Raw genomic sequence first — 72,089 nt, 5'->3', positions numbered from 1 at the left:
TCGTCTCACCCCCATAAGATCTATGTTAGCAACGCTTAATTGGTTCTCAGTCAAAAGGTTGTATTATTTCACAATGATTTTTGTATATAAAATATTGAATAACCTGGCTCCTGTTTACTTTCATACATTTATAATATTGAATAGAGACATTCACACTTATAACACTCGGGGTAAAAATTACATTCACATTAGCAGCACTGCTTATTGCAGTACTATGAACTCTTTATTTTTCAAAGGTTTCCAAGAATTTAATAAACTACCAGACTTCATTAAAACATCATCATCGTTGAATTTGTTTAAAAAACAATTGAAAGAACTTATTAAGATGAAATAGATAACGTACTGAAAGCAATTTTTGTAATTCTACTAATTCTATTTTTAAAATTGTGATTTTCGTATATTATTGCTGCATTGTATTTCTTTTTTTTTGTGTTTGTCTAATGTTGTATATATACACCGTTGATTTAATTGGGATATATATGTATATTAGGGTTACCTATTTTTTAAATAAAGATCTATCTATCTATCTATCTATCGTTTCAACTCGAAATAAAATTGAGTATTTTCTCTGTATGAACTTTGGTTGTTTCCATGTGTTTAAACTTCATGAGTGTTATATGCTTCAGATTTCATAATGTATCAAGAAAAACATTAATTTCTTTGCTGATTTCATATTCATAACCTCTACTTTCATAAGTAATACTTTCACTTGTTTTGCAATTGTAATTAAATTATATCTCATTGTACTATGGAGTTCCTGAAGAAGAGCCAATAAAATCTAGAAAGCATGAACAGAATGGAGTCTCGAAAGCTTTCATATTTTTTGTCTCTGACTTCAATACCTGCTTCAATCTTACCCTGTTTCTTAACTTAGCCAGTCGAGCTAACCTCTCCTCTCTCAATATTATTGTATATTATAAAAATATAGTTGTATAAAAAAGGGGTACTTACTAATGTGAGACTTGAATGAACGTAATTACAAACTAACAGAAAAAACATGAATTTTAGGTGACAGTGAGAAAAACAGTAGAATTTATTTCAATCAAAGCGAAAAATTTTGTTAGGGTATTCTAGTAACACATTGTATTGTTTTCGTTGGATATTTTAACTATATAATAGGTTCTTCAAGCATTTCCATTCTGAATGAATGCTCTATATAATAACTATTTGAACCATACGACCATGTTCCGAAAACCTAAAATTTGTAATAAGTGAAGATGAATGTTATGATCTATCTGTCTAATGTTACAAGGTTAAAAAAAAGTGTATTTTATTCATCAATTTCTATTTCGTTCCCTTCAAAGTTGTTACCCCGATATAATAGTAGTAGTAGTATTTATTAACCGTAATGAATACACTCAGTACAAATGGCAGGTCACAGAATAGGTATACTAACAAAAATGAGTAAAATATATATGTATATAGAATATAGAGATGTCAGGAATAACAATAACAACAAATAGCTTCACAAAAGGAATGTAAATATTAAAATAAACATATATCTGTACATAAATATTTGCTAACACAAACCACTTGTAAATTCTTCCATAAATTCTTCCATAGTATAGAAGCAGTTTTCTAAAAGATATTTCTTTGTTTTGCTTTTGAAATTGTCATAGCTGCTAATGTCTTTAAGAAGCTTTGGCAGCTTGTTGTAAAATTGATATACAGTTATAGAGAGTTCATTTTTTGAAGGTTGCTGTCCTATGTTTTGGTATATCAATAATGAATGTTCTTGAAGAGTAATTATTATTTCTTCCCAATATGTTGAATTCAGCAAAGTTATTTTTCACAAATGTTACGCATTTTAGGATAAATATGGAATGGAATGGTAGAATACGGTGCTCTTTAAAAGTGGATCTACAGGATTTTCTATGTTCCAAATCGAATATCAGTATAATTAGTCTTTTTTGAGATATAAAAACTCTTTTGTACTCAGTTGATAGCCCCCATGTTGCAATATTATTTAATAAGTGGCTATATGCATAGTATAGGTTCAGCAACCCATTTCCTGTCTAAAATTGGTTTCATTTGAACAATTGCCTAATTTGCTTTATTTACTGTTTACCAACAAGGTCTCTATGAGAAGAGAAGCTGAGATCAGAGTCTAGCCAAGTACCGAGTAGTTTGGCACTATCACTAAGATTCATATTGCTATAAAGATTTTCAGGAATTTTTTTCTTTATATGAAAATTTATATAAACCGTTTTATTCTTGTTCAGAATAAGGCGATATTTCTGACACCATACTTCCATTTCAAGAAGAGTAGTTTTAATATTCCTCTGGAGTTCCTCAAGAGTATCTCCACAGACAGTAACTGTGGTATCGTCTGCAAACATTGTAAATTTTCCAACAGTTATGTGGTTGGTAAGGTCGTTAACAAACAGAAGAAAGATTGACAGTCCCAGTACTGATCCTTGAGGTACGCCTAAAGAAACAGCACACCTCTCTGATAATCGATGTTCCATTTTAATAATTATACTTCTGTTCGTCAAATAAGATTCAAACCATTTCAAAATAGTGCCCCTGATACCCAGAAAACTGAGTTTTTCCAAGATGAAACCAATGTTTAGGCAGTCAAAAGCCTTTGAGAAATCAAACGTAAGTGATACTACATATTGTCCCTTGTCTACTGTATAAACAAAATTCATTAAATGGTATGTGCCAGCGTTTTTTCCAATCCTCGAAGCAGTTCTGATGTGCACTTTTCGGCATGTACTTGAGCTCTCTCAGCGATTCTGCTTTTATCTCTTCAATCGTCGCAAAACGCCGTCCTCTCAATCGCAGGAGCCAAATCTGGTGAATATGGTGGCTAAGGCATGATTATGGTGTTGTTCTTTGACAAAAAATTACGAACGAGTAATGACGAGTGAGCAAATGCATTATCGTGATGCAAAGGCCACGAATTGTTTTTCCACAATTACCGACATTTTCATCGTACTGCTCATCGCAAGTGGCGCATAACTTCAAGATAAAATTCCTTATTGACTGTACGACCATGTGACAAGAACCCTTGATGTTGTATGCCACAGAAATGGAAGAAAACAGTGAGCAAAACCTGGACATTTAATTAAACTTGGCGTTCTTTTTTTGATCTTGGCTCTCCTGGGCTCTTCCATTGGAACGATTGGACTTTGATTTCATGTCATTACCATATTCTTCACCAGGTATGAGACTTTTAAGCAAATCTGGGATGCTGTTAACGTCATTCAACAAGGTCTGAGCGATGCTCATGCAACGGTTTTTTTGCTCAAAAATTGTATGGCATGAGCCAACCGTTATGCTGATATCCTCAGCAAATTCTCTAATAGTGATTCGACAACTTTCCATAACATTTCTTTTCACTTTCTCAACATTTTCTTCGGTTTTTGATGTATTCTTCTGTGAAAAGCTTGTACCACTTGTACAAGATTTTTCTGACTCATCGTATGCCACTCAAGTGGCATTTGGTGATTGAGTCAATTGTTTTTGAGGAATTTGCCTCTTGTACAAGGAATTGGGCAAATTTCGCATATGCAGTTGGTTACCTCGTTCACAGGCAGATGGGGCGACGACAAACCTGTTGTTTGTTGTATGCTTCAGCTTAGTTCGAGGAATGATACTCTGACGGAATTTGATTTTCAATTATCGGAAATCATCGACTTTATGTTGATGATATACACTACCTTGCTCTGTGTTCCAATAATTGAAAATCTATTGCAGCAGTTGTATGGCCAACAGCATATGCAGGAATAACTTCTGTGAAGAATCCTGCACTGACACCTGTCGGATATAATCCAACGCCCTTCGTGGTACTTGCCAGTGGAGTAGTTATTTTCTGATAGGTGTTAGTCCATTAACCTACTGTGTAGGGAGTTGAGTCTGGCCTGAATGAATTGTTCTCAGATGATTTGATTGATAGCCAGTCTTCAAGAGATATTCTTTCAAGCTATAGTATGCTTTCGTGAGTAAAAGTTCTTTCACACGTTTTTGGAATGTTTTTGACTCTACTATACTTTTCATTTCAAATGGTAGATGATTGAATATTGATACAAGCTGATGAATATCAGCAGGAATTGATGAGGTAGCTACACAAACGCAGTTTTGTAATCGTTCGTCACTCAGTCTTGATCGGTGGTCATTTTGATTGATTTTATGGTTGAAAATAATTGTTCGCAAACATATGTACTTCCGAACAGAGACATCATTTGCTTTGTATTTTTCGTTAAAAGCGGACATTTCGACATTTCTCGAAAATAATATAAAATAATGAGAATTTTCGATGTCTACTGAGAAAAATAATTTTTTTAAATCGGTATTATTCACTCTTTGGAAACTATCCACATCGATATTAAATGGCAAGGAAAACATTTCCATGGAAACCGCTGTCTTCTCAGCTTTGAACATTTGGAATTGTAACTGAAATTCGTTGATTAAAATGTGTATATATTGTTCGTATTTTTAAGAAGTAGGAACTTTTTTGGGAAAGAAAGTTTGGCTTTCTACTACTCCATCTTGATACAAAAAAAGGATGAGGGAATCTTTCAAAGAAAGGAAGGAAGTAATCAATTTGATTACTTCCTTGAATGAATTGTGTGTATTTTCTATAATGTTATCTAATTTGGTACTGAAGAGCCTTAGGGCAAGTGTCTTAAGGCGAAACATCGATGTATACCAGTGAGGATGACAGTGTTCCATGCAATTGCAATTTGTTACCATTCATTTAACGTAGAACTCATTTTTTATTCTTCAACGAATGTTGTAGAATAAAAAATGAGTAGAGAAAAGTTTCTTCTGTATCATTCAGTGTTCATTTAGAAGTATTTGTTTCAAATGAATTTTTTTTCTTTCGTGTAATTCAATGTTTATATGAAAGTAGCTGTTTCAGGAGGACCTTCTTTCAGTTTGTGTCTGAAAGTTACTTCTTTGCATGATATACACATCCATGTATAGAGTTAGTTATTTTCAAATTGATTACTTCCTTCCTTTCTTTGAAAGATTCCCTCATCCTTTTTTTTGTTACAAGATGGAGTAGTAGAAAGTCAAAAACTTTCTTTCCCAAAAATTAATCACTCCTAAAAATATAACTCCTTCAATTCTAGTAACGTTTTCTTTTTCTAAACGTGGAAATGTATTCTGCAAAAGATAGTGTTTCCACAATTTTAATTTGCGCTCAAAACCTTGAATTTCGTCATACACATTGTGAATAAACTGTTCTCTGCCTTGAAGTTCCACATTAAGATCATTGAAATGCTGAGTCACGTCGATAAGAAACCCAAAATCGCACATCCATTCTTTATTACCAAATTTCACTTTTTAAGTTGTATAATGCATTACACTTCTACTAAGCCAAAGTACTTCGGTTTGAAAAACGACGTCGCCATATTCAGTTTCTGAATCTTTCAGGAATTTTTTAAATTAACAGTGATATCTAACGCGCGCCACTCTTCAAAATTAATTAGTTTAATTATTGGTACTGTGACATTTGGCAAACCCAGTCTTTTTGTATACAAAGTTGCCTGGTGAAGCAGTCTTTACTGCCGTATTTGATAAAATAGCTTGATTTTTGACAATAGCCTGTTTTCAAGTTTCAAATGTCCATGTGGTTTCCCTTATTGACTTGTTTTATGAATTTTATGCTCTCTGGTGGGGGACAGTTATGTTTGTTTTGTATGGCGTGTGTTGCTAGGTTTGATTTATATACTATTGGGTTTATGTATGCCTTTTTGTGTTCATCGTACCTTTGGATCAGTTTTTTCTTGGTTTGGTCGATATAGAATTTGTTGCAGTCCGAGCATTGTATCCATCCCGGGATATACAGTATACATAAAACTCACAAAACAAGTCAATAAGGGAAACCGCATGGACATTTGGGAAAACTTAAACATCCATAAATTCAGTCAAAAATCACTTATCGAGGAACAAGTACAAATCAAGACAACAAGACCTAACATTCAATATATTAAACAAATCAACATACACGCCTAGAAACAATAAACCTAGAGAAGATTTAACAAAAAGAATAGTACTTGATGTAATCCAAATACAGGCAAATTTACCTAAAGTAACAGAAGTGCCTGTACTGAGGCATTCGGACTGTATAAAAAGACAAACAATAGGATCACACGCTCATATAGAATAGTGCCTAAAGGATGACAGCATGACCAGCTGTCGAAAACGCTCGCATATAATCAAATAGAAGTCATAGAGCTTCAAATCCTTTTTTGTAACTTACATTAATAGTAATATATATATATATATATATATATATATATATATATATATATATATATATATATATATATATATATATATATATATATATATATACACACACACTCAGTATCATTCAAATCTAAATACCAGTTACAAGACATCAGCTCAAGCTTGATTCTATGCATATCTTCTTCGTTAAGATTCCTGTATTTTTTCACTAGTGTAGTTTTGCTATCACTTTTAAATATGTTAAGGGTAATCAGAGAGTGATCACTTATTTTAGGTGTGAAATGAACTTGAGCAATACATTTTTTTTGATTAACTAGAACATAGTCTATCAGAGTTTCACTATCATTTGTTATTCTAGTAGGTTCAGAAATTAACTGATCAATTCTATATTGTAACAACAGATTCTTAAATTTCACTCTATAAAAATCCTCATTCAACAGATTAAAATTGCAATATCCAACCACTATACAGAGCCATTTAGAGTTAAAAAGAGAATCACATACATTATTTTAAAAATTTTCTAAAAAATTTACCTCAGAGCTTGAGGAAGAACGGTAGAAACATTCTACCAACCACTGACTAGACCCAATATCAACTTTAATAGTTTTACACCAATATGTATTATCTAGTATAATGGTTTTATATACCGAAAAATTAACATTAGAATTAACATATATGATGACACCTCCTGTATACTGACTATTAGAATCACATCTGATTAAACTGTAACCTAATATTTCAATTTCCCAATTATCGATTTCTGGAGTTATTCTTGCTTCACTGATTAAAATCAATTCAGGATTGAGCTGCAATACTGTATCCCTGATCTGATCAATTTTATTGAGTAAACTTTGAGCATTTAAGTAAATAATGTCTACATTGAATTGCATATAGGGGCGATGAGTTAGTTTTTTTTAAGCAGATGCCAAACTTTATCAACAATAGTAGGTTTATTATTTATATATTTGATCGTTTTTGAGAAATCTCAATTTCTGTTATGCTCATTTAATTGATTTTTTATGTATTTATAATGTGCTTGCTGCAATCTTGTTTGGTCAGATGTAATTTTAATATTAGGCATATTTGAAGGCTTATCTACAGCTACAGCCACATACCACACAAAGCGGTCAAATGAACTGACTCTACCAATTCCAAAAACATGTTTGGTTCAAAACTCGTTGATATATAATGGAATCAGGATATACAATAAACCTCCCAATGAAATCAAAGAGATTCCTTTCATCATATTCAGAAAGAAATGTACAAAACTATTAAGTGATAAAGCCTATTATGACCTACAAGAATATTTTGACGATGAGCTGTAATTTCGAATGTGATGAAACTGCGATTGTACTGTGTGTGAAACACATATTTTTATTCGTTGTCCTAGTTCTTGTGATGTAACCTTTGCATAAGTATGTATATATAGTTTATTTTTTATTTTAATCATTTCTATTTTATTTTAATCATTTATATTTTATACACTTATACTTCACATCTTATACTTCATGTTTATATTGATATTTATTTATGACATTGTGTTTGTAACAAGAATTTTTTATTCTTAAGTACATACATCACATCCTTCGGTGAATTCAATTTTACTTTCATTGGTCTACTTTTGGCTACATTGAATTTGCCTAATCTAAATTATTTCAGACCCTGTTTGTTTATATTATAGTCTTTTAAAATTTAATTCACAGTGACCCATATCCTCAGCATTACACTCTGCTTGTATTTGTTTGGTAGATTTATTCACATTAAAAATTATAATATTACTTGCCCTTTGTTGTCTATCCATCACCTCGGCTATCGTGTTCTCCATTTCACACAGCTGGGAAAGTCCTGCCTTCGCTGCAATATTTTGTTTGAGCTTTTCTTGTTCAGATTCCAGATTTGCAACCTTTTCTATCAAGGGGGGAAGTTTCTTGAAGACCACTAAACAACTTTCAAAACTACATTTCAATTGATCCATTTCCATTTTGATATTCATTATATCCTTTTTTATTCCTTCAACTGTTTCTTCCATAACCTTGATATTTTTGAGAATAGCTGGAGCTCTTTTGAATGCTTCTTTGCGGTCAGGGCAAAAGTACATAATATCACGTTTAACAAGTATTATAGCTCTGTATTCAGTAGGTGTTGAATTTGCAGTTTTTCGTAGTCTTGGGATTATAGTGAAAAATATCTTTGCAGCTATCACACATTACAGGGTCTTCATCATAAAAATAATAATTTTTAATAATAGTATATTCATTCCACAGAAAAATATAGAACATAGTGAAAACAATATTTTCAGTTTGATTGTATTGATAACTAAAATTGGTGTCTAAGGTCTTATATATTTTTTTCAGAGTCCTGCTTTATGATAAAGACAACTGAAACACTACCGAAGCCATCTCAAGGGCAAGTCAACCTGGGAAGCTGAAAAGAAGAAAAATGAAGTTTGTGAAATATTGTGGAATAGTAGTAGTGTTTTCTCAATTTATCATCAAATAATTTTGGTTGAATGGCTTACAGGACTTACATTAGCGTTAAATGTTTTCATTCACAAAATTATTTCAATACATATTATGGTCACATTTTGACGAAGGTAATGTAGCTGGGAAGTGTTTTGATTTTCATTTTACTAGCTCATCATTGGAAAAAAATACTTTCTTACAGGTGTATTGCAGGAAACAGGAATATTTGTTTTATTGTAACAGGAATATTGTTTTATTGTTGTATTTTATTCTCTTTCAGGAAAATCTTACACTTGAACAAATTTGATCATAATGGTGTTTTCTTTCTTGAATGTCAAGGCATACTTGAGGAAGCGATAAGTGATACGGCACTTGTTCTGTTTTCAGAGTTGATTTTCATTATCTTTTGGTGATGCAAATTTTCGAAAATGAGTTGCGTGTAGTTGAATACTCTGACATTGTACAAGTTTTTCAATAAATAACTACTCCAAGGGGGTCAATATATGGAAGTCAGGGCTTCCATTTTTTTAACTGGAACTTCAATAATTCCTTACTTCAGTAACTACTTTAAAATTTTCTATGTAGTTAGGACTGGATGTCAATCTCAAGATTAGTCACCTTGTCGAAGATGTTGCTCTCAGTCGGGGAAATTATCAAGGTATTGGAAGTTTTGAAATCAATTTATTATTGCTCCTCTTTGGTGCGATCTTCGAAATAGTTCGGATATAAGAAAAAATCTGATGGGTGAAATTCTTTCATTATTTTTTAAATGAAGTGGACGTCTTGGTTGAATTATTTTCTTGCTGTGTGTTCTGTTATTTTGATTCACAAAAAGTTTTGCTTGCACGACTTATTTATATTCCCAGAATTTTGGTTAAAGGTGCTTTCTTTCTTTGCAGAGGTGATTTTCATCATCTCTTGAGCCTCACATTGCAGTTGATTTTGATTATGTTCAGTAAGTTCTAATTAATTCCTGAAGCATTTATTTTAATAGGTGAGCAATTTATGTTTCTGACATAGTTTGGAGATGAAAATGTTGGTTTTTTGTAATCAAATACTTTTGGTTGAATTATTTTTTATTACTTGTTATTATGTAATTTAGATGCATTTTCAACCATGTTACAGAAAAGTCATAATCATAAAAACGACAAAAACCAATCAGGGCTAAGATTAGGTTTTTGATGTTTTTAGAATAATATCTCAATATCCGCCACAATATCAATATTTGGATCGAAACTCTGCCTAAATGATACGCCTCAACCGAATCTAGAATGAGACTGAAAGGTACACTGTGCAAAAATTATTTTACTTGAATATTCTTTCCTGATTACGAAAATGACCCTAACATCGATGTTCATAAAGATGTAGTGGATATGATATGTGGCGTTTCGCAGCTAGAATTTAAAGAACATCATGAAATATACATTTGAAAAGGGCGGATCAGATTTGATATAACAAGCGATCTAGGGTTAAACTTGAACAATTTTGGTCATTGGTGCTTTCTTTCTTGAATGTTTATACAGAGTTCATTTTCATGATTTCTTGATCCTCACATTGCAGTTAATTTGGACTATATTCAGTAATCTCAGATTAATCACTATTTTAAAGCATTTCTTTTGATAAATGAGAAAGTTATCCTCGTGGAATAGTTTGAAGATATGAAAGTGTTTATTTTTTTTATAATGGAATAATTTTGGTTGATCTATTATCAGTTGATATTATGTAATATACATTTTCAACCTTGTTCAATAGAAACCAAAACCATAAAAACGACAAAAACCAATCAAGGCTAAGATTAACTGATGTTTTTATTCACAAATTTTTTTCCTATATTTTCTGTTCACATTCTTACGAAGGTAATATAGCTGGGAAGTGTTTTGATTTTAATTTTACCAGCCAGGAAAATACTCACAGGTGTATTTGAGGATACAGGAATATTTGTTGTATTACATGAGTATTGTTTTATTGTTGTTTTTTTCTCTTTCAGGAAAACCTTATACTTGAACAATTTTGGTAAATGCTGCTTTCTTTCTTAAATGTTTATGCAGAGTTGATTTTCATTACCTCTTGATCATAGCAAATTTTCAAAAATGAATACAAGTAGTTGAATTATCCGATATTTTTATAATTGCTGCTGTATCTACTCTAATATTTATCATGTAATCAGGACGTTCAAAACATTTTTCGGTCGTAAGTCGCTCGAAAGTAATGTGGCGCGCTTGAATGGTTTGACTCTACCTACAGGTCTTAACGTCTCACCCTTACCCTTCAGACTTTGTAGCTTGTAAAGTAAATACCTCCCTTAACCACTAACCAGGCATAATTATAAAATATGTATACTTACAAAAGTACTAGATGTTGTAGGTACGTTCACATGAATGAATTTCAAAGCAGCAAAATACGGCCAATTGGACACATACACTTCATCCGTTGTTTGGCCTGATGTTTTCTTCTTTATCTTTTTCAATTCAGAGTTGTATTGACTACGTAAATTATGAACTTTTCTTTGTACTTCAGTTATATCAATTTTCAGTTTCTCGCTAATATCACGGAACGCTTCGTGTTTTTTTTACACGGTTTCTGTAATCCTTCAATGTTACATTCCACAGCAATTCATTTTCTTCATATAGGGTAATCAGTTTTTTTGTCTCCAAGTCTGACCATTTCTTAGTTTCATCAATTTTAGGAGGCAGTTCCATCTCGTCTTCTTCCATTGACAGCAACACACTACTACGACTATTTATAAGCCAAAACACAACATCAATGCACAACAAACCATGTTGAGACTCGGCAGATACAACCACTCACCACGTTAACTTGCAGACAACTGTCGGGAAATATCTCCCACGGTTTGATCGGGCAACACTGCGAGCGCGAGAAATTGCTAAGGCTGAGCTTCGTGTTTAGACTTGCAAGTTAAAGTGTCGGACACTATGCCGGCCAGCTCGCAACACTACTTGCGACAGCTGTCGCGACATTGGTTGCAGATCTGTTTACACTTGCAAGTTTGACTGTCAGACAGAAAACTCGCGCAATTTCTCGCAGATATAAACGAACCTTTACGAAGGTAATATAGCTGGGAAGTGTTTTGAATTTAATTTTACCAGCCAGGAAAATACTCGCAGGTGTATTTGAGTATACAGGAATATTTGTTGTATTACATGAGTATTGTTTTATTGTTGTTTTTTTTCTCTTTCAGGAAAACCTTATACTTGAACAATTTCGGTTAATGCTGCTTTCTTTCTTAAATGTTTATGCAGAGTTGATTTTCGTTACCTCTTGATCATAGCAAATTTTCAAAAATGAATACATGTAGTTGAAATATCCGACATTTTTATAATTACTGCTGTATCTACTCTAATATTTATCATGTAATTAGGACTAGATATCAGAAATTATTTTGATATTTCATGTTCACATTTTTTTTAATTGTTTTTCATAAAAACATTACACTTAACAATTTTGGTCAGTGGTGCTTTCTTTCTTGAATATTTATGCAGAGTTGATTTTCATTATTACTTGAGTATAGCAAATATTCGAAAATGAGTTGCTTAGAGTTGAATTCTCCGACATTATATAAGTTTTTCTGTGAGAAAATATATGGAATTCAGCTTCAATGATTTTGTTGAACTGGGATTTCAATACTTCGTTACTTAGTTTCTACTCCATTATTTACAGTCTACCTGAATTCACTGACGTTTTTCGCTTTTTTATTTGCATTATCACAATGCTGATGTGCAAACTAATTTGTGGAAATATTATGATTATTATTACCATGTATCAATGGAAGCCTTGGTGCAAGAAGGTGTTAACACAATATTAAGGAATTATAGAAAAATCGATTTGAATAATAAAAACTGGAACTTTTTATCAACACATATGTCAATAATATTTTTTGCATTACATGGCAATGAAGTGCTTTCGAAAATCTTGTGGTGGGTATAGTTGCTTGAATTAATGTCCACGGTCCCAGAAAAATTGGAAATACTGAAAAAAAATGAGTTGACGCCTTTTTCCGAATTCCTTATAACCAGTAAAGTGATTTCAAATTAAACAAGAAAGTCGTAAGTGAATAATTCTATTGTTGAAAGCATTTTTCAAAATAACTCAGATGTAGCACGTTAAGAATAATAGTTCTTTCAGTTTTCTCCTCTTGTTAGATTATGATAGAATCCTCTGAGGTTTTCGGGAATAAATGGTAGCTGTTCCTGAATGTTATCGAATTTTTTGGTGCAATAGCCTCACTTTTTCCATCATACATCATCATACCAAAATGGTATCATCGTTCCTATTTCTGATCGTTTTTCCATTTTTCCTGAGATCAACTTTACTCCAATCTTTTGCTTCATCGAAAGAGTATCGACATTTAGATATTCCGAACTCCTCGGTCTGGATCCACCTCAACTCTCTATATACAACTTTTTCATTCATTCATTCATAATACAGATATAAGAATAATATAGAAAAAATATTATGATACACGAATAATAGAATGCAAATGTAGAGAGAAAGATGAAAAATATTACAAGAGATGTAAGATGGTAATTTTCATCTATCTCCTTGCTGAAGTTTTCCAATTCCCGAATTTTAGGAGAAAGGTTTTTCATGTGAGCAGATCTCTCGTTGAACTGTAGCCATTTGTTCAGACTCCACTTTAAAGAGAGAGACTTGCTCTTCCAGTTCAACAAGTATGCCCCTCTTCGCTATATATTCCGTTCCAATTTCATTGTAAACGTGATATATCTCTAAAAATTTGTTTCTCCTGGATCTCATAAATGAAAACCAATCATCTGATTTTTCGGGGTCAAGCGTTGGGGGCGGTGTAGATCCTGGACTAACATCCTCGTATTCAGGATTGATCACTTGAACCTGGAATAAATAGATGTGATGAGTAATACTGCCGTGTGAAAGTAAAAAGCAGTAAGTGCAATGATAATGATTTCGAGATATTGTCATTTTAGTCTTTTTTGTTCTACGCAATTTATTTTTATTTTGATTTCAAATAAAAAGACATTGAATATCGTTATTGAATATGTATTATTTTTTCACAAAAGAGAAAATTCTCTTACTTTGGCTTTTGTGGAGAAATCAGCAGTTACTGCTGTTTGCCTAAAAGTAGTGCAATAAAAAAATGATATTCGAAACAGTAAAAGTAAGTAATATTTCAGATTCATGTAAATAATATCGGCTCCATGAATAAAACAAATACAAAATGAATCAAGCAGTTTATTATAAAGCAAAGCAAAAAAACATTGACATGACACTAAAAGAAAACAATCAGTAGGTACCTATATTATTAACAAATTAATCGTCGTTATCTATCAAATCTTCTACATCAGCTTCTCTCAATGAAAGCCAGAACTGTCGTCTGTTTTCAGGCATGAGGGGACATAGTTGCGAAATTATGCCTTGTTTCTTTCGTGTAGAGACACCTCTAGAATTATCCCGTAGTTTATTGGGAATTTCTAGTTTGAAATTTACTTTAAGAAAATTATATTCTTTAAACTTTTCGTCATCAATATTGTTTTTATAAAATAATAATCGGCTCCCTCGTCTGAACTGAACCACAGATATATCGCAGAGTAAAGGTCTATCTTTTTGTTTGGATTTGGCTTTTGAATCTCCAGGCTTCCAGTTCAAAACATCATCATTTGTCAAACATATTGCGTTCATTTTTCTCCCATTGGAATTTTCTACGGCCTTGACAAAATCGTTGAAGTCATAAATGTTACCTTTGTTTGTAGTTTTCATGCTCTGTTCCACCCCGTGATGAACAGAATCCGCACTCATGAATGTGTGGCCAGCCTCAAAATACTTGATGGTAATTTCAGACGCGGCTATTACATTTGAATTTATAATTGTGACAAACATGGTGTATAAGCACCAATTTTTATTTTGGGCAGAGCAGTTGTCTGTCCAATACATCACTTTAAGGTAATCTCTTTCTTCAACTAAAGCTTTATAATATGCAGATGCAATTTCTTCTTTCTTCCTACCAGCCACAGCTTCATGCCATAAAACTGCTATATTTTTTTTAACGTCTCTACTCTTCACATCTGTCATTGATGCAAATGTTAGATCAGGGGTGTCCAACTTGCAATGCCTCAAGGGCCAAAACTAAAACCTTTGATGTTGTCGCGGGCCATATAATAATTTTGTAACAAGTAATAACAAAATAAAGTGAGGTATAAAAATAATTAAAACAAAAAAGAGTATTATTTCTTTTATTGCTCAACAAATACATTTTTTGATAAACGGAAAATTTATTGATAACACTTTTTAATAATGAAGACAAACATTGCAAAAGCAACGAAAAAGATGTATCAATTAGTGTGAGGACTGTGGTCGATCGGCTTCATCCACCAATGAGGAAATGTCCACCTCCAGTTCAGTTGTAGACAGTCTCATAAGATGAAGTAAGGAAAAATCGGTTAGGTTGCTTCTGTTTTTGTTTTTAATGTATTTCATGGAGGAAAAGGCACTTTCACATGTATATGTGCTTCCGAACATTGACGTCATTTTCAGTCCAAAATCTCGCAGGTTTGGGAATTTCTCCTTTGGCAGTAATTTGAAAAATTCAGGTCCCTTTTCTTGTTTGGTGATTAGGTACATGTCTGCTTGAAGATCACATAACTCAAGCTGTAAGTTGGGTGGTTGATCATCAATGGTTGCTCCAAGAGGGTTATTATAAAGTAGTACACTGCTTTTAAGACTTTCAATTTCTTCAAATCTTGTATTGAATTCATCAATAACTTGTTCAATTTGTGAAATGCAGGATGAAAACTCAATATTTTCCTCACCGTTGAATTCTTCTGCTATTTGCAGACAGCTAGGGAAGTGTGTCAGGTTGTTCTTTTCCAAAGCACGTTTAAACACGTTCAGCTTATTCCGGAATCCGTTTATCATTCCGATCAAATCTGAAACCGTCTGGTTTCTTCCTTGGAGACTCAAGTTTAACTTGTTAAGATGATTAGTCAGATCTGTTATAAATGCTAACTGTCTTAAGAATTCTGGATCCTTAAACTTCTCTTCCAGTTCAGTTGTGTCAGATGAAACGTATTTGTTGAGGAATGCAGGGATTTCCTTTCTTATGGCAAAAAATCGTTCCATGCACTTTCCTGCACTCAGCCACCTTACATGGTTGTACATTAGCAAGTCTCCATACTCAGCCTCTGTTTCCACTAAAAACTGCTTAAGTTGCCTGTGTAAAAGAGATCGATTTCCACCTCTAATCATATTTATAATCTTAATCACGGTTTGGAAAACTTGATCTTCCTTGACTGATTTTCCACATAAAGCTCCCTGATGTATAATACAATGAATTGTTGGGCAAGTGACACCATTCTCTCGAAGCAGACCCACTAATCCAATTTTTTTACCTGTCATTGATGGGGCCCCATCTGTTGCTATGGCTGAACATTTATCAAAGCCTCCAATTCTGTCAACTGTTTTCTTCACAGCCTCATAGATGTCTTTTCCTTTTGTTGTTCCATAAAGAGGACAAATATCAAATAACTCCTCTTTACTGGTAAAATCATCAAAAGTAGTGCGCACAAATATTAACAGCTGACTAATATCGGTTTGATCAGTGCTTTCATCCAAACAAAGTGAGAAATATGAACTTTTCTTAACCAGGCTAAGCATAGATTTTTCTACTTGCTCACCCATAGCAACAATCCTTCTTTGTATGGTTTGATGTGAAAGTGGCACTGATTCAAATTTCTCCGCCATTTTAGAATCACCGAAAGCTTTGGCCATTTCAACAGCACATTTTTTTATCAAATTGCCATCAGTGAAAGGTTTTTTTGCCTTTGCCAGCTCAAGCGACACGGCATAAGATGCATGCAAAGAATGCGTTTGAGAGTGTAATATTTTACTGAACATACCAGTTTGCTGTTTAAGCTTTTTCTTCAAATCTGCAACTAGGGCACGCCGACTTTCATTTGTGTACGTAGCATACTTATTTTCATGCACTGTTGTGTAATGTCTTCTCACATTATATTCTTTAGGCACTGAAACTACATTCATGCACACTAAGCACTGCAACTTTCCATTATTGTTAGCAATCAAGTAATCACTCTCCCAACTTTCTTTGTAAATTCTGTTCTCACTATCAATTTTCCGTTTTATTGGTTTTACACTCATTATTGTATAAGAGGAATCTAAACAAAGAATTAATCAAGCACTGTTCACTAGCAACGTAATAGATTAGCCGACTAGAATACGTGTCAGTCGCACGATGGTGCCTGGCGACGGATGGTAAGCAGTGGGAGGTGGGAGGTGTAGCCTGCGTGAACTGTGATGCGCAGTAATCAGTGCAGTTCTCATAGTGGTGGAGGACGATTGTGTTCGTTACACGTCCGCAAAGCGGCACGCGGTACAGTACTTGTGATGTAAAAACACTGCTAAACCATGAAATATAAATTAAAAAATCTTTTTTCACAGTGGCAGCATTTAAAGAAAATATATGCTTTTCGAAAATCTTACGTGGGCCACAACAAATAGCCTCGCGGGCCGGATGCGGCCCGCGGGCCGCCAGTTGGACAACCCTGTGTTAGATGAAAAACTACAATTCTTCTTGTAAAAAATGTTTTTTGGCTTGCGGGAATCCTTGGCAGCATTATTACTTTTTGCAAGTCTACACTCCTCACTGCTTCGGTTTCTATCTTTTTCCTTGCCACATCTTTCCTGTACTCTACTCTTCTTAATTTGGCAAATTCAATATGCTGTAACCATTTCATACATGTTGTACAAGAGGCTCGAAATTTAGTAGTTGAAGATTCCAGAGCTGACAGATTCAGATCAGTAGTAGCAGTTTTACCAGTACTATTTCTGTGTGTTGTTTCATATTCATTAGAACCTTCTGCATTTTTAAGATTTTCGTCTACTTCTACTACTGTGGCTGTTGCCTCATTATGCGATTTAATATGCTGAATCTGCATCATGCAGTGGTCGCACTCCTCATTTTCTAATTTTGTAAAGCTTATGTTCATGTCAGACACTACTTTCCGATATGTGTAATAGCTAATTTTATTTTGCGGAAATTTCTGAAGATAATCAGCATGCATACTTCTAATTGTGATATCGTGAGGTAGATACAAACGGTTAGGAGCATGTTCTCTTCGGTAGTGACTTATACATGGATGAAAGGATGAAATATGTTGTTGCAGAATTTCACGATTACACTTATTTTTCGGTGCTGCTAATCCTTGTCTGTCTCTATTTGGGGTTATGCTATCCGGTGCCAAATTTTTAAAAACCGTTGTAATGAATTTATCATTTTTTTCGTCATAGCCAAGAGTTCTCAAAAAAAATTTTTTGCATATAGTCTGAGAATGTGCGTTTTCATCAGGTAACGTATACATCAAAGATCTACTTCTCTTCCGTACTTCCACCTTCGTTGTTGAACGTGCTTTACCTTTTTGTTCAATTCGACCATGTACCCAAGATCTTCTTGTATTGTAATCCATTTTATAGAATTCATTCCAAATGGCTACTCTTCTCTGTTCATTTATTTTTTCCACACATCTCTTCTTGCATGCACATGGGCTCCTTAATTGATGACTGTTCTTATCCCTTTCCCTCCTCTCTGAATTTTTCCTTAGTCTTCTCTTTTTTCGGGTACAGATTATTTCATTATTCATGTTTTCATGTTCATTAGCTTCGCAACTTGTATTATCTTCTGAGCTCTCAGATTGTTGATAATTCGGATCAACAATTGAATCGTCAGAGTATCCAGTAATTTCACCAATTTCTTCATCGTTTTGTGCATTTTTAGCCGATGTTTGTAAAAGTTCTGAAATAACGAAGTCATTATTTATAGTTTGAATCACATTCATTAAAAAATCATGTGCTTACCTCTGTGATAAGATGCTGTCTCATAAGAAAATGCTTCAGTAGTAGTTGTTTGAATAATAATAGGTTCATCTATTTCTTCTTTGTTTTGAACTTCATTAGCTAAAGTTCTTGAGTCCGGTGTTGTAAGGTCTAAAATATAAAATTATATTGGATTTCTGTATGAACATGTCTAAATAATCCAATAAAATATTCTATTTACTTCATTTCAATAATATACATACCTTGAGCTAATACTTCCGTTCGATTATCTGTTGCCAAAGAAACTAAATATTTGCCCCGTGACATTTTATTTGAAACTTCTTGATAAACACAAAGTATATTTCAAAATGTTAGTTGGCGTACCGAGCAAGTTCTCGCATGTCTACGCACGCCAAGAAACTGAGAGCAACTAACTACCACAGTAAAGTTGAAGCCTGCGCAAATTCATGCGAGGACAAAACGTGTCATGTGACGTTTAGAACAAAAGCAGTATCTGGTAAAATACTTCCTCGTGTCTTGAAATAATACAAACAACATATACAAAAGTAGAGGTAAAAGGCAGTAACAAATGAAGAAAGTAGATACTGCTTTTTACATTCACATTTGAAATTATCTTAGGAGTAACTGTGTAGGTAAACAGCAGTAATGTATTATTGAGTTAGATACTGCCTATTACCATAACACTGTGGTGCCAAATCGTCAGTTACTGCCGTTTGCCTTACGATTTATGGCCTAAGTTGATTCGTAAATGTATACCAAACCATGTGTGGAGTTAGCGCAGTTACTGCTTAGGTATGCAACATCAATATCTGATTTTTGGCAAAAGTGTTACTTACTGCCCTTTACCTTCACACGGCAGAATAGATGTCGCGTTTGAGTAATGATAATTACCTGTTGGACTGATGTAGAAGGTCCTGCTACGACTTCCATCTCTCACACTTTTATCGACTTGTCTTTATCCCTTTTTTCATGTTTCATCGTGTGCCTCCTTCTAGATGACGACTTCAAGCTGGACTTTTTAGACTTCTTCGCCTTCTTCATTACCTTTTCTTCACCCTCCCTTTTTTTATTTTACGTCTCTCAATGTCCTCATCCGAACTGATCTGATTGAACTATGTGAAGATACCATATTCTTCGAATACGTTTCCTCCGTCTCTAATATATTAGTCACAACATATTGTGATGAGTTCGGAAGTGGCTCATCGAGATTCGGGCTGTAAGTCGCCATCACATTATCAAAGTTGGAAGGGTTGTCATTCATCTCCACGTAGTTTGGATTGAATTCATTTAACCCTTTGAGCCCCAAATTGAGATTTCAGAACTATTTTAATAAACATTTATTGAAAACTACCATAATAGTGTATTACGGAACCCTCCTTTTTCTATATCACCTGGTTGGCCTGATTTCAATTGGTGACTCTGAGGAGACGGTTCCCATACTTTCTGACCAATCTAAATACCCTCTCTACAGTTCGGGAGCGGTTATACTGGAGATGATTATTGGGTAATTCGAAACGTCATAAGTGTGTAGTAAAAGCTTGATTCACTTGTTCAGAATCGAGCGGTAGTTCCTGAACAAGCGAGTTTTATGGATAACTAGGTGTTAAATTACGAACCTACAGAAACACATGTCGAGTACATTTTAACATTTTATTTAAAACTATAACTAAAGAACAACATAGACTTTAACACGTTCACTGCTGATTAGAGACGTATATAGGACCCCAGGAGGTTTTTTGCTAAATGAAAATGCTCTAGGCAAATACTAACATGAACTTTACATTTTTTAATAAAAAAAGCCTAAGAATGACGTCAACAGGGCCATGACGTCTTTAGACGTCGTCAGCCTCCCATGACAAAAAAGTATGCCAAGGGCTGATGACGTCTAAAGACGTCATGTGTGTATTCACTATACAAACATACCAAATAATATACATTTTGGAAAATAGTTATTGAAAAAATATTTTTCATAAAATACACATATTATATGTAAACAGAACGAGACTCAGATCCTTATTCTAATATTTCCTGAAAATGAATTTTCGATACTAACATCTTACATAGTATACCTTATATACTCAAAAAACAAAAATGCAACTCAAAATATGGTAAAATAAATATATAACAAAAATAATTTAATTATTCATATGAAATATAGAAAAACACGGTTCTAAACAAAGCGCTGGCGTTCCAGGACAAGCTGGGCAGTGGTAAACTGTCTCTTTTCTTATCTTATTTTTGTTACAAATCGTGCATCTTCTATGTGCATGTTTCTTTCCTTCTCCGGTTTGAGGATTTTTTTGTGTAATATGCGTTGCTAGCATTTGCCTTCCCTGATTATTTCGATCTTCTGTTTCAGGTAATAATTTTTCCAACAATTGTAGTCTATAATCATGTAATGAACTTCTTGGACTCACATATTTTTTATATAATAAAAAAGAATTGATCGGGCTCATGTATATTATATGTACACCCAGTTTCTTATACCATCGCATAGTCTTCCTCTCACATGGGTAGTATGCCATCATTTGATCTTTTCTATCAATTCCTCCCATGAAATTATTGTACTGTAAAACAGCTTCTGGCTTTTTCACTTCTTGTTGCCTCTTGTTGAAAAAATTCACCAAATTATTGTCGAGATATAAAAGACGTCTCTTTTGTCTTTACACTTGGCAATCATCACTCCATTTGAGTAGCGGCCAATTGTCTCGCCCTTTTTTAATCTCGCCTCCTTCACATCTTTAGGGTTACTTTTCCTATACACTCTTATTGTCCCCGTACAATAAGTTTTTCAGGTCAGCAATTGAGAAGCCAGCTCATAGGAGTTATAATAATTATCCATATACAATGAATGTCCTACATTCAATTTTTGATCCATTAGACTCGGTACTACGTTGGCGGCATGACCTTTGCCACCAAAATCATCTAAAGTACCTATATAGACGGCAAACTTTTGAACAATGCCTTCAGGCTCGGTAAGAAGGTATAATTTGACGCCATATTTATGCCTTTTATTTTTTATGTATTGTCGGAAACTTAGCCTTCCCCGCCACAGTACCATTAATTCATCTAAAGACAGCTCTTTACCTGGCTAATAAAAGATTACTCATCCTTGAATTGAAATAATCAATGAGAGGTCTAATCTTATATAACCTATCAGTAGGTTTTTCCTGACCAGGTAAAGCATTTCTTGAAAAATGCAGACATCTGAAAATTAGCATGAATCGATCTCTACTCAGGTAATTTTTGAAAGCAGGTAAATTGAACAACCGATGAGTCTTCCAATAGTCTTGAAGTCTATTCAACAATCAAACTAAAATGAGGAGGAGCGCCATCATGCATAAACCACATATCTCTTCGGGTTTGCAATGGAACATGTTCCAAAAGTCCATTCAAATCGTTCTGAATGAACTCCAAATAACGTTCTCCATTCAATCGGTCCTGTAGAACGAATGGTCCTATAAGATGGTTTCCTATGATACCAGCCCAAACATTCACGTTGAATTTCCGTTGGTGTTTGGTTTGCAATATCCCATGGGGATTTTCTTCGGCCCATATATGGAGATTATGAGAGTTGATAACTCCATCTCTACTGAAACCTGCTTCATCAGTGAATAAAACTCGATTAATAAAAGTCATATCCTCTCTTTGCCTATCCATGAACCAATTGGCATATTCCAGTCGTGCTGGAAAATCTTGAGGTGTCATGGCATGTACCTTCTGGATGTGAAATGGGTGGAGCAGTTGTTCCCTAATTATTCTATGAATAGTGGACTTGGATGTATGGAACTGTTCTGATAGATTTCTGATGCTCATTGAAGGATCATCAGCGACGGCTTCCAAAATATTTTCCTCCAATACAACGGTACGTACAGTCCTAGGAGCGCCCTCACCACCTCGTTTTGGCAAAACTGTACCTACAATATTATCGAAATAAAACAACGTGCTCAAATTAATTATCAATTATTATATACCTGTCTCCCTCAAGCTGCGATCGACACGTTCGAATGTTTCTCTTGACGGTACCGTTCGATTGGGAAAATGCTCGGAATACAGACGACGAGCTTCTGCAGCATTACAAAATGCTCGTCCATAAAATACATGCATATCTGCATATTCATTGAATTTAAACTGTTCGGCCATATCAAAAAAATTCAAAATATCCTATAGAATATTGACAATACAATGATAGTCATATGACAACGCACCACTCAACAAAACAAAATCGCATTCCAGTTTCTCATTTTTTATCAAAACTTTCTAAAAGGTTTTTTTGTCAACATCTGTGAAAGAAATGGAACATAATTATTCCCTGGATATTTTTCACCTGATCATGTGCAGCCGTTTTTGTAGTTCATTCGTTTGCTTTTTATTAGTATAGTAAATATTTTTTCCGATGTGCGTTTTTTCAGCTAAATTTAGATTCGTGTTAAAGAATTTCTCCCATAAAATTATAATTATCAGTGAAACTCCTCAACAGTTTAGCTGTGAAGAAGAATTTGAAACATTCGAATGTTGAGTTTCATGAGATTCAGATAACTGATCAACACGAAACGTGATTATTCCACACGTATTATGTACATACAAAATATGGAATGAATTCGATATTTCATACTAGAGTAGCTTGTTAGTTTAAAAACACCACGAATCTACAGAACTTAATATTTCTTTTGAAAATATATCTGCTATCACAATTGTGACTTAAACTTCCATATAGGTACTGTACTTTTTGTTTACGACTTCATTTTAGCATACTTTGTATTATTCCTGTTATAAATGTTGTTGAATTAACGTTATCATTATTATTTCTGCTTTGATAATTATTCATTTCAAATAATGGTGGACGAGCGGGTTTGATGTCGTCGAGTAGAACTACATTTTTATCAAGACTCGTTGCTCCGATCGACTTTCCACACGAGTACTTTTATTCATAAAATTGTCCAAGTAACCTTATTTTGTTGAAAAATATTGAAAAATATCTGTCATTTCAAAGTTTTGGGGTGTGGACCATCGGGGGTAGTCCGTTCCTGACTTTGTAGCAAAACAACTGACTCCTGCATGAAAGCTCATCGACGGAATTCATTTGTTTAGCCAATTACCAAAATTTGGATGATTTTGAATATTCACTTGAAAAGTTATCAAAGAAAAACATTTTTCATTTTGTAACTTCGAGGGCCCGTAACTTGGTTACGAAGACTTTTAGGAAAAAAAGTTATATGAAGTACTGGTGATATTTTGACCCCATCTATACATTCCCGAGAGGAAAAGAGGAAGTCCAGGGACACCCTGTATATATATATATATTTCAGAATTCGACGGACAAACTTATACCACGTCATTCCTCTTGCAAAATGATGAAAAATGAGGTAGGACATGTCGCTGTCCTAGTGCTAAACTATCACATCCCAAAACCAACAGTTTTGAGATTATTGGAGGTTAATCATTCATGAGGTTTTGTTTTTGACTTTTAGCTTTCATATGCATAACTATGTTTATAATAAAAATTTTATTATGAATCTCATTTTATCGGTAAGATTTACAAAAATAACACATAATTCAATTTCTAAGATTTAAGTTTAAAATAATTATTACACTAACTCTACTTCGAGTTGTTACAGTATTGCCCAGATATTTAAAAAAATTATTTTGCATTGTTACTATTTGCATTGTTACTATTGTTATGTTACTGTATTGCACTAGACTTTTACATAACATTTTTGATTTGTGCTAATTTCTTATAGGAATAATATAATCCTATAATAGTATTCTTACAGCAAAGGATTAAAAAAGCAAGATTTTTTTATGAAACAACAGTTGAAAATAGGAAAAAAAACAAACATTTGCTAAAACTGTGTATTTTTATTAATTGTAAGATTAGGCTACAAATGTTTTGTATACAAGATTATTTGTTTGTAGAATAAGTTTAGTCATCATCATCTTCAGGTTGTTCGTCGACTTCACCAACAGTGGAAGTTCTCAAATTTTCAAAAAAAGGATGGTATGGACGTGGAATGAGGTTCTCCCTGCACAAACTCAGTAGATCCGCTTTCTTCAAAACAGTTATACCTGGGGGAATTGGGTATGCTTGTTTGACTCTAAGAGTTGGAGTGTTGAGTGTATCATTGTTTACTGGAGAGTCAACACATTGCTTTGATTTAACTTTCCTCGACGTTCGTCTAGGTGTTTGAAGTGAGTTTTCATCTGCTGTTTTGTTACAGAGCCATCTCTTTACAATCTTGTCATCCAGGTTAAATGATTTCATGTCTTTTTTTTCATATGATGTTTTGTAAAAAACAGTGTTTCCTGTATCCTTCCGAACCTCAAACATTTTAACATTCGCCCACACTATTCTTTCCCCTGATGTATCATATTGAAAGTTTTTACCGAAAAGGTGAGTAGCTCCTTTCCAATCCAGGACATCTTGTGTGTCCATTTCTTTGACAACAAACTGATCTTCCCCTTTCTTAGCCATTTGGATTACGGCAACTAGCTGGCTAGGAACATAAAGAGGCGTCTTTTTAGTGGCTAATTTCATTTGTCTTTCGATCAGTGAATGCATCACATCTCCTTCATTTTGGGTATGCCCAACAATTAGATACTTATGTGTTATAGATGGGATATCCAAGGTTTTCACGGCATACAGGTACATTGTTAACAGAAGATGATTCTTATTTTGCCCACTACAGTTGTCTGAATAAAAGACTAATCTTTTACCAGTTCCACAGCAGTGTTCTTTCAAGTAGTTATAGAGAAACGATGATATTTCTAGTGCGCCACGCTTGGCACATGCTTCATGCCAAATGTAACAGAATCCTTGTTTATTGGTAGTATCATAAATTGTGAAATCAAAGGCATTTAATTTTCTTTTATAATAAAAGGTTGATACTTGGCCCTTTGGTAATTGGACAACGGCCTGAAGATCGAAACAAGAAACAATAAGATTTGAATTGGCTTCCCTGCTTGCTTCCTTATCATGTTTTTTCTCTTCTCGTGATAGTTCTTTTTCTTTTTTATGTAAATCCATCTCTTGTTTCATGTTTATCCTTTCTTCTTCTGAGCTATTGTTATAGCTTTCGCAGAAGGAACATTGGTCCTTTTTTGGTTGAAAAAATCCAATGTTAAATTTTGTAGTCAGAATTTCGTCATACTTATGCTGTTTTGCAAAAGAAATACCTTTATCTTGACAGCTTTTTTTGTATAGTCTGTACATCTCTGCTTGGTTTAAGTCTCCGTCGATATATTCTCTTTTAGTATCGGACCTACAATAGTGGCTCTCTATTCTAGCAAATGAATTTATATGATCAATTATATCTTTGATGGTTTGAGGGTCTGTTTTGGGTTGGTTTGAATGTTTGCCCCTAAGATCTGGCTCAATAACGCCTGTAGATGACATCTTTTTTTTACAGTAGTTAAAAAAGTTGAACTAATGCATAACGTATCAGTAAACATCTTTTTACAAACTTTTACTTTATTTCTGTTGATGATGAAATTGTAAGAATAATTTGCTGATCTGTGCGAGTCATCTTTCTTATAACAGTATTTTGGTTTTACTTCATCCATTAGCTTTGAGATAAAGTCTCTTTTTCTGGTGATATCAGTAAGCGTTAGAAAATCAGATAACAATTTTTTTCTATCTTCCAAGTCAACATTTTCTGAACACTTTAATTTACACTTGTCTCCACAACCTTCTTTTACAGTTTTTGCCTGCTTCAGGTTACCTGATTTTGTTTGATAAGCTTCACCTGAATTTACTTTAAATTTTTTCACATTTTTTGCCCAAAGTTTCTCGTTTTTCAATCTTTTTTTGGTTCCTCTGTTTATTTCTATGATTTCTTGATCTTGAGGTTCCTCTTGTACTTTTTCAAACTCTAATATTGGCTGTTGAACGTTATTTTCAAGGTTTTCATTCTCTTCATACTCTCTATCAGAACTATAACCATTTTCATCTGGTATATAATCATCACTCTTATCAGAAACATCGTCCTCATAAACGTTATTGCCATCATATTCACTTCTTGATCATAGGTTTTAACTTCTTCCTGCTCCTCATATTCCTGATTATTATTGTTGACTTCAGTAACAAGCTGGACTTCTTGTAATTCAATATTAGTATCATCAAACAAAAATTCACCTTTTAAAACATCATCAGCTGTAATATTTTCATTATTATACGTTAAAATGTAAACACCTTCTGAATTTGGATGCGCCACTTCCAGAACTGGTACAGAACTGGTCTCAACAAAATTTGATTGTAGAGTCTCAACTTGAGGCCGGTTTTCCATCTGAAAAACAAGTGGAACGATTTAGGCCTTCTCTCAACTACACGCCCGGGATTGTTAAATAATAAACTAAAATCTTACCTTTTCATGATCCGCTTTGGATTCCTCCACAAACAATATCTGTAGCATCTTTTTCCCTCTGCCTTCATTGACATTTTCAATAAAACTATTCATTCTGGAAACTAATAACTCATACACTTTCAGAAATGTTACAAATAACCTTCCAAACTACCTTTCCAATTTCACAAGTTCTCTTCAAAAACAATAAACCACAGGTTATTCAACAGGTTATCTCTATGAACAGCTGAGAAATAAAACATTTTGTGATATTACACTATTGCACTATAATCAAGGTTTGGAACAGCATAAATGTTTTGTGATGTTTCAGTGTTGCTCTAGAAACTAAAAGGCCGTTTTCACACTAGCCGACACGACCCCGACCCGACACCGACCCGACACCTACCCGATTTGATGCCGACCTGATAAAATCGGATGTGCTTTCACATCAGACAGACAGTCGGTGGCAGTAATTCGACGTAGCAGCTCTGTGTTTTATAAACGTGAAAAAATGGCTGACAGACGTTTGTATTTGTTATATTTGTTGCATTTAAGATCTAAGAGGCGGAAATACATGAGGAAGTATTGGGTCCACCCGATCATTAAAGTTCGGTATGTAGAAGGCGCATTCTACACTCTATTTGAGAAATTAGCTTCGGAGGAAAAAAAGTTTTTTAATTTTTTCCGAATGAGTAATGCTACATTTGATTACTTAGTTGTGAACTTGCGTGATTCTATCAAGAAAGAAGACACCAAATTCCGAATGGCAATACCACCTGAAGAAATGTTGTCAGTAACATTAAGGTAAGTGGATTGTAAATATTAGTTCAACATCTTATTTGATGAAAACTTAATTTATGCTTTCAGATTACAAAAATTCCCAAAAAAAGTTACCTATACTTATTACATTGCTACAATGGTACTGTATTTCTTAATCTATGGTAATATCAATATTTGAGTATCAGCTTAGGTTTAAGGCCAAGCAGAACTTCCCATTTCATCATTTCGGAGGTAGACGGAATTACCAGATGAAACAAAGTCGTGGGTGCTTGGATAGTTAAAAGTGGAAAGAGCAGCTGAGCTTGGACGTGATCGTTTGTCTTTTATAGATTTAATAGCCCCCAGAAATTCCATATGAAGATCAAGTAATTCAGATTCGTTAAAGTCACGTATGTATGGCTTAAACGAGAGCAGCATTAACTCGTGATCAGTAGGTACATGTGCAGGCTTTTTAATTTCAGATAGAATTTCTTGCTCAATGAAGTCAGGTTCCCGTCTTTTCAAGTTTTTTCCAGGAGGTCTATTTACTTTCTTCTTTTGGTTAATAGATACGTTAGCACATATTACTTGTGAATCATTTGGAAGAATCGCATGATCATTTACCTCGGTTTCTGAGGGAGATAGAGGTTGAATTTGTGTATCACTTTCATCTTCTGGTTGCACAGCCTGAGTCAAGTTGTTTATGGTGTCATCTTTTTGGATTGATTTCAGTAGGTATTGCAAGTGTTCGGCGTACATATAACTCTTTTTTGCAGCTTGTCCACTTTTTGTTTTTTGAGAACGTATGAAAGCATCCCTTATGTTTTCCCATTTCTTCATTATGACATCGCCTGAAACAAGAATCATTTTGTAGTGTTATGCTTATCAAACAACTGTTTTGTTTTTCAAGCTGCGGGTAACAACTAGTTCTGTAATAATTTACCGTATTTATACCTGTATTATAGTTACATTTATTGTTACAGGTATCTGGCATCAGGAAACACATTGACAGATTTGCATTACACATTTAGGATTGGCATTTCTACATTAAGCAATATAATTAATATTGTATGCAGTAAAATATGGGACATATTTTGTGGCGAATACCTAAAAGAAATGAAACGGCAAGACTGGGAAGAAGTCGCAGACGAGTTTAAAAGAAAAGCAAATTTTCCAATGTGCCTAGGCGCGATAGACGGCAAGCACATTCGGATACAAAATTTTCCTCATGCTGGATCAGTGCATTTTAACTATAAAAAGTTTTATTCCATAGTACTGTTAGCTATTGTAGATGCTAACTACAAGTTTGTCTATGTTGATATCGGTGCATATGGTAAGGATTGTGACTCTTCCATTCTACAATGTACAGAATTTTGGAGAAAGTTAAGTCTTGGAGAACTAGACATTCCTCCGTCGAAGGGTCTTCCCCCAAAAGATATAAAAGTGCCACATGTTTTTCTTGGTGACAGTGCGTTTGCTATTCACGAACACATCTTGAAGGAGTTTTCAAGTAATAATATGAGTGTTAAGCAACGTGTTTTCAATTACAGACTACACCGAGCTCGCAGGTATGTTGAGTGTGCATTTGGCATCCTCAGCAACAAATGGAGGATCTTCCATAGACCTTTAAATGTTTCTAAACAGTTTTCCAAAAATATTGTCAAAGCTTGTGTGGTTTTACACAATATAGTTCGGTCGAGAGACGTGGGAGGACATGATGACGAAATGATAGTTCCAGGAACTCAATTCCAAAACCTAACCAGGAAGACGAAGGAAACAGGAAAAACCGGGAGAGGTGTTCGCACAACTTTTGCCAACTATTTTGTGAGTGATGAAGGCAAGTTACCTTGGCAGTTATCAAAAATCTAAGGCTATTATGAACTAATAGGATTCTTAACCAACAATGTACATAATGTACTAAACTAAAAAGGTACATTAAAAATTGTACGTACTTACCGACTTTTTTCTTTTCTTCCGTATTTAATGTGTCATATCCATCTTCTAGGTATTCAAATATTTCCTTCCAGCTCCTTTGACGAAGAATTTTATTTTTGTTTCCCTCATCACTTTTATCCCATAAACAAGGCTTTGATTCGACTAATTCAATCAGAGTTACTATGTCATACTTAAATACACTCATTTTAAAAACACTTCAGAACGAAGAACGAACAAACAACTAACAACCGGTGGCTAAATTATCGGGCCGATAGTAGTGGGGCAGGTGGTGCCCGCCGACATGGCGGCACCGATACCGACCCGACGCCGACATTTCGTCTAGTCTGAAAGCGCTCCCTTGTATTAAATGCTATGTTTACTCCAGTGTTGTCGGGCCGATGTCGGGCCGATATCGTGTCGGTGGTGTGTCGGCTAGTGTGAAAACGGCCAAAGATATTTATTTGTGAAATAGTGTACTATTTTGAGTTGTTATTGTGTTGACCCACCAAAACCATCAGCTCAGGATGAAGTAAGAGTAAAACAAATGGTAAAAAAAATAAGGAAATGTAATATTTTGATATATTACTGTGTTGCTTTGGACGTAGTTCGGTGTCATTCTTCAGAATTAGTAATATCTCAAAATGTCAAAATTTTGAGATATTACTGTTTTGCACTGGGACAGCGATGTGTGTCCGGAAATGAGCCGTTTCAGAAATACAGGGCGTTGAAGTTGCAAAATAAAAAGACCCTTTTCGTCGTAGCTCCCGGACTAAAAGGAATAAATTATTGAAACTCAGCAAATCGATTACGAGATAGAATGTGCTTCCTCCAGTGGTATGTTTGCTTCAGTATCAGTAGCCAGTGGCGTTCCAGCGGGGTAATAGCTTATATTTCCCCCCTTATTTTTTACGCCACTGACTTTATATCCACAACCGTCTTTTTTTTGAATTCCTTGATCAATTTTCACGTTACATTCTTTGTGCTAACCTTCCATTTCGTCCCGATTTTCCATAAATAAGGTGCATGTCCGCTAACTCTTCGAATGTAAAATTCATTTTTATTATATGAAATACACAATCAAACACTTTCTGACAGCTACGTTAACTTGGAAGTGTCATACGAATCTCATTTCATTTCCACAGCCCCCTAACAAATTTATTGTTGTCAATGAATAAAGTAATCCTCATTGCTTAGGTGGATCAAAGATTGTTATAAGTCACGTGAATGTATTCTGAAACTATTCAACCAGTGGCTGAAGAACTCGAGAATATCGGTACAGTTATCTAACAAAACTATGATAGATATGCCCAGGAAACATTGTAGATGGCTAAGGTTGAAACAAGTAATGGTATTTTGGTTAATCGATAAAACTTGGATTTTTACCCAGTGAGAGAAGATAATTCGATAAAACATTCTGAGTTCAGTTTTGCCAACTATTCGTAATTGTCTTTGAAAATCGTTTGGATGGAACATTTTATTAAAAAATAAATCTCGAGGTGAAGCCATTCAGTAGGTCTGCGGCCTCACAACATATCTGCAAAAAAAGTTGGTAAAATGGTAGAAAATCCGCAATATGTTGCCGAAGTGAATAATTTTTCAAGCACACAATGAATGGTAGAATGATGAAAGAGTTCCAATAATTTCGGTTTTGGAATTTCCATTATTTTACTCGATTATTAATATTCCCATATGAGAATGCACCTATCAGTTCAACTCAATTTTTCTCGAAAACTACTGGTTTTTTCATAGTGAATGTTTATTTGGTTTTTACGTAAAATTGATCAAGGAATTCAAAAAAAGACGGTTGTGGATATAAAGTCAGTGGCGTAAAAAATCAGGGGGGAAACATAAGCTATTACCCCGCTAGAACGCCACTGGCTACTGATACTGAAGCAAACATACCACTGGAGGAAGCACATTCTAGCTCGTAATCGATTTGCTGAGTTTCATTAATTTATTCCTTTTAGTCCGGGAGCTACGACGAAAAGGGTCTTTTTATTTTGCAACTTCAACGCCCTGTATTTCTGAAACGGCTCATGTATAATGGTATAATGGTAATGGTATAAGTTTGTCCGTCGAATTCTGAAACACTCTGTATATATATATATATATAATATATATATATATATATATATATATATATATATATATATTTATATATATATATATATATATATATATATATATATATATATATATATATATATATATATATATATATATATATATATATAGGGTGTCCCTGGACTTCCTCTTTTCCTCTCGGGAATGTATAGATGGGGTCAAAATATCACCAGTACTTCATATAACTTTTTTTCCTAAAAGTCTTCGTAACCAAGTTACGGGCCCTCGAAGTTACAAAATGAAAAATGTTTTTCTTTGATAACTTTTCAAGTGAATATTCAAAATCATCCAATATATATATATATATATATATATATATATATATATATATATATATATATATATATATATATATATATATATACCCGGTGTCAACGAATCTATTAGACAAGTCATAATTTCTAGACTATTAGGAGAATTGAAATGAGATTTGGTATAGTTGAATGGTATGTGGAGAGGAATGTTTTCACATATTTTTCACTTTCCGGTCACTTCCGGTTTCAGCGGAAATGGCTCCGGTTCTGAATTTTTAAATGGAACACCCTGTATATTGTAACATTTTTGGATTTCTGAGACAATTCTGGATCAGAAACTGACATTTCCGGAAGTTTTTCAGCCTACTTGATTTTTTCAAAGTCACTTTTAAAATTGCATCTAGGTGGCCATGATCGGACGTAAACTAATCTATGGACCTCAGGTGATATCAGAAAATTGCAATAGCGGAGTTTTAGTGACTAGTGTGCTGAATATGAATGAGACAAGTTTACAAAATAACATTTTCGTGTCTAACTATTATTTTTCAAATGGCGACCATTTTTTGACGAGCAATTTCCGAAAAAAGGATTTTTTGACGAATCTAACGTTACTAATTTATTTGCGATTGGATCAACAAATTTAACTAATAATTTCAGCGATGCACTTAGATTTTTTGCAATATCCTAAGTTCTTGAAAATTCCACTATTGCAGAGGTTCCCAAACTTTTTTGGCCCACGGCTCCCTTTGAGTACAGACATGGCTTGGCGGCGCACCTAGTATAATTTATCCGTTTTGCATTGCACTTACATTACAATAATTAATTTTTTATTATAAAACAACAACACACAAGGTTTACCTGGTTCTTACAATGGTAAAAAACATCATTAAACACACACAAGTTGGATTGTACTTGATTTATTGCAAAAAAATTTAATAATAATAACTTAACTTAAAACAACCATAAGAAAAACACGACTCTCTTTATAAAAAAAATTCTATAATAGAAATGAAATGCCAACTTGAAAAATATTATACATGAATAACAAAGTCCATAAGTTTCTGCTTCAATGGGACGGATGCGCTTGTTTTTCTTTTATAAGCTCATTGTACCTGGGTGTAAATTTTGATATAGCAACCCGAATTTCCTTTTCAATGTTAAGCTTTGCTCTATACTTGGATTTTATCACTGCAACAGCGGAAAAACCACACTCGCAAAGGTAAGAACTTGCAAATGGAATAACTGCACGCAAAGCCTTTTTGCTCAACAGTGGAAATTCGTTATCAATACCATTCCAAAACTCAAACAGGAATTGGGACTGAAATTTTGATTTCAATGACAAGTCCGTTGAAATGTCAATTAGCTGTTCTGCTTCTTCATTGCTGAAGTTTTCAGGCATTTCAGTTTGAAAAGGGTCCTTTACCCACTGCTGCGCTTTGATTTCATCTTTTGGCAGGTAGTCTTCAAAATAACTTTGCACTCTAGACAAGTGCTGAGTCAACATTGTTTTCATTTCTTCTTTCAGAGTAAGATCGTTTTCTTTAAGAAACTGATTCAAAGTTGAAAACATCGAACAATCTCCATTCTTTAAACTTTTTTCCCAAAGCATAAGTTTCTTCTTGAATGCTTCAACTTTACTGGTCAATTGAAAAATATGCGTTTCGTTCCCCTGCAAAGACTTGTTAAGAATGTTCAAACGTTCAAAAATATCTGTCAGGAACGCCAGTTTAAGGAGAAAACTTTCATCAATAAACATATCAGCAAGAGCATTATTGTCTTCACTCAGAAAAATGTGGATTTCTTGCCTCAGCTCAAACAATCTTAGCAGAGAATTGCCCAGAGATAGCCATCGAACACTGCTATAGTACAAAAGCGACGAGTGTTGAGCGCCTGTGTCATCACATAGTTTAGAAAAAAACCGGGCTTTCATTGGTCTTGTTTTGATGAAATTTATTACTTGGATCACGGTTTTTATAACTGCACTTAACTCTGAACTGAACTTTGCTGCTGCCAGTGCTTCTCGGTGTATAATACAGTGTGTCCAAACAGCGTTTGGGGCTTTTTCCCGAATGCGAGATTGTAGTCCTATGTAGCGGCCTGACATTGACCGGCCTCCATCAGTACACACCCCAACACAGTCTTCCCAGTTAATATCATTCTCCGCCATAAAATTGTTAACAATATCAAACAACTCTTTACCAGAGGTGCCTCCTTCAATTTCCTTACAAAACAACAAATCTTCTATCAACTGGTTTTCATTCACATACCTAACGTAGCAAATTAAATGAGCGTCTTTGTGACTGTCAGTAGCCTCGTCTAATTGAATTCCGAACTCTTTACCTCTCAAACTATTTATAAGCTGGTTGTTAATGTCCTCAGATATGTCATCAATCCTCCTGCTTATTGTATTGTTTGACAGAGGAATTTTAAGAAGCTGCTTCCCTGCATCCTCGCCAATCATTATCTTAGCCATGTCAACGGCAGCTGGTAAAATAAGCTCTTCCGCAATTGTGTGAGGCTTTTTGCATTTTGCAATGTGATATGCCACTTTGAATGAAGCTAAAAGTGCATTGCTGTTAACTTTGGAATGTTTAGAAAAAGAAGCCTTTTGTTTTACTGCCTCAGTTTCCTTTCTTTTAAAGAATTCTCTTGGTTTCCCTATCAAGTTTGAGTGGACAGTTTCTAAATGCCGTTTTAGTTTACTAGGCAGCATAGATTCGACTGATAAAACCTTCATGCAAACAACACATTGCGGGCGCTCTTCATTATTAATTTCAATACAAGAAAAACCAAAGTCTAAATACTTATCGTCATATTTTCTGTATTTTGGTTTACGGCTTCCCTCAACTGCCTCGGCATCGCTCTTTACAGAAGTTGACGCGGAATCACTACTTTGTTTACTTCCTTGTTCAGTTTTATTTGAAGATAAAAATCTTTTCATTTTAAAGAACAATATAATAGCCAACACTAAATAAACTGAGCAAAACTACAACTTCACTACTTTGATTATTTACTTCACTTGTGCGACGTTCACACTGTGTAAACATAACGAGTTCCAAGAACAGAATGACGTACAGTCGTACACGTACCGAGATGCAAAGCTCTGTTGCATATTTGTTTTGTTTGTGCACCCGGCCGGCTGGGCCAGTAAGGTCCGGCAGGGGAAAAAGGGGGTAGTAAGTCCAAAGCCGCGCGCACAGACTGGTCCGCACTGTATTGTAGCATGATGACGTTTAGACTCTTTGGTAGACAACGGCGGCGCACCTAGCACTAGCTCGCGGCGCCCGGGGGCGCCGTGACGCACACTTTGGGAACCTCTGCACTATAGTAAATTTTCAAAGTGCATCCCTCCTTGTTCAAGACACATTTCAGCTCGTTCAATTGTTTCTCTCAACACGTTTTGTAACATTTGAGGCGATATACTTCTAAATGCCTGTTGAATCCTTTCTTCTAAGATTTCGAGAGTGGCTGGGGCTGTTGCATAGTAGACCCTTTCTTTTACATATCCCCAAATGAAGAAATCTAACACAGTCAGATCCGGTGAGCGGGCAGGCCACCGTACTGGACCGTTGGCTGCAATAACTCTATTATTAAAATGCTCTATTAAAAAATCAAGTACGTCTCTGCTATTATGGGGTGGTGCTCCATCTTGCTGCAAGTAAATTTGCCGTAAAACTTCTAAAGGCATATCATTAAGATGATCCTCGATTTCATTTTGAAGAAAACCCAAGTATCTAACCCCTGTTAACTGACTTTGAAACAATATTGGACCAATTATTCTGTTTCCAACGATACCAGCCCAGACATTGACGCCAAACCTTTCTTGAAAATTGCCCTCTCTCATTGCATGTTGATTTTGTTGGGCCCAGTACCGACAATTCTGCTTATTAAACATGCCATTATTTGTAAACCGTGATTCGTCGGAAAATAGAATGAAGTTGATAAAATTTGGGTTAACTCTATGATTTTGAAGCAACCAATCACAAAATACTACTCTTCTATTGCCGTGGTCAGCATACAAATGTTGATGTAACTGATATTTAAATGCTCGATATCCGTGCTTTTTCAGTATTTTTCTTGCTGATTCGTGACTTATCTGCATTTCTCTACTAATTACTCTTAAAGAAACCGTTTTGTCAACTTCTACCATAGCAAGAACGTTAATCTCAGTCTCCTCATTTATGACAAACCTCTGTTCTGCGTCTCGATTTCCCTCTTGCCTAAAACGACTCTCAACATAGGGAAAATACTGATGAGATGGGTGTTGCCGATTGGGATATCTCTGAGCATACAACTCAGCAGCTTTCCTTGAATTTCTGTGGCATTCTCCAAACAATAACAACATATCCACTTCTTCACTTTGAGTATACATTATTTCGACGAAAAATTAAACTAAAATTAACGAAAATCAAGAGAAACTTCTACTTTCTGCTCATAAAGCTTATGTCACTGTCATAACCTAGGTGAGCGTTTTGTTCTCCAAAGAGGCTTGATGGAAATAACCGCAAAATATTATGCATCATTCCTATCCATGGCACCCTTGACAAAAGTAAATGAATTTGTATCGAGTATTTTCCTCAGTAATATTTAATTTATGTTCTTATTTGTAATCCAATCGCAAATAAATTAGTATCGTTAGATTTGTCAAAAAATCCTTTTTTCGGAAAGTGCTTGTCAAAAAATGGTCGCCATTTGAAAAATAATAGTTAGACACGAAAATGTTATTTTGTAAACTTGTCTCATTCATATTCAACACACTAGTCACTAAAACTCCGCTATTGCAATTTTCTGATATCACCTGAGGTCCATAGATTAGTTTACGTCCGATCATGGCCACCTAGATGCAATTTTAAAAGTGACTCTGAAAAAATGAAGTAGGCTGAAAAACTTCCGAAAATGTCAGTTTCTGATCCAGAATTGTCTCAGAAATCCAAAAATGTTACAATATACAGGGTGTACCATTTAAAAATTCAGAACCGGAGCCATTTCCGCTGAAACCGGAAGTGACCGGAAAGTGAAAAATATGTGAAAACTCTCCTCTCCACATACCATTTATCTGTACCAAATCTCGTTTTGATACACCTAATAGTCTAGAAGTTATGACTTGTCTAATAGATTCGTTGACACCCGGTATACAGTGCTCGATTTCTAGAAATTGAGGTACCGGAACTACAACCTGCCGAGACTTATCACCCACCCCTTCTATTATATATCATTCCATCACCACAAAACAGTGTTTGCCTGTGTAAAGAATTAGGTTCTTGAAAGGAAATAAGAAGACTTTATAGAACTCAAACTTCTTTTATTAACATAAATAGAAGTAGAGCAATACAGCGTTACTTTTTGTATTCGGATTCTTTTTGAAATACAGTCCAAAACTTTAACTTGTTTTCATCGTATTTCTTTTCTCTTGATCTCTCCTTACTATTGACAGCTAGCGCTGAGTGGTGTCCAGAAACAAGCCAAGTGTCAACGTACTTTTCTGGTTGAAAGAGCCGGAGAGGAGGTCCATTTATTTTTACAAACAACAGGCCAGACACCGTTGTAATTTTGAGTGACGATCTCAGAGGTGTTATTATTAAATTCATTTGAGAAAACCCTCTTTCACATTCACTTGATGAAATGGCAACCGAGTTGATCGATTGCTCGAGCCGACAGAGGCTGTCTGGTAACGTTCTGGAGTAGATATATTCTCGAAAACCCGTTATTAACTGTCTTTCGTTAAGCTTAAACCTGGAAGCAAGTTTCCTCATTTCGTTTTCTCCGAACGTTATTGGGATGTCTTCAGGCCAGTTTCTAGTGTCCATAACTTTGAAAGTTTCTGCTAACTTACTGTCTTTTTCATTTAACAGTCTCGCTTCAATAGACGTTTTCAGTGCTCCGTTAAATTTTTCCGGGTTCATCGGTTGGTCGTTTACTCGACCAGCTTTTGTTTGGAGAGGAACACTGAAAAAAGACAAGTTGTCAACTGCTTCTTGGGCCATTTTAGAGTATAAACCAGGAGTTGTGTTCCTTTGAATAAAGCAACTACGATTTGCAATTTTCTATTTGCATAGCTCAAATCTGCGTTGCAATGCTGTAAAGCTTCACTTAGTTCTGAAAGCTCTTGTAAAGCGTCAGTCATCAAACCCAGGTCTAATATGAAATTTGTATCTGTGATTTTGTTGAGGAGGCCTGAAAAAGTACTTCTTTCTTTGTTGTCTCAAGTTGTATCATTTGAAGCTTCTTTGAAGTGTTGTACTAACGCCTCGTAGGACTCCCATACAGCTGAGACAGATCTGAAACTAGATGCGACCCAACGGGTGATCAAAACTCTTCCAATTTTAAAATTTCTGCCTCTAATAGATTCGCACAGTTCCGGAGTTCCCTACTGTTCTTTGGTGAGGCGTGATAGACAACATAGAGTTTATCAATAAAGGATTTGAATCTGCTTACTCCTGAAACAGATTTAATAACGTCTGAAACTGACAGCTCAAGTCTGTGGTTTGCACAGTGCCAGACAATAATAGAAGGGAATTTTCGACAAAATAATGCCTCAATTCCTTTGTGTTTTCCGAGCATGGTAGCAGCACCATCACAAGTTAAGCTTGTCAAGTTATCGCTTAATAACTGCTCAGATAACCCATTTGAATGAAGGCAGTTCATTAAAGAGTCAAATACTTGTTCAGCGGTAACGCCATCAAGTTCTACCAGATCCAGAAATACGTTAGTGGAGCCACACATACCAGTTTTTTTCAAAGAACACCGGACGTATACAATCAAACTTGACTTATTACTTAAGGAAGTGGATTCATCAATTATAAGACCAATTTTTGTCTCATTCTCAATAATGTCACTTACAAATTTTTTCTTCATTTCCTTACTGATGTGCAAAGCAATGTTAGCACAAGCTTTGTCAGAATGTAAAATGCGACCCATGTTAATCCCGTTAAGTTCTTGCAAATCTATTTCTGTTTCAAAATCATTAAAGGATTGATTTTCTTTAACAACCTTGTATGCCATTCGAAATATTTTTTCGGTCACTTCTTTTTCCTGGGAACGCTGTTTCAAGATATTTTTCTCCAATGCTCCGTCTTTAGCTTCGGATAAAATTTTATCTGCTGCTTTATGGCCAGCACTCTCTTTGTGGTCATGAATTTTTTTCCTTAACCCATTAAAGCCCAGCTTATTTTTTTTCCTCAAATATTCAAAAAAATCGTTAGTTATTACTGTTTTAAGTATAAAAATCTGGTTGCAACATATATCTTTCATTGTCTCATCGAGGAAGTGCTTTTTTTTTTAAGTATGATATATCATACGTTGGGAAGTGATGAGTACTACTTATGAAGAAAAAACAGGAATTATCAACGATATGCTCTATTCTGTCATATCTCACTTCATTCAAAACAGCTTTTGGAGTTTTTGGTTTTGGCCCATGACGATATTCAGGACCCGTAAGAATGGCAAGTACAACGCGTCGTATAAACTGCAGAAGAGATATTTTTCTGTCCACATATCTGTAGAGCATCCACATATTTACAATGGAGCCATTCAAACAAAATCTAATGTGAGGCCAGTACCATTTTCTGGATCTTATTCTTATTCGATATAGTCCTCGTTGACCATCAAAAATATCCACCCCACCCATGCCATGGTTGTATGAATTTATCAATGATGGCTGTTCCACTTGCACTGGAGCTCTTTCCTTTTTAGACCAACGGTTGCAGGCCCCTTTTGATAGACACGTTTCTGAATCCACAATGTTCGTTGCGATTGTTACCTGGTTATTGTCATTCCAACGTATAAGTGTTATGTTGTTCGCTGTATCGGTAATAGCATGTGTTGATCCTCGCTTTTCTTTTTTGAGATCTCTGAGTGGTGCCTTTTCTATCCTGTCTGATCTGATTGTTCCAATACAATTCAAGTTATATCCTCTGAAAGTATGTAATAATGGCAAAGAAGTGAAATAATTATCAATGATAGTACTTTGCTCTGGACTGTACTTCAAACATAGATTCTCGCAGACACTAGATCCCAAGGTTTTGCCCTGAAGCTTTTCTCCAGCCCCACAATAAGGATTTAATTTCAAGAGATATCCTTCAGAAGTTGTTAGGCACCAGAATTTGAAGCCATATCTTATCGGCTTGCCCTTGATGAATTGCTTCATGCTGTGATGGCCATAGTATGGCTCCATTGCCTCATCAACCGAAAAGTTTGAACCTAAGGGCTGGAACATATTCTGGGAATCTCTATTTACATGATCAACTAATGGCTGAATTTTATATATTTTGTTCTTCTGATCAATTTTATTATTATCGTTGAAGTGAAGATATCGATGGATGAGACATAACACATGGATCAATAAGTCCCGAGACTAACAATGAAAACAACATTTTTTTTACAAAATTTTTTTTTATTCATCAACATAATCTCCTTTTAGGGTAATACAATGGTTCCAACGCTTTTCCAATTTTTCAATACCATGTTTATAAAAAAATGTATCTTTCGCTTCAAAATAAGTTTTAGTTTCAGCGATGACCTCCTCATTTGAGCCAAATCTTTTTTCCTGGAGCATTTTTTTAAGATCAGCAAAGAGCCAGTTGTCACTGGGGGCTAAATCTGGTGAGTATGGGGGGTGGGGAAGCAGATCAAAGCCCAATTCGTTTAATTTTGCCATTGTTTTCATCGACCTGTGGCAAGGTGCATTGTCTTGGTGAAAAAGGATTTTTTTTCTCTGCATGTGCGGTCGTTTTTTTGCGATTTCCTCCTTCAAACGTACCAGTAAGTCAATATAATAATCACTGTTGATCGATTTACCTTTTTCGAGGTAGTCAATGAGAATCACGCCATGCGCATCCCAAAAAACTGACGCCATCACTTTGCCAGCTGACTGCTGCGTTTTCGGACGTTTCGGACGGCTTTCGCCAGCTGTGCGCCACTCAGATGACTGCCGCTTTGACTCTGGAGTGTAGTGATGTATCCATGTTTCGTCCATGGTCACGTAACGACGCAAGAAATCTTTTTTGTTGCGAGTAAATAGCGATAAACAGCTTTCTGAATCGTCGACTCGTTGCTGTTTTTGTTCCATCGAAAGCAATCGCGGCACCCACTTAGAAAAAACCTGTTTCATGCTCAATTTTTCATGAAGGATAGTAAATACACTTCCATATGATATCTGTGTCATCTCAGCAATCTCACGGAGCTTCACTTTACGATCTTTCATTACAATTTTTGTCACTTCACTCACATTTTCCGGTGTAAAGCCGCGGTCAGACTATGCTGTTTAGCAGCCGCTACTAACCAGCCGCTGGTAAATCTCACCATCAGCCAGCGGATCTGAGGGGTTCACATTTAAGGTAACTAGCCGCTAGTACAGTTGATGTTGGTGACTTGAAAACATCGTGTGTGGTGTGTTGTGTGCATCATGTCATCTATTGGTGTGAGTCGTGAAGTTCTGAGACGTGTGTTAAATATTGGAATAAAAGAGTTGTGTGAACAGATGTTGAAACGGAAGAAAAGGCGATGGTGGGTTAGATCCTGGATATTAAGAAGAAACAATCTGGGGGCATCAGCAAGACTTTTTAAGGAACTAGAATTGGAAGATCCGTCATCTTATGCAAACATTTTAAGAATGTCAGTTCCAAAATTTAAAGAGCTATTAGAGTTAGTCACTCCGCTTATCCAGAAAAAAGACACCAAATTCCGTCAGGCTATTCCAAGTAAAACAAAACTAGAAATAACTTTACGTTATCTAGCAACTGGAGACAGTTACAAGTCTTTGGCCTACCTGTTTAGAGTTCCTCATAACTCAATTTCAGTGTTCGTTCCAGAAGTGTTGAGCAGCATTTACGAGGTTTTACAGCAGTTTATCAAGGTACAGTAGTAGGTACATTATTTACTCCTATTTGTATCTGTAGTTAGCTTATCAAATAGAAAATAATTGACCTTTTCTGAAAAAACGAGCAAGGGATATTTTCTTACAGGAGAGTTAGGAGGCCTAGGACAAGAATTTATAAGCACATTTCACTTTTAACAATAATGTAGTTTATTAATCTTCTTCACTTTGTGTATAACAATTAATTTTGTTATGTAAAACAAACTGGAAATATTTTAGTTTCTGGAAAGTCAGTTATTAAAATCGGCAAGGTGGGTCCCAGCATCACAGATTCCAACCATGGCTTGGGATACAATGTCCAAACCTCCAATGTCGTCTTGGTTGGATATACCTGGTGTTTGGCCAGAGCTGTTGTGACTGAATGGTGACATCTGAGAAAAAGAGCTACCGCTGTACGGTGACATCAGGGGATGTGGGGTCGAACAAGAGCTACCGCTGCTGTATGGTGACTGCAAGCGCTGCTGCATCGAACACTGTCCTTGCTCATTATCCAAACAGAGCAAGCGTTCTGTTGTGATAAGGGTGTTAATCTTGCTTTGTAGGGCGATGAAATTTCTTAATGGCATCTCCCTTAATTGGCTAGCAATATACTTGCCATATTTGTCGAATTGATCTTCGTTTTCAGCAACTAATTTACCTATATCATGCAACTTATCCACTGACTTTTCAAAACGTGTTTGAGGTTTCTTACTACCAGAAGTTGTTTCAATATGATTCAAGTGACGAGATGGGGGTAGCATTTTTTCAGGAGATCTTTTTGCTGCTTTATTACCTGATGCAGAAGGCGTTGAATACTTATTTCTTTTTGAAGGGCTTGGAGTGTTAATCTTGACAGAGGTGATTGCTTCGGTGTCCTCAGATGGATAGTCGTAGTCCTCATTTTGCATTGCCATCTCCGTAATGTGGTCCTAAAAAATAAAAAAATTGAAAAAAAGTAGGATAAGAAAATAACAATTTAACTTATAACAATTAAATATACACTTCCAGACGGTAAAATTATTATAAATTAATTTTATATATTAATATAATATATAATATATAATATAATATAATATATAATATAATTTTTTTATATTAATATAAATTAATATAAATTTTTTACAGAGTGTTCCGTAAGTAAGAACCTCGTACACAAAATTCGTAATGTGTTTCGTTGGGTCAAAATAAGCAAAAAAGTTCATATTGACAAAACTTTAATCTCGCGTGTTTTCCCGTCTTTCGGTCTCTCCAGATTTTGTACAAAAAAATACGAAAGTCTGTAACGATTGTTCAAAATCTTTACAGGCCGACAGACGCGAGAAGCGAGATAGAACTTTTGTCCATATCAACGTTTTTGCTTATTTTGACCCAGACAACCAAACTACGAAAGTTTTGGTACTTTTACGGAACCCCCTGTACATTTAAGAAAATTACAATTGTTACTTTTGTACGTTCTATTTCAGGTACCTGATAGAATAGCTGAATGGAAACAAATTCAAAAGTCGTTTGAATGTAAGTGGAACTTTCCTGATTGCTGTGGGGCACTGGACGGAAAACATATCAGAATTCAACGACCTCCAAACAGCACTTCTCTATTTTATAACTACAAGGGGACATATAGTATTGTTTTATTTGCCATGGTGGATGCAGAATACTGCTTCAGATATATTGACGTTGGATGTGATGGCCGATCTAATGATAGTACCATTTACAACAATTCCACTTTGAAAATTGCTCTTGAGAGAAACCTTTTAAACTGGCCTATAGGAGGACTTTGCGTTGCCGATGATGCATTTTGTCTCACGTCTTACATGTTGAAACCATATTCACATAGAGGTCTCTCTGTGGAAGAGCAAATTTTCAATTACAGACTATCTCGAGCTAGGCGTGTTGCTGAAAACGCCTTTGGTATCTTGGCCAGCCGTTTCCGCATATTCAGCAGACCTATTCCGTTGGACGTGGGTACAGTGGAAATTCTTGTAAAAGTAAGTTGTGGTCTGCACAACTGGTTAAGAATAACATCATCACAGACGTATATGACCCCGGGATCAGTTGATGAAGAGGACTTGATGACAGGAGTTATAAACCCAGGTGAATGGCGCCAAGACCCTAACACTATGTCTCCATTACAAAGACTGTATGCATCCAACAACTACAAACAAGAAGGAAATGACGTGCGCGAGTGGTTTACCCAGGAGTTTACAACAACCTTGGCTGTTCCTTGGCAAATGAAATCTATCGGACATGAATGTACTGAAAGCGACTAATTTGCCCAAGAACTATCTGATACATACACGAAGAAATGTTTGTTTCTTAGGAAAATTGACAGTATTTGTATGTACATCATTTTCCCAAATAAACTTTAATTTGCAGAAAAACAATGTTTTCCAAAAGTAATTGTCTCTACCTTAAAAATTCCACGATTACCGTACTAGATTAGTTTTTAGACTACTTTAAAAAGATTAAATTTGTACTAAAATAAACTTTAACCAGTTAACTGGCACTTTGACGCATACAATGGTTTTTATTGGTTTTAGCCAAAATGAGGGGCAACTTTTAACATTTTCAAATGAATTTTCAAAACCCTAATATTTTGCTCCTGTATAGGCTTATACTTGACATGTTTTGTGTACATTTCGTCAAATATTAAACAAACCTTTAGTAATAGTTAACAAATTTATACAAGTAATAAAAACTTAGTTTTGAAGAATAATCTTTAAGTTTTATATTTTTAACACAAATCTAAGGTATGTTGCTATAATTTTAAACTTACCAGATTCGATGATGAGTCACGACCAACAATACTACTGCTCCAGAACATTTGGGCTGCCGAGAACCACACCAGTCTAGGTTTGTAGACGTCATCTGCTCCCGCACCACTCTTCTTTGACTTTTTTATTTTGTACACTTCATTTCGATAAGTATCTCTCAAACTTTTTATTTTTTTCTTCAGTGGGGCCAAATCTACTTTCAGTCCTCGTTCTTCAAGTTTCTGCAATAACTCCTTATATGCTGAGTCTTTGGCATTTCTGTTGATATAGTCTGCACACGAAGCGTCCCACAGACAAGGATAATTTTGGAATATATCTAGGAAAGTAATTATATCTTTACCCGACCACTTGTTACTGTCGACCATATTCACTGGAAAAAATGAATAGAAAATACAGTAGAATAGAAAAATATAGAAAACCAACACTTCTTTTAACTAGACACGTGTTAATTCACCAGCCGCTTGTGAGCTACTAGGGGTTCACATTGGCTGGCTGGCGCCAGCGAGGAGATCACGTGACTGCCTGCGGATGGTAGGCAGCGCTAAAAAGTTAAACATGTTCAACTTCCGATTGTGGCTAGTCCGCTGGCATTCACCAGCCGCTGGTTCTGGGTCAGACTAGGCTGCTCGCTGGCAATATTACCAGCGGCTGGTTAGTAGCGGCTGCTAAACAGCATAGTCTGACCGCGGCTTAACAGCTTCCACAGGTCTACCCGAGCGTTCTGCGTCATTTGTGTCGGTACGACCACGTTTAAACTCGGCAAACCACCGACAAATCGTTGCTTTTGATGGACAAGAGTCCGGGTAACATTTTTCAATCCATTCTTTCGCTTGCACGGTGTTTTTACCCATTAAAAAACAATGTTTTATCAGAACACGAAACTCGGTTTTTTCCATTTTTTAAACAAACTACAAAACGACTTTACTCTAACCTCGATAACTCAGCTGTTTCTGGTCCGATCGACTTAAAATTTCGACACGTTTCAAGCAAAGGTTAGTACTCTAGAAAGACGTGGTTACTGGTTTACTAAGAGCGCCATCTCTGGGTTAGTCTCGGGACTTATTGATCCATGTAGTACTATTACTGACCAAATGATTGAATGTATCTGGTTGTGTTTCCCAGTAAAGCCTTCTATTTGGCACTTTACAATACCCGGATAAGAACAGAATTGCAAAGTACTTGTATAACTCATCAGAAGATAATCTAAATTCATGATCACCTTTGAAGGCTGCATACTTTTCACTTTCATCGCAAATGAATTTCATGAATTCTTCATCATAAAAAATTTTGAAAATATCGATTGGTTGCAAATTTTCATCTCTAATTGTTTGAACAAAGCTTGGTTCTGGTGTAACGGGTAATTTTGATTTTTCATTTCTTGTTTTCAAGTTGACTGTATTCCACTGACGTTTTTTGATGTTTCTTTTGATTTCTTTCTCTTTCAACTCCTTAGAGAATAAAATGGATTGCGGTTTATTATCTTCCGAAGATTCACTGTCGGATGTTTCAAGGTCGGTATCACTAACATGTTTTTGTGGCAGTAAATTTAGTTATGTCTTCACATTCTCATCATCAACGCTAAAAACCTCCATAGGTTCTCTGAGCACTCCCTTTCCAATGTTTCGGATGGTACCTACATCTTCTTCGTCGCTCGGAGCATCGTCTTTGTCACTATCGGCAGCATTGTTGGGAGGAAGAAGAATTAGCTCCAATTTCTGAGCATGTTGCACTTCCTCATAGTCTTCGTCATCAGAACTTAATTGTTCAAGATAATTTAGCAACTCTTCTGCATCTCGAGGATCTTCTGGGTTATAAAATTGTTTTCTGTAAAAAAGGAAAAACTAGTCACCAACGCCCAACGTATGATATATCATACAGTGACTAAGAATTGAAAAAAAAGGAATAATTTTACCGAGTTGTCCCACTGCTCTTAAGGATATTACTTCTTAGTATTTACATTATGTGTATAGCTTATAAAAAATACTCTAGGACATAATTTGCAAGAATTCCACCGAAAAGAACTTACCTCAATGGCATTTTAGAACACAGTCAGTAAAAACTATTACAAAAACAACTGTAAAACCCAAATTTCACAAATCTCGCTCAACAGGCTTTGAATATAAATGAAATAAACCTTCAGAAACAGGCTCTGACAAGAACTGGTACAGAATGCACTATATGACAATGTTTACTTAACCTCAAATGCACATGTGTTTTGTGTATGATAAATCATACGGTGGGCGTTAATGGGTTAACACAATTGCTATTTCTTTGTTGAATTTTACAAGGTATCTATTAAAGGCTTATAAGCATATATTGAATTAACCATAAAAAAGTATCAGGAACAAAATGATAAAAATACTAGAGAAAATGAACAAAATTTATATGTTAAATACTTCACTAATTCCTTAATAACTAGTCTAGAAAACAAACCAAATAAAATTTTTGACAACCAACAGATTATTTTCTCATAAAACAAAGTTCTGCTTTTATAAAATAACAAGGGTTTCCATTGAACACAAATGAACTCGTGATGCACTGTTGTGGTAAGGAATATTGCTTTAGTCCTAGCTCAGCACCAAACCGTTATTTTTAACATGTTTTTCTATCATCAAATGATAATCTTTAAGCGAAGATTAAACAAACATTACATCGGTAACATTAAAAATATGTTTATCATGTTACTGTAAACTTCCATGAGGACATTGTTCAATTACACAACACAACAAAAAAATATTTTTTGAATGTTTCCTACACTAAATTAGTCAATTTCTACTAATTTTGGGGTGATAAAAACGAAAATAACAATGAAAAATTTTTATTAGCTCTGGTTTTTGAGATACACAGTACTTAATCTTAAAGAGTAGTTATACTATACGTGAAAAGTGAAAGTACATAAAACAATATTGTTATGTTTCTTTTAGAATATTTTAAGTACAAAATTTATAAAAAAAACATTATTCTTAGTGTTTTGACAAATAAAAGAAGTTTGTACCACCAAATTTCAATTAAGTCCATCCGATTCATTGTAAGATCGCTGTCGTTTAGCTTGTCTTTTATAAAACACTTCTGGAGCATCCCTACACACAGACCAGCAGTAGTCTGCAAGCATTGCTTCATTCCCTGATATCTCTGTTCCATTAAGGCAATGTTTTGATGGAATCTTTCTCCATGTTCGTCACTCACAGCTCCACAGTTTTGTGGGAAGAAATTAAGATGAGAGTGAAGAAAATGAATTTTTAAGGACATGTTGCATCCAAGTTGGTGGTAAGCTTGAAGAAGCTCTTTAACCAATGCTGTGAAGTTATCATCTCTTTTGTTACCTAAAAACCCATGTACAACCCCCTTAAAGGCTTCCCAGGCTCTTTTTTCATTTCCTGTTAAAATCATGTCAAAAGCAGGATCATTTACGATTTCACGGATTTGAGGCCCAATAAAGATGCCTTCCTTGACTTTAGCATCACTCAACCTGGGAAACTTTGCTCTCAAGTACTTAAAAGCTTGTCCTTCCTGGTCCATGGCCTTCACAAAGTTTTTCATTAGTCCCAACTTAATATGTAATGGGGGAAGGAGAACATCCTTAGGATCTACAAGAGGCTCGTAAACTACATTTTTCTCATTAGGGTTTAGGTCTCGTGTAGGCCAGTTCATTTTTTATAGTGAGATTTTCTATCCCGACTGTCCCACAGACACAAAAAACAACAGTACTTGGTGAACCCTAATTGCATTCCTAGAAGTATAGCAATGACTTTCAGATCACCACAGATGTGCCACTTGTGTTGTTCATATTTGATTGATTTCAGAAGTGTTTTCATATTTATATACGTTTCCTTCATGTGAACTGCATGACCTATAGGAATAGAGGGTAGCTGATTTCCATTATGCAGAAGTACAGCTTTTAAGCTTAGTTTTGAAGAGTCTATAAACAGTCTCCATTCAGATGGAGTGTTATCCAAATTCAAGCAGTCCATCAAACCATTAACATCAGAACAAACTACGAGGTTTTCTTTTTTCTCAAAAAAAGGAAGCAAATCTTTTTGACGCTGTCTGTACTGAGATATTTTCACATCATGTTTTAGAAGATTCCACAATTATATGTGAAAAGTAATAGATTTGATTATTGTCGTTACTCACCTTCGCTTATAAGCAGCTTCATTCACTAAAGTGGGATTATCATAATTCATTTCTGATAGGGATTCTTCAGCAATTGTTGAAAGGATGGATATAGATGACTGACTGCTTGATGAAGAAGGCAGACCCATGGCTTTGGAGGGCAGACTATTGGAGGACGTTGAAAGAAGAATGTTATTCTCTAGCAGGCAGGCTGTCAATTGTGGGAGGTGATCTGTCATTTGTGGGAGGCGGGCAGTCAACTGAGGGAAGAGAACAGTCAACTGAGGGAAGAGAACAGTCAATTGAGGGAGCCAGGCTCTCGATTGTGAGAGGCAGACTGTCAGGCATAGGAGCCAGACTTTCAGGCATAGGAGACAGACTTTCAGGCATAGGAGACAGACTTTCAGGCATAGGAGGCAGACTTTCAGGCATATGAGACAGACTTTCATGCATAGGAGACAGACTGTCAGATGCAGAAGACAAACAGTTACATACTGCAGACAACCAATTGCACACGGAGGGCAAATCATCGGACTTGAAAAGAATTGGTGAAACAGTACTTGAAATGAAACTGGAATGATGAATACGACTGATCCCCTCTACGCCTTCCACCTCAATAGGTACATTTTGAAAAATACGTCTGGGTTTCATTTTCTTCTGTACAGACCTGCCCTCTAAGGCAAGGCGCGCACTGAAGTAGTGTGGTAGTAGCGAGGTATTGGAATGGTGAGCGGTATAGGGATGGTGAGCATATGGCGTGGCGATCAAATAGCAACGAAGTGGTATGGAAATGGTGTAAAGCGCATTGTAGTGGCAAACAACGTTGGTGTCACCGATTCATCATGTCGTCCTCAGAGGATGAAGATGTTCTTTTACTTGTGCAACTTGCTAACCTGAATGCTAAAAATCAGGAGAAGGAGAAAAAACACTATTGGGTTCATCCCCTATGGCAGAAAAATAAAGAATTTGGAATTTTTAACGTATATAAAAAGGATTTGAACTTGGACGACCAAAAATTTAAACTTTTCTACCGAATGAAGAAAGGGACATTTTGCAAGTTGCTGACAAAACTACGCTCTATGCTTCAAAAAAAGGATACAAACTTCAGAAATTGTGTGTCTCCCGAAGAAAGACTTCTAGTAACACTGCGGTAAGTACGATAGAAAATATAAATAATAAGCACTTAAAATAATAAGTATTTATTAACCAAATGCAAACTTATAAAACATTATTTTGTAACGCATACTTAGAAGGTATCTGGTAATAATGAGGTTTTTAGATAACTATACTGACTATTTGGTAATAATGTATCTCGTGTAGGTAGCTGATGTACTGTCGAAAACGAAATATCTTCATAAGATGGCTGTGAATCAGTTGTCTCACATCGAGGTGGAGTACAGTTAGTACATGCTGCAGATGAACGGATGGAAGACATGCTGTCTGCAGCAAGCGATGAATAAGTAGGAGTTGGGGAGAAGAGAGGTGCAGAAGTAAGAGGTTCATCCAAGATTTCACCGGCAAGATTTAGGACTCTCACTTTATATTTTCTTTTCTGCTTGTCCGTCATTTTTTTCAAGTCTGGCAATAAACTCAACAAAAACTGCACATCGGCGTCATCATTAGTTAAAGCAGGTGGTCTATAGGATGCTTCCTTTTTTTTATTGAAATATTCCAATGCAGATTTGTTAACGTCTTCCAAAGTTACTTGATTCTGAGTATTTTTTATTATTTTAGGTTTCTTTACACCGAGTACTGACAAACTGGATACACTTCTCTTTTGTTTTCCTTGCTTTGGATCACGGGAATCGTTTTTTACATTTACATTTGATACATTCTGGTCGACTTCTTCAGTAATCGACTGTTCACCATCACTATCGTTATTTCTCCCTTGATTATTTTCATACGTTCCAGTTTTCTTTGCACTTCCTAATTGTTCACTTTCAAGCTCTTCGGTCTGTAAGCCTTCCGTAAATATTTCTTCATCAAGTATATCTGCCGCTTCATTATCCTTTGGTGCGCCAACATTACCCTTAGGTTGACGTGACTTTGTGAATGGTAAAACAAAACATATGTACTCCGAGAGATAGTAAGGGCGTTTTACTGATGCTCCAGATCCAGATGGCACGTATGTCTTTAAATGTTTTGTGTAACTTCCACGTAGATTCTTCCACCTTTTCTTGCAGTCCGCAACGGTAGCTGTAATATTAACATATATATTATATATGTATATATATACATATATATATATATATATATATATATATATATGTATATATATATATATATGTATATATATATATATATATGTATATATATATATATACATATATATATATATGTATATGTATATATATATATGTATATATATATATATATACATATATATATATATATATATATATATATATATATATATATATATATATATATATATATATATATATATATATATATATATATATATATATGTATACATAAGGAAATGCAAATCATCCTAGCTTTTTGGACACTATTGAAAAAAAATGCAATTTCTTATATTTTGGAAAGTAAATGCCATACCGCTTGCTGCGCTTGTAAGGTAAAACAAATTACTAAATTATTGTCTTTGTTTCCAAGTATTTCGCAACCGGATGCAATCTAAAGGCACTATCGTGTTATTTTTTGAGAGGTCATACTACCATTAGGGAAATAATTGCGAGAACTTCAGAAGTAATTTGGGAAGTTCTACAACCAACTTATCTTCCTAACCCTACCAAAGAAACATGGGTACAATCGGTTCAAAGATACTGGGAGTTATGGAACCTGCCAAATTGTGCTGGTAGTATAGATGGTAAACACATTAGGATCAAACGTCCACCAAAGTCAGGTTCCGAATTTATAAATTACAAAGGGTATTTTTCCATTGTTTTGATGGCTGTGTCAGATGCAGATGGATGTTTTTTGGCCATTGATGTAGGAGAGTATGGCCGAAACAGTGACGGGAGGGCATTAAAAGACAGTAATTTTGGAAAGAAATTAGCCAACGGCACTTTAGACTTACCAGACCCATCTCCATTACCAGGACAAGACACAAATTTTCCATTTTATTTTGCTGCAGACGAAGCTTTTCCATTGATATGTACTATGATGAAGCCCTACCCTAAAAGAGGCTTAACAAATAGGAGAAGGGTGTTTAATGGAAGGTTATCAAGAGGTCGCAAATCAGTTGAGTGCGCTTTCGGAATGATGTCATCCAAGTTCAGAATTTTACACACAACAATTGGTCTTAATATAAATACAGTGGACAGTATTGTTAAAGCAGTATGCGTATTGCATAATTTTATTAAAAAAGAGGAAGGTGTATTTTCGCGCTCACGAGGAAAGAAAGGAAACGATGATGACATAGAAGTAGAAAATGAAGAACAGCGTGATCCAAGACTCTCAAATCAAAGAAGAGCTACCAATCCAGCAATTGCTACACGAACGAAACTCTGTGATTTTTTCTTCACAGTGGACGGCTCACTTGAAGGTCAAAAAAGATTTTGTGTATGAAGACAAAAGTATTAACACTTATAAACAATAGGCATGCGAGTACTGGAGAATCACAAAATAACCAATATATTTTTCAAAGAACCAAATTTTTTATTACTTACCTTCTTTCCCTATGTCTTTTGCAATTTTGGACCAAGCCCGCTCTTGCACATGGCTCATATGATAATCCTCCCGCGTATTATCATATAGACAGGGATATGCCTCTACAAGGGTTACAAAATGTATGTTGAATTCATGGTCATCTTGCATGTTTTTTCGTTTTCGTATAATTTTATTTTCATTCACAAATCCACGTCGTCACCAGTCGCTTGCCACTCGAAAATTAAGCTTGTCCGAGCTCAGTGGCACCAGACTGACATCACGCCACCTGCAAAATACCACTTCACCACTATTCCATTTTGATACGCGCGTCTTCATTTGTTTACATAGACTTTACCGATTCCACGTGCCACTTGATCATCACGCCACCGCCACGGCACTTGCTGACCACTTCAGTGCGCGCCTTGCCTAACGAATCAGTAATCCGTTCTGTTTTTTTCTACCCATTGGAGTTTTCAACTTTGCTTCATTTGGGTTGCCAATGTTCAAATTTTTCTCCAAGACAACCTTAAGTTTGCGTGTGTTATGTCCCACAGCAAAATTATATAAGGGAAGAAAATCTTCGTTGAATCCATTTATGACAATTTTGTAACGTTTCCCCAATATGAAACACTCCACCTTATTATCCTGTGATATTATTTCTGACCTGGGAATGACCGTCTGCATTCCATTGTCAGTAGTTACACGTGCAAAAGCTGCCATGACGTGGATCACTCTTGATATATAAGTGAATACAACAATGACAACATTTAGCCAAAAACAAACGATGGAAAAAAAACAACGACGTAAAAAAAACAACGACGTAAAAAAAAACAACGACGTAAAAAAAACAACGACGCAAAAAATAAACGACGAAGCCAAAAACAACCCCAAAGTATACTTCATCAACCAACCCTGAAAAACGTTCAATAGACAGTGATTTATTATTTTTTTTCCCAGCAACTTTAAATCTATTAATTTTTATCTTTAAAAATTACACAAAGCAGGGAAATGTATTGAAATACATAAACATAAAAAAATAGCAAGTGATGCGAAAAATGAAAAATATTTTTCAATATTTAATTCGTCTAAAATAACATAATTGACAATTTTCAAGCTAACATGTGACTTTGCCATTTGCAAAAAGTGTTTTCTCCATGTAGGTATTTCATTGTTCAAGGCATTAACTATTTTAATTTTCATACTTTGACTGTAGAATTTTAAATGTTTAGCTGACAAGTGATGCGAAAAATGAAAAATATTTTTCAATATTTAATTCGTCTAAAATAACATAATTGACAATTTTCAAGTTAACATGTGACTTTTGCCATTTGCAAAAAATGTTTTCTCCATGTAGGTATTTCATTGTTCAAGGCATTAACTATTTCAATTTTCATACTTTGATTGTAGAATTTTAAATATTTAGCTGAGGATGAATCTATATATACCATAAGATAATTGAGTTACTATCAAAGCAATTAATTCAATTGACCAACATCCAACTCTTTCATGGCGAAAAAACCGTGGATAATTTCACTTCAATCTCTACTAATAGCCAAATTAAAGAATATTTGAATTCACAAATATATGCAGAGCAAATCATCGACTTCCTTCCGAACCTTTCATCTCGAAATTCATATTGGGTACCTGAAGGATATGGGCGGTACCATAGTCAGACTTACCCTATATACAATAATTTTTAAATTTACAATAATATGCAGAGTAAACCATCGACTTTCTTCCGAACCTTTCATCTCAAAATTCATAATGGGTACCTGAAGAGATATCAATTGAAGATCCCGAGCCTTATAGGAATTTCATGAGGTTATCTTGCCAAAAGTTTCAAGAGCTCTTAAAACTAGTTGAACCTGAACTTACAAAGTCAGAAACGTGGATGAGAAGTCCTATTGCTCCTCAAATGAAATTGGAAGTAACATTGCGTTATCTTGCCACTGGTGACAGTTTTGCTTCCTTGCAGTATTTATATAGACTACCGAAAAGTACTATATCAGTATTTTTACCAGAGGTGTTTTTGACAATATATGAAGCCCTTGCGAACTATATAACGGTACGTTAATGAAACACCCACCTTTTTTCATATCGTATAGTAATTTTTTTTGTATGGGTTTCAATATGATTGATGATTTCTTTTGGAGAGTATGCAATAATAGTTTGGTCATGAGTGCACATATTTTCAATGCTAGTTATATTTGGAAAAACAAAATACATTTTAATTTTGTAATACTACTTTAAATATTCTCATACTCATCATCAGATGCTAAGAAAGCCGATTCTCGAGCTTGGTGTAAAAGGTCGGAACACTGAGAATAAGCTGTGGAAGATGTGTTGTACTGCTCTGCATTTGTTGCTGCAATGGTTGTTGTTCAGTGTCTGAATAATAAGAATTAGTAGATGTGGAAGGTCTGCTGTCAAACTGCTTGTTGTCGACTCGGCGTACTGGAAAAATGAATTTCGTCGTTCATTTTTCGGTTTTGTTTCCGACGATGCCCGGCCAGGGAAGTGAGTGTACTCGTCGCCGCCGAAATCTCCACCAGAGACCAGAGCCGGGAAGTCCCCTTGACTCCCGGATGATCTTGTTTTCCCAGTGTAACCGAATTACACGAGAGAAAGTAGTTGGTTTCTTTAAAATTCAAAATCGAATTAATTATTTTTAGTTCCCTAAAAATCTATCTAATTCTAAACACAAAAACTCGCGAGGGTACGGTGAGACACCACGTTGGCCGCTGGGACCGGTCTCAGAGTTTCCCTAACGATCCCTATCTACGAGAGACTCACACCGCGAAGTGAGCGGCCTACAATTGTTAACTCCGAAGATGCGAATAGTCCCCGGGGACTCAGGGCATTTAAGCCGCCGAGCGTCAATACAATGAGAGTCTTCTCGTGAAGACTCTCGGGTAGGCGTACCTCTGGCTGTATTCACTGTGGTTGCAGTCAATACGGCGACAGAGGCCTCTTCCTTTGAATCCCACGTCGAATCTCGGAGTCGAGGCAGGTACCACCACTGTGAATGCACACAAAAGTTAGTGAAATTGTCTGTTTGCTTACCAGCTTAAGTCCACAGCACACAGCACACGAATTCACTCGGAACTAGAAAGTCGAATCGGTTTAGTTTGTCTTGAAAAAGACAGATTTGTTTGTGATCGTTGTGATCATAACGAATTCTTTCTGGAGGTAATTTTTGTTTTTAATTAAATTACCTCCCAAACACTTGACTCGTAATTGCTCTGGCAACAACCGTTGTACAACACTAATCTGCAGCCAATACCCAAGTATCCTTTCCGCTATCTGAATCGGGTTTTTGCAAACACGGGACCGTCTATTTGTTTCCACAAAAATCTCCTAGGTTATCCCACTGGATAACGAACTCCAAACTATTAGTCTAACCAGACTAGTCCGAATTCTATTCGAGTTGAGAACTCTTTCTCAACGCAGGAAGTTGGAAATGTAGCCGCTACTAATTTGTAGTGTATAATTCAACACACGTCGGATGTACAGTGAAAAACTAACAATCGTTTTACGATGGTTGAATAGCAGAACTTAAAGGCAGCTAGGCGAGTCATCGAACAGTGTCCGAAAAATCCATTTCGCGTTTCTTAAATATAAAATCGCGAAAGAGTTTCTCGCGCGTGGTTGGCTGGCGTCAACTCCGCCTACCTCGCCGCGAGAGCGCAATGCGAAATGAATTTTCGTCTGCTCCTGAACGTTGAGTATATCGGCGTTCAGGCTACAGTCCGCCGTTTGGACTTATGTCCTCCAAAACGGTTTGGGTTTGGAGGACGGGAGGGGTGCTCGTAGTCCAGCCGGGTGCGCTGGACGTCACCTTCCCATGCTCCATTCACCTCGGTATGGGCGGAGGCGTGCACAGCTACACCGACCCCGCCGGTTACCTCGGTCACCGTTTCTTCACGTCGAGACGGCCGGCAGGCCTCCCAGACCTGAGTCCCAGGAATTTCGGGACTCAGCTTCTGTCTGAGCTCGACGGAAGGCTGGTTCGTTGCTTCGACTAGCTCGTTGAATGCCTCGATTTGTTTGAACAACCTCGCCCGCCATGAAGGCATCCCCAAGGCCCAGCTGCCTTCAGGATGCCCCCTGGCATTCCACCTCCCCCTAGCACTTCCGCTAGGGCCTCAGTTGCACCTTCACGAGAGATGTAAGGCGCTCCTGTGCACCAAACATCTCCCTCCCAGGAACCACTAAGGGTTTGGGCCTGGGGGCGTCGCGACGCCTGGCGTCGGACGACCTGTCCTGCTCCTCCGTTTCTACGTTTTACGCCCGCCGGCGACCCGTCGAATTCACATCCCACGTCGGAGTACCCATCTCCCAGGTACTCGTCCCTGAAGATGTCCTCTTCACTTCCGAAACCCTCCTCATCTCGGTAAGCCTTTCCGCGTTTAACGCCCGCCGGCGATTCCTCTTCATTTCCGAAATACTCAGTATTTCGGAAAACATTTCTGCGTTTAACGCCCGCCGGCGATCCAGATTTGAGTCCTCTTGACCAAATCTCAGCTCTATTTTTGCGTTTAACGCCCGCCGGCGATTCCTCCCTGAAGAGTCCCACGTTGCACTCGAAACGTTCCTCGTCTCGAGTGTGTCGGCTGCTCCTGCATGAACTCTTGTCTGAGGTCGACAATGGCCTTGTAAATTCGAAATTGGTCAGTGGTACAGGATGGCTGTACACCCTGTACATGTTCACTTTAGGTGTCTCTACATATGTAGCTAACACCTCTCGTTGCCTGAAAATCTCTACGTTTTCAGACAGAATTGTCTTTGGAGGGATTCCATCCTCCATCTGTTTCATCGCCACCGATCTTGGTATAGCGGGATTTCGTGTTGACTTTAGCATAGCGCGGAGCCCAAACTGGGGCGCGCTTTGTGCTTTCGAAGTTTTTCCCTCATTGGGAAGCTTCTCGGAAAACATCTCCTGATGTTCCCTTGCTACATTTTCCTCCTGGAAAATGCTATTCCGCTGGTTCTCCGGAGTTTTAAATTCCCTAATTCGATTTAACACAAATTGAATGTCCGAATTTTTGCTGCGGTTTGAGGACTGAGTCCTTTGAGAAGTTTCGTTCTTTCTAACTAAACGACTTGCAATGGAGCCGAAAGTGCCACGGTTTTGTCGCTCTGCGACCACGGAAGAGGTACTAGTGTCCTCATTGATCGAAAAGTTTCGGTTAGCATGAGACATCCTCAGACTAGATGTCTCAGCTGGAGTTCTGGGAATACTGCGTCCCGCGAAAACAGATTCCATTGGGAATCTGTGTTCGCGAATTCTCTCAGTTCTAAAAAGAACTACAAAATGTCGATGAATCCTTTGAAATATCCACGAAGAATATCCAACAATCCAATCGTAGTAATCGCTTTCAAATGCTAGCCAAGGAATATCTCAATCGCCAGTAAAATCTCGTAAAGTAGAAGTCTTTCCAAATATCGATATTACGTATTCTCAATCTGAAAAGTATCTGAACGAAGAAAGTAAAACTCTGCATATTTATATGTTTGTGGACGAGCTCCAATCGGCCAATCATATCTCTCAAAAAATCACATCCACTTCGATCGACTAAAAAATCAATAATCACGCCATGCCCACCAGCCAATCAAAAGCCGGGCCGGTGACCTGATTTTGCCCGGGGGCGAAACCGTTGCGAACAAACAACTGCCTAACGGAAAGTTTAACGGAAATTTCCGATTTTCCAACTTTTTCCCCGAAAAATTTCAACTTCATATTCGAATAGTATTCAACAATCCGAAACGAAATTACTGATGAAATTTTTTCGATATCTCTATTCCTTATGGCTGTAAACTGCATTTGAAAGTACAAAGTGCGAGATTTGGTCGAAGCTATCGAGACTTGATTACTCCGATACTTCTAATTCCAAATCCGACAAAAATCTAAATAAAATCTGAACCAGTCACGCTACAGAAATCGTTCTGGTATCAAACGAAAGCTAATTAAAAGTTCTATCGATGTCTCTTAGAAGAAAACATGATTTCCCTATCTAGCTGAGTGAAAACGGCATTTTCCTGAAACTGACCGTTTTCGCCTAATATAAAATAAACGAATGCCATTCATCTTGCAAAAGATTTCCTGACACTCAGGAGATGATATTTCAATGCTAAGTAACCGTACTGAGCTGAAAATATCATAAAAACATAATTTCCATTTTTCCAAGTTTTCCTCAGAGTGTGCGGAGCTTGCACTGAGGCTCGGGAAACAAAGCAAATAGTTTTGTTTCACGACAACTTAGAATTATTTTTCTACTGATTTCATTCGCGTTTAAACAGTTTAATATTGGTTTTATTTTTCCGATTTTTGTTGTAATGTCTTAAAGTAATTATTCTTTTACTAATAAGACAGTTTTTCTATCTTTTCATATTTCGATTCCTTGGGTATTGACGACATGCCGGTGCATTTGTTGCTGAAATGCTTGTTGTTCAGTGTGTGAATAATGAGAATTAGTAGATGTGGAAGGTCTGCTGCCAAACTGCTGGTGCATTTGTTGCTGGAATGGAAGGTGGGCTAATCTTTCACGATTATTAAGATCCTGAATTTGTCCTTGCAAAATAATAACACTTCTCAGAGGAAGTTCTCGTAGTTGTCCTGAAATATGTTTTGCAAAGGCATCATATTGATCATCGGGTTTATTCTCACTTTTGTTGACTATTTCTTTCAGGGACTCTATTGCTTTATCAACGCCAGAACCAGATGTAAGATTTCTAAAACTCTTATTGCGTTTTGGAGCTTGGGATGTGATTGATGGTTCACTACGTTTCAAAGACTGAGGTGTAGATGGTGTTGGTGACTTTGGTGGGATGGTTTCTTCGGCGTCAGTTCCGGCAGTTTCGTGGTCCTGGAATAGAAAAATGTGCTTGTGAATGAATATATAGAAAAACCAGAAATTCCAGTTCTATTATATGTGGAATCATCCTTAAAATTATAAGATTGTAATTTCTGGACACCCTGTACATTTAAATGTTTTTATTGAAAACTGTACTGAAACAATGGTAGTGATTTTTTATTGTTTTTTACAGGTACCTTCAACAGAAAAAGAATGGAAAGTTATTGAGTCAGGGTTTTCTACACAGTGAATGATGATGCAGTATGGTTTGATGCAAAATGTGGTTGGACATCAAAGTGAATGGCAAAACTATATTATTGAAGTTTTATTGATAAAAACATTCAAAAATACCGAAAGAGTTGAAATTTGCTCGTTTTTCTTTCTAAACGGGAATAGAGAACCGATGCTTTTATATAAGTTTTTAGTCAGGGTCAAAGGGATTCCACTAATGTATAAGTATTGTAAAACAATAAGAAATCTGTACAGTTATTGGTTAGATGCAGAAAATGGTTTCGCCAGGAGTAAGAATCATTTCAGTAGATGCAATTTACATCACATTTATGAAGATCTAGATGGGGATCCAAGAAAAACATAAATAAAATTTTTATACACATTTGCCGATAAATAAGACATAACAATAATATATATTATTCATTTCAGTCATTTAAATTATTTATCTAGTTCTAGTTGGAGTGTCAGCAGCAACAATACTTTGCACCAATTGCAATGAAGAGTGAAAATTGAATTGAGATACTCTACTACACAGATGCAACAAAAAAAAAACGGAAAATCGACGAAAACGATTATCAAGTTCCGGAAAATATCGTTTGAATATATATTCTCCTAGATAAGTGGTGAAATGTTTTTTCTTGCAACCAAATCTTGGGATGTTATTTCGGACTTCCACATTCTCTCAACGGATTGTGTATTGGCACCTAATATATATATAATATATATATATATATATATATATATATATATATATATATATATATATATATATATATATATATATATATATATTGTTATACAATATATCCTGGTATAATAGTGATTTGTGATTTATTTTTAAGTGAATTGTTTTAATTAATTTTTTATATTAATAAATGGGTTCTGAATTTACTTGTTATATTTTTTATTATTATATGTTTACTAAAATTTTGACAACCTGTACTTTAGGTGATACCCTATCCTAAAGGAAACTTCCTACCTTGTCTAGCTCAGCTCAGTCGGATTTGAACAGCATGCAGCGCCCTCTCTCTCCACAGGTAGAGTTCTTGGACAGGTCTTTGATGTTTATCAAAATTTATTGTGCCAAATGAAATTTCAAAATGCTAAATAAATATAATGTAAAATTTGAAAAAAAAACAGCATTGATATTAATCACCTTATCGCTACCTAGAATCTGCGAAACTTAACTTAATCTAAAATGAGTACAGATTACCACTCTATGGTAATGTTTGTTCTATGATTTCTAACCTTTATCATAGAATGACAGTTTTCTGTTTGTGAATAAACAGTGAATGACTGGAAAGTGACAAATATTGATTTATCGACAAAAACAATTTTCACAATGTTATGATTTGTAAATTAATGTTCGAAATGGTGAAATAATATTTATTGAGTTTGTGATCACTGAATGATGAAAAAGTCTCTCCTGCCTCCTTATATCAGCAACATGTTTTGGAATGGTATATAGGTTTTATTTTACCTTAATATGATCTAGAAGCTGTGACTGGTCTAGTTGGAATTTCTAAAACTGGATATCCTGGTAAGTTTCAATTAGCTGCTTGTTCTCACTGGAAAAATTGGCATTTATTTAAATTAATCTTAAGTCCTGCTTCGTCTAATAATTGTAAAATTTTATTTAAGTGTTCTTTATGTGTTATTTTATCTTTTGAATATATTAGTATATCATCTATGTAATGTAGTGCAAAGTCTTCATATTTATCCAATATTTTATGTAAAGCTCTTTCTAATGCTGGGCAAGCAGATTGTAGACCATACGGAACAACACAAAATCTATAAACTACACCTTCTATGCAAAAACCTGTATAGTTTCTTGAATTTTCATGTAAAGGAATTAACCAAAAACTGTGTTTTAAATAAATTTTTGTAAAACATGTGGAACTAGTTATTTTTCCAAATATTGTTTCAATATTTAGTGGAGATTCATATTGAGGAATTGTAATTTTATTTAATTCTCTTGCATCGAGACATAATCTTAATTCTCCATTTTTTTTACAACTACTACTATTGGATTGATATAATTACTGGTACTTCTTTCAATTATCCCATTATTCAACATTTCACTTGCTGTCACTTGCTGTCGATATTTATATGGAATTGGATAGTTTTTTGATTTGAATTTATCCACATTGTTAACCTCAATACTATGTATGTACTCTCTTGCAACTCTCGATTCATTCATTATTGATTTATTATATTTTCTTAATAATTCTTCTACATATTCTTCATATTCAATATCACATATATATTTCATATTATTATCCTCAATATCACATTCATCACTTTCATTCATCCTTCCCATATATAGTATTTTCTTGTTAAACTCATCCTGATCTTTATTCACAAATTCTATCCATTTCCCATCTAATTCAATATTTAATTTCTCATAATCAATGTTAGCTTTTAATTTTTCAAGTTGATCTGTACCAATAATTATGTCAAATTCCATCTGTTTGACAATTAATAGTTGTAAGTTTATGTTCTCATTCTGAGTATCCACTTTTATATCAATGGATTGATTTGTTTCTGTTAATTCCTTCCCATTTACTCCCACTAATGTGGTTTTTGGCATTCTTAAAATTTTATTTTGTAATTCTATATTTTCTAGTAAATTTTCTTTAATCAAAGATGCTTCTAAACCTGTATCTATTAGTATATCAATTTCTTTATTCCCAATTTTCCCTTTTAAAATTATTAGTCCTAACATTTGTTCCTCATTAAAATTATCCGGTTTTATGAATTCTATAGGGTGTTCGTAGTTGTGTGTTGCTTGCTCATTCCTTGGTCTTATGCTAAATTTTGTTCGTTTGGATTAAAATTTGGTCTTTCTTGGCTCTGCTCATTATTGCTTGCTCTTTCCTCACTGTTAGACCTTCTTTGATAATGTACCCTTCTTTCTCTTTCATTTCCCGGTAAAGAATTTCTTCTAAAGTGTCCTCTTTCATTTTGATTATAATGTCTATCTCTATTATTATTTCCTTGATTATTGTAGTTTCTATTGTTATTAGCCCATCTATTCTCCCTATTATTATTATTATTGTATTCATAATTTCTATTATTATTATTTCTTTGAGGGTAGTTATTATAATTTCTGTTATTAAAGTTTGCATTATTATTTATTGGTCTATTATTTTGTTGTGGGAATCTTCTTTGAGAATTATTATTATTATATCTGTTATTATTAGTTCTATAATTAAAATCTTGGTTATTATTGTTCTGATTATTATATCGATTTGTATTGTTATTCCTATATGCCAATGTTCTTTCTAGTCTGAGCAAATATTCACAAAGCCTATCCATAGTTTTAATTTCATACATATTAATTATTTCAAATATATCTTGCCTGAAATGTCTGCTTATATTTCCTACTATTTCTTCTTCTCTCATGCTTGGTTTTGAATATTGTGCACTGGCATATAATTGAATGGCATAATTATTGAAATTTAGACTTCTATTTTCATTTCCAAATTTCCAAATTGTAATTTATCCTTAATTTTAAGTTGAGCATTTTCCCCCCAATATTGTTTTAAGAACAAATTTTCAAAATCTTGCACTGTGTTAATATTATTTTCTTGGCTGTTGAACCAAATAGATGGTTGATTTACTAAATATTGTCTTATTACGTCCTTTATTTCATCTGTATTCATTAGATTAGATATTTTATTTTTTATTATCTTTACAAAAGTTATTGGGTGTAATTTTTGTATGTTTCCATCAAATTTATTATTTTCCTGAACACTTGAACATGTATTAATGTATCTTGTCTCTATTCTTGCCTTTTGATTATTTTCTTCTATGTTTTTAATTTTATTTTCTCTAGTAATAATTTTATTTTTATTTTGTTCATTATTTTCCATAATTATTTCATTTGAATATATTTTATGGCTTTCTATTTTTTCATTTACCTTATTGATTTTTCCCATCATTTCCTGATTATTTGTGTTTAATTCTTTCCTAACTTCTTGTATTTTTTTTTCTGTTGTTGAAAATTGAATTGTTAATATCTATAATGTCTTGTTTCGTATTATTGTAAAACTCCATATTTTGTTGCTCTATTTTCTTCTCAAATTCCTTATATAAATTCACCATTTCCTGTTTGTTAGAATCTAGTTTCATCTGTACCTTCTCTTCCAGCCTATCAATACTCTGTTTCATTTCATCTTTCACACTATCTATGTTCTGTTTCATATCATCTTTTACTCCATCAATGTTCTGTTTCATATCATCTTTCACTCCATCAATGTTCTGTTTCATTTCATCTTTCATACTAACCATAAATTGCATTAACATCTTCATTTTGTTATCCAAATTCATTTCTTCTTGCATACTACTTTCACCTTGGTCTCCACTCTGTCTCACTTCTTCTTCTTCACTCACTACTGTTTTCTTTCCGTCTCTCAAATCCATTCTCTCTCATTTATAAAACTTTTCCTCTCACTCTGTTTTCGGCCTTTCCAAATGTGCCCTACGTTGTTGGCGACAATTATTATACAATATATCCTGGTATAATAGTGATTTGTGATTTATTTTGAAGTGAATTGTTTTAATTAATTTTTTATATTAATAAATGGGTTCTGAATTTACTTGTTATATTTTTTATTATTATATGTTTACTAAAATTTTGACAACCTGTACTTTAGGTGATACCCTATCCTAAAGGAAACTTCCTACCTTGTCTAGCTCAGCTCAGTCGGATTTAAACAGCATGCAGCGCCCTCTCTCTCCACAGGTAGAGTTCTTGGAAAGGTCTTTGATGTTTATCAAAATTTATTGTGCCAAATAAAATTTCAAAATGCTAAATAAGTATAATGTAAAATTTGAAAAAACACAGCATTGATATTAATCACCTTATCACTACCTAGAATCTGCGAAACATAACTTAATCTAAAATGAGTACAGATTACCACTCTATGGTAATGTTTGTTCTATGATTTCTAACCTTTATCATAGAATGACAGTTTTCTGTTTGTGAATAAACAGTGAATGACTGGAAAGTGACAAATATTGATTTATCGACAAAAACAATTTTCAAAATGTTATGATTTGTAAATTAATGTTCGAAATGGTGAAATAATGTTTATTGAGTTTGTGATCACTGAATGATGAAAAAGTCTCTCCTGCCTCCTTATATCAGCAACATGTTTTGGAATGGTATATAGGTTTTATTTTACCTTAATATGATCTAGAAGCTGTGACTGGTCTAGTTGGAATTTCTAAAACTGGATATCCTGGTAAGTTTCAATTAGCTGCTTGTTCACACTAATTATCATTACTGGATTTTTATTTATTTTTGAATATTTTCACCTACTATTTTCAAATTAAATTCAATTTTCGAAAACTTAGCAAAATTTCAACGTGCTTCCACTTCCAGTGTTCTTCATCGACTCTCTTCGCTTCCCCAATCAATAAACTCCTCATTTCCTTGGCAACCAATTGTCGAAAATTCTAGATCATGTCAACTTGTTATAATTTGTAACTTTTTGGCACTTTATACAAACTAACCTTAGTTTATTCACCATTTGGATAAACATACTTAATCTAATATCTAATATTAACAATTTTGATTGACTTATGACAGTTCACATTTTCAATTATACAATATTTATTTTTGAAATCAGGAATTTGCACATTTTATGAACTCTTTCCATTAACAATAACTTAGTAGGTTCGTCAACATTTTTACTACATGGTTTTATCATATACTGAGTGTTTTTTTCAGTTACCCTTTGATGTACTTACTACATATTGATTTAGATAATTTTGAATGAATTTGTAATGTTATTTTGTTTGCTGATATTGATCTAAATAGTTTATTAATTTGTTTTTGTGTTTCAGGCAGTATATATGAAGGGTGATTGATCATTTTTAATCATGGATTGTGACATTTGAGCTTCAGTGGAAACAAACTGATTGAGGAAAGATTATTTGTTGTTAATATATGTGCGTAACCATTATACTGAAAACAAACGATAAGAAATTTCTACTTAAGGTAAGGTATCTAATCTGTACTTCAAATGAACAACTTATGAGCTAATTAGGTTTTGTCAAAATTCCAATGAACAGTACTTATATCATAACAATATATATATATATATATATATATATATATATATATATATATATATATATATATATATATATATATATATATATATATATATAAATATGAAAGTTATTGAGTGTCTTGATATAGAAACAAAAGTTAATATCGGACATAGCACTCATGAAAGTGGCAAACCATAGACACGTGTTTCGGGCTTTTGGCCCATCATATATATATATATATATATATATATATATATATATATATATATATATATATATATATATATATATATATATATATATATATTCGATAAAATAGATTAACAGGGTCTCTCAGTCAAAAAATCAGAAATCAATCTCTACTTTAGCTAGCCAAGCTTTCGCTTCTAATGGGAAGCTTCTATAATTTAATGAGTTGTGAATATTTTCACCATTGAATAACATCACAAATCATACTTACAGTAAAAATGAGCGAAAAACAATAAATTGAACATATAAATTAACGAGAAAGTTATACATCTATTGGATTTTTTGTGGGTTTGACAAATGTCATACCTTCACATAAATATCATTTTCCAATGGGTATGATGATTTCATAATTTTTGACTCATGTTTTTGATGTAGTTTCAGTGAGTTACTGTATATACTTTAGAGTCAAAAATTATGAAATCATCATACTCATTGGAAAATGACATTTATGTGAAGGTATGACATTTGTCAAACCCACAAAAAATCCTATACATGTATAACTTTCTCGTCAATTTATAGGTTCAATTTATTGTTTTTCGCTCATTTTTACTGTAAGTATGATTTGTAATGTTATTCAATAGAGAGTTATCGCCACTCCTCTGAAAAATACGGTAACGTTATTTTGACATCCAATACGGTATTACGGTATGATGAAAAAAAGAGAGTTATCGCAATATGCGATAACTTTGGGATGGCATATGTCATGTCACAATCATAACATAACCCCCATTAGTTTATTTTAACCTGGACGTTTTAACTTCATGCAATAAAACCAAAGTTAATAATAAATTTTGGTAGATCATGGAAGGTTTGATTTGAACGAATTAGTTCCTGCTGAAGTAAAAAATAACTTCCGTTTCGACAAAGACAATATAATTCGTTTAGCAAGAGCTCTTGGCCTACCTAATGAAATAGTTACCCAACAAAGGCATCGTATTTCTGGTGAGTAGAAAAACTATCTTATTTATTTGAATAAACTTATGCTCTTATATTTCATTAGAGTTGGTGATATTTCCAATGATCTTGTTAATTTCAGGGCTACATGGACTTTGTATTTTGTTGCGAAGATTAGCATATCCTAATCGGTTATGTGATTTGGAGCCATTGTTTGGATAATCTGCACAATCATTATCGCAGATTGCAAATAAAGTAGCAGATATAATATACCAAAATCATGGCCATTTAATTGAAAATTTACAGAATTTACCGTGGTTGAATCTAGACAAGTTAAGGTACTCACATGTAAGTTTTCTAGACAATTCTTGGCATTTGTAAAATTCTTGTAAAGCTTATTAATTCTGAATGTTGCTTAAAATAGCATTTTTAACAAATATCTCTCATTTTAGGTAGTATTTGCCAAAGATGCTTCCTTAAATAACTGCTGGGGATTTATTGATGGCACAACACGAGTCATTTGCAGACTTACAGAAGAGCAAGAAAATTATTATTCTGGACACAAACGGTATCATTGTGTAAAATATCAATCTTTGTTGAGTCCTGATGGATTGATATTGAGCCTGAAAGGTGCATATCCAGGTCGAAGACATGATGCAGGTATTTTTCGTATCTCCCATTTGTACGATGAATTGGACATAGTTGCAAGATTTCCAAATGAAGAAAATTTTGTTTTATATAGTGATCTAGCATATGGTATAAGAGATCTATTGATATGTCCTTACGGAAACCAGCACTTAACTCCACAATAACAAGAGTTTAATAGAAGCATGAGTGCAGTTAGACAAGCTGTAGAATGGGGTTTTCAGAAAGTTACTGCAGAATTTGCTTTCTTAGATTCCAAGAAAAATCAGAAACTTCTTGTTCAAGACATAGAACAACTTTTATAAAGTGGCTGTACTGTTAACAAATTGCCATACTTCCCTATATGGCAGTCAGACGAGTCAATATTTTAATGTGGTACCTCCAAATTTAGAAGAATACTTGGGAGATTAACAGCGTAACTACCAGACTAGTGTATATGTAAAATATAAACAGTGAACACTAAATGTTGGGCATTTTTATTTACAATAACCTACTTTAAAAAGGATTATTTAAGCTAACTTGAAAATAAAAACCTGTACAACTAAAATCTATATTTAAATAAACCTACACTACACTAACTTAGAGGTATTACTCAATGTTACAAACTGCTGCAATAGTTGCGTTTGCACTTCAATCATTTCAATTAATTGTTTTCTTTCCTCTTTGTCTTGTAGAAACTTTTCTTGTTTCATTTTCCTGTTTTCTGCTTTTTCCAATTTTTCTGCTTCAAACTTCTCTCTTTCTAGTATGTGTTTTTTTCTTCTAAATCTAATTGCCTTTCTTTTAACGCCAGTTCCTTCTTTCTAACGGCAATTTCCCAATACTGTTTTTTTTTCCAATAATCCAACGCGTTTTTTTCATGGGTGGATTACATTTTCCACCCTAAAAGAGAGCTTCTGACTGAGAACCGCATGGTTCTGGGTTGGAACCCCAGTCAAGGTAAGAATTTTTTCCAGTTATTAAATTAATTTAGAGAGCCACAGAGGGTTTTCTGCCCGACCATTCACTGTTGGGTTCTAATTAACAGTGCTGTTCCTAAAGTGCTACATGGAAACAGTAACAAAGTCTACCCAAAACACGAGGCAAATTGCCATAGATGCCGCAGCCATTGACATAAAAAAAAGTAATGAATACCAAGTAATTACAATTCAAATATACAAACAACATTAAATACATTAATGAAGCACACAAAATGATGAAATTTATAAAACCGTTTTCAAGTAGCCCCAATTGTACTAAGTATTTACACAAAATAATTATTTGAATATTACTTACTCAAAATCTTTCGTTTCACGTTTGGGGTATGTGTGGTCACTGAATCACGTTCTTCAATCAGACATTGTAAATCCACATCTGCTGTAATTTCTTCAGCATTTGATATGAATGAAAATATATTTTAAATTTGACAAAATGTAATGTAACAAAATATATTTTCACCATGCAACTCCCGTTTTAGATAAAAAAAGTAAAAATATACCTACCATAATTATGATCTGAATTAACTATTTTATTTTCTTTATTTATAATGTGGGACTTCATTGCTAAATATCTGGCTTCTTTTCCTTTTTTTGCCAATATGGCCAATAATTGTTTTTCATTTTTTTTCTTCGACGTAACCATTTCATTTTTGGCAATATCGCTTATTTCCTGTAGAAGTTGATCCAATTCCGAATAAACTTCTTCCATCCCAGATCTAAAAATACAATTTTTATTAGGTAATAACAGTAATGAAGTAATTGCATGATACTTACTTGGATCTGTTAATTTTATCCTTTTTTACATATTGTAATATGAGCATATTCAAGTGTTCCTTTAGTGCTCGTATTGTAAAATTTTTTGTGGTTAAGATATTAACATCATTTTGGATTGTTTCCCATCTTACAGCATCCTCATAGGGATTCTGACTTAATACTTCTCCAGCTAATATATCATTTTCGTATGTAAATCTTAACCGACTTTTGTTTTGTGCCATCTCATTACACTCAGTATAAAATATCCGGAATACCAGAGAGAAAGTCACTGTATACAGTTTATTCTTGAAATTTTCTATTTCTTTTTCTTTCCGATTCGGTACAAATGACATGCGGAAATATCCGAAGAGTCACGATCATAATACGGTAACCTTACGGTATTCTTTCAAAATACCGTAATATGGTATTTGCCTTCAACGCTATTTCTAAAATACAGCAACCTGCGCAAGCGTAGATGTCAAAATAACGTTACCGTATTTTTCAGAGGAGTGGCGATAACTCTCTAATGGCGAAAATATTCACAACTCATTAAATTATAGGCCCTAAAGAAGCTTCCCGTTAGAAGCGAAAGCTTGGCTAAGGAAAACAGAGTTTGATTTCTGATTTTTTGACTGAGACACTCTGTTAATCTATTTTACCGTATATTTCTCTAGCCGCGTAGAGGAGCCAATGTCAAAAAATGTGCCGGAGTTAAAGCCTCTGGAGTAGTTGGATCCGCTGATAACTGGCACAAAGTCCGTGAATTTAAAAGTGCTTCAATTTCCGTCAACAATGTTGAAAATTATTCGTAGGTTAGTAATTGGTCTCCGATGACCCGGTATATGTGATTTTTGACGGCCTTGACATTACTTTCCCATAAACCTCCTTGTTCAGGTGCGAAAGGGCTATTGAAATGCCACTCAATTCCGTGAACACCGAGTTCCGTTTCAAACGTACTAATATATTCTGGAGAATTAACAAAGTTATTCCCTGTAAAAAATGATCGGTGGACAAAGAGCTAACCAGCTCCAAATGTATTGCCTTGACAGACATACAAATGAACAGACTCACATAACCCTTATATATTAAAGCATTTTTCCGCTTACTGAAAGAAATTTTAACCGGCCCAAAATAGTCCACCCCAGTGGACAAGAAGCCAAAGCTTTCACTTTGGCTTCTTGTACCCGTACTGACGGTAAACTAGCCATCAATGCAGTGGCGTGCCCAGGATTTTGCCTTGGGGGGGATCAGGCAGAAAGCCAGGGCCTTTCCGTGGGGTCTGGGGAATATCCCGCAGTTACGTGTTCAATATTGCTGATTCAGGCTATCTAAAAGTACTGGCCGTAACTTCACAAAAGTCAGTTTACTCCAACACTTTTTAATTGTGAGTAACGGAAATGCCTTTAATATACTGTTTTTACTGTTTGTTGTTTATCATGAAAACGTTTTTAGAATAGTAGGGCAAAATAAAACAAATTTTTTATTTTTTAGAGACAATAAACAAATATGTTTTGTACTTTCAACTTCAGAATAAACACCAGTACATTGGTATATGAAGTAAAAAATCGTATCTTACAGCTTAAAGTTTAGCTTTCTTGGTTTTTTAGAGAGTTCGTTTAACACTTTCTCACAACTTACACTAACGTCCTTGTGAATATACAGCAAAGCTAGACCATTTAGTCTTGCTTCTTTGCTAGAGTTTCTCAGATAGTCCTTTAAGTAGCGGAGTGTAGAAAAAGACCGTTCTGCAGTGCACGAAGTGACCGGCAATGTTGCTAGAATCTGTAAGAGCTTGAAGACAGCCGGAAATGTATACCTGTTACACGACTGCAATGCTTCATCAAGATATCTTTTTTTGTAGATGCTTGGTCGGCTTTGACTGTTTATGGGTCTCTTCTCGAAGTTGGTTGACTGCAACTAATCTCTGGTCCATATTTTAATTTCGGCATACAGTTCAGCTGGTCCTTGGATGTACGACAATAAATCACTTTGGTACATCTTGAAAAGTATTTCACATGACACCTGAGTATTTTATTTTCCATTTTTGAGTTTGTCAAAACATCAAAAGATGTTAGAACATCCTTGTGGGAGATAAAGCGCTCAGTAAGCTGGCTGATGAAGTGGTCAACAAAGGGAATAAACAGGGACCTGCGATAGTAAGATTCAGGACCATCATTTTCTACATTTTCTCTGCACGTTATGCCGTGATGTTGTATATATCTTGCATATATCTTGAGCATCTTTAAAAATTACAGAAAATTCTTCATCAGCCTTTTCCCTTACTTCCTTCAGTACATTTACTGTTGATTTTGCATAGTTTAAAGCACTTGTAAGATCAATTTCTTCCGTCTCCAAATACTTTGTTAATGGAAGACTGAAAGTAAATATCTTCTTAATTACAAACGGAAGACTGAAAGTAATATCTTCTAATTACAAACAGTGAAAAATAAAGTCAGCCTTAGTCAAGGCGCAATGCAGTATATTGGCGTTTGAACTACTTTGTCGATCATCCCATGTTGATATGTCTTCTAAGCTCCTCAGTATTGCTTCATAATTTTCAGCAGAAACCATTATTGCTTCGTGCCGCTGGATCCATCGGGTTGGACTACATTGCATCAGTTTATTGAGTTTTTTTCTCCAAGAATTTCTTCAAAACTGCTTGCCTTTTTGGAGTATGTAGGAAATCATAAGTTTTACTTACTGTACCCATACAGTAGTAGTAGTAGGAATATACGATCGAACGGTGGGTAACCCATAAAATTTTCCCAAACGGAAACCAACCTTTAATTTCGCTATAAAGTTCAAAATCGATTACAGAATTTGACATATTTGTATAGCTTAACGTGCTGGCGACTATACATCGTACCAAAGCCAATAATTTATAAACACGATTTGAATAGTACGGTTGGCAATGCTCGTACGAGCGAGTTAAAAAATTCGAATACGAGACTCGAGTAGTCAGTTGGACTCGCATAAATAGAATCGAGTTAGCGAGTACGAATCGATGCTTCCTAACTCGAGTACCGGAATCGAGTCCAGCGTACTCGAATTAAATAAATTTGTATTTGAGTAGGAGAGTTCTAAAGCAGGAATCGAGTCTGACTCGAGTAAACCGTACTCGGCACATCGCTAACTTTTTCCCTACATTTTTCCAGCTATCAAA

At 35.0% G+C, this 72,089-nt stretch overlaps 7 protein-coding genes and 1 long non-coding RNA gene across 8 annotated transcripts; 2 read left to right on the top strand and 6 right to left on the bottom strand.

Moving 5' to 3' along the window:
• Nucleotides 1-13,253: 13,253 nt before the first annotated feature.
• On the bottom strand, nucleotides 13,254-19,361 carry LOC141484180 (uncharacterized). The gene is made up of 4 exons (XM_074179275.1): nucleotides 18,746-19,361; nucleotides 18,525-18,653; nucleotides 17,237-18,462; nucleotides 13,254-13,535 (listed from the first exon to the last, which is right to left on the bottom strand). The coding sequence occupies exons 1-4, from the start codon at nucleotides 18,807-18,809 to the stop codon at nucleotides 13,254-13,256; spliced, it is 1,701 nt and encodes a 566-aa protein (XP_074035376.1). The 5' UTR covers nucleotides 18,810-19,361.
• A 7,010-nt stretch (nucleotides 19,362-26,371) lies between these two features.
• On the bottom strand, nucleotides 26,372-27,169 carry LOC141484179 (uncharacterized). The gene is made up of 2 exons (XM_074179273.1): nucleotides 26,864-27,169; nucleotides 26,372-26,785 (listed from the first exon to the last, which is right to left on the bottom strand). Exons 1-2 carry the CDS (start codon nucleotides 26,954-26,956, stop codon nucleotides 26,372-26,374), a joined length of 507 nt encoding a protein of 168 aa, XP_074035374.1. The 5' UTR covers nucleotides 26,957-27,169.
• A 505-nt stretch (nucleotides 27,170-27,674) lies between these two features.
• On the bottom strand, nucleotides 27,675-29,984 carry LOC141484224 (uncharacterized). Its single transcript, XM_074179306.1, has 2 exons — nucleotides 29,555-29,984; nucleotides 27,675-28,449 (listed from the first exon to the last, which is right to left on the bottom strand). The coding sequence occupies exons 1-2, from the start codon at nucleotides 29,736-29,738 to the stop codon at nucleotides 27,812-27,814; spliced, it is 822 nt and encodes a 273-aa protein (XP_074035407.1). The 5' UTR covers nucleotides 29,739-29,984; the 3' UTR covers nucleotides 27,675-27,811.
• A 2,993-nt stretch (nucleotides 29,985-32,977) lies between these two features.
• On the bottom strand, nucleotides 32,978-35,057 carry LOC141484178 (protein FAM200B-like). The gene has a single exon (XM_074179272.1). The coding sequence runs from the start codon at nucleotides 34,850-34,852 to the stop codon at nucleotides 32,978-32,980; it is 1,875 nt and encodes a 624-aa protein (XP_074035373.1). The 5' UTR covers nucleotides 34,853-35,057.
• Nucleotides 35,058-36,982: 1,925 nt separating this feature from the next.
• LOC111509062 (uncharacterized) lies at nucleotides 36,983-44,542 on the top strand. The gene is made up of 2 exons (XM_074179302.1): nucleotides 36,983-41,764; nucleotides 43,228-44,542. Exons 1-2 carry the CDS (start codon nucleotides 41,315-41,317, stop codon nucleotides 44,029-44,031), a joined length of 1,254 nt encoding a protein of 417 aa, XP_074035403.1. The 5' UTR covers nucleotides 36,983-41,314; the 3' UTR covers nucleotides 44,032-44,542.
• On the bottom strand, nucleotides 41,930-44,900 carry LOC141484222 (uncharacterized). The gene is made up of 2 exons (XM_074179304.1): nucleotides 44,538-44,900; nucleotides 41,930-42,693 (listed from the first exon to the last, which is right to left on the bottom strand). Exons 1-2 carry the CDS (start codon nucleotides 44,898-44,900, stop codon nucleotides 42,016-42,018), a joined length of 1,041 nt encoding a protein of 346 aa, XP_074035405.1. The 3' UTR covers nucleotides 41,930-42,015.
• A 4,931-nt stretch (nucleotides 44,901-49,831) lies between these two features.
• On the bottom strand, nucleotides 49,832-52,678 carry LOC141484221 (uncharacterized). Its single transcript, XM_074179303.1, has 2 exons — nucleotides 52,281-52,678; nucleotides 49,832-50,844 (listed from the first exon to the last, which is right to left on the bottom strand). The coding sequence occupies exons 1-2, from the start codon at nucleotides 52,426-52,428 to the stop codon at nucleotides 49,895-49,897; spliced, it is 1,098 nt and encodes a 365-aa protein (XP_074035404.1). The 5' UTR covers nucleotides 52,429-52,678; the 3' UTR covers nucleotides 49,832-49,894.
• Nucleotides 52,679-65,188: 12,510 nt separating this feature from the next.
• Nucleotides 65,189-71,340, top strand: LOC141484223 (uncharacterized). The gene is made up of 4 exons (XR_012466533.1): nucleotides 65,189-65,352; nucleotides 66,456-66,599; nucleotides 66,694-66,899; nucleotides 67,004-71,340. It is a non-coding gene; the product is annotated as an uncharacterized lncRNA (long non-coding RNA).
• Nucleotides 71,341-72,089: the final 749 nt, after the last annotated feature.

The sequence above is a fragment of the Leptinotarsa decemlineata genome, unplaced genomic scaffold (assembly GCF_025532065.1).
Source record: "Leptinotarsa decemlineata unplaced genomic scaffold, Ldec_3_MD MMD2_tig00005002_RagTag_RagTag, whole genome shotgun sequence".
Taxonomy (NCBI): domain Eukaryota; kingdom Metazoa; phylum Arthropoda; class Insecta; order Coleoptera; family Chrysomelidae; genus Leptinotarsa; species Leptinotarsa decemlineata.
Note: the sequence above shows the minus strand (reverse complement) of the source record. Positions and strands in the feature narration are given on the sequence as shown.

Coding starts and splice junctions, on each gene's coding strand:
- LOC141484221 (XM_074179303.1), bottom strand. CDS start 52,428: ATGCAAGATGACCATGAATTCAACATACATTTTGTAACCCTTGTAGAG. Junction 50,845..52,280: donor AAAAGACATAGGGAAAGAAG/GTAAGTAATAAA, acceptor TTAATATTACAG/CTACCGTTGCGGACTGCAAG.
- LOC141484222 (XM_074179304.1), bottom strand. CDS start 44,900: ATGGTCGACAGTAACAAGTGGTCGGGTAAAGATATAATTACTTTCCTA. Junction 42,694..44,537: donor GTGACTCATCATCGAATCTG/GTAAGTTTAAAA, acceptor TTTATTTTTTAG/GACCACATTACGGAGATGGC.
- LOC141484224 (XM_074179306.1), bottom strand. CDS start 29,738: ATGAGTGTATTTAAGTATGACATAGTAACTCTGATTGAATTAGTCGAA. Junction 28,450..29,554: donor GGAAGAAAAGAAAAAAGTCG/GTAAGTACGTAC, acceptor TTCTTGTTTCAG/GCGATGTCATAATGAAGAAA.
- LOC111509062 (XM_074179302.1), top strand. CDS start 41,315: ATGTCATCTATTGGTGTGAGTCGTGAAGTTCTGAGACGTGTGTTAAAT. Junction 41,765..43,227: donor TTTTACAGCAGTTTATCAAG/GTACAGTAGTAG, acceptor GTTCTATTTCAG/GTACCTGATAGAATAGCTGA.
- LOC141484180 (XM_074179275.1), bottom strand. CDS start 18,809: ATGTCACGGGGCAAATATTTAGTTTCTTTGGCAACAGATAATCGAACG. Junction 18,654..18,745: donor AACGGAAGTATTAGCTCAAG/GTATGTATATTA, acceptor TTTATATTTTAG/ACCTTACAACACCGGACTCA. Junction 13,536..17,236: donor CATTTTTTACAAGAAGAATT/GTAGTTTTTCAT, acceptor TATTTATTCCAG/GTTCAAGTGATCAATCCTGA.
- LOC141484178 (XM_074179272.1), bottom strand. CDS start 34,852: ATGAAAAGATTTTTATCTTCAAATAAAACTGAACAAGGAAGTAAACAA.
- LOC141484179 (XM_074179273.1), bottom strand. CDS start 26,956: ATGAATAGTTTTATTGAAAATGTCAATGAAGGCAGAGGGAAAAAGATG. Junction 26,786..26,863: donor CCAAAGCGGATCATGAAAAG/GTAAGATTTTAG, acceptor CTTGTTTTTCAG/ATGGAAAACCGGCCTCAAGT.